At 36.4% G+C, this 69,126-nt stretch overlaps 5 protein-coding genes across 7 annotated transcripts; 2 read left to right on the forward strand and 3 right to left on the reverse strand.

The window, feature by feature from the left end:
• Nucleotides 1–10,317: 10,317 nt before the first annotated feature.
• Nucleotides 10,318–14,381, forward strand: LOC142641437 (glycosylinositol phosphorylceramide mannosyl transferase 1). Its single transcript, XM_075815876.1, has 5 exons — nt 10,318–10,946; nt 11,858–12,254; nt 12,935–13,098; nt 13,223–13,293; nt 13,950–14,381. Exons 1-5 carry the CDS (start codon nt 10,750–10,752, stop codon nt 14,108–14,110), a joined length of 990 nt encoding a protein of 329 aa, XP_075671991.1. The 5' UTR covers nt 10,318–10,749; the 3' UTR covers nt 14,111–14,381.
• A 2,586-nt stretch (nt 14,382–16,967) lies between these two features.
• On the reverse strand, nt 16,968–20,357 carry LOC142639020 (uncharacterized). The gene is made up of 3 exons (XM_075813109.1): nt 20,233–20,357; nt 18,392–20,028; nt 16,968–17,355 (listed from the first exon to the last, which is right to left on the reverse strand). The coding sequence occupies exons 2-3, from the start codon at nt 19,759–19,761 to the stop codon at nt 17,100–17,102; spliced, it is 1,626 nt and encodes a 541-aa protein (XP_075669224.1). The 5' UTR covers nt 19,762–20,028; nt 20,233–20,357; the 3' UTR covers nt 16,968–17,099.
• A 5,368-nt stretch (nt 20,358–25,725) lies between these two features.
• LOC142639994 (uncharacterized) lies at nt 25,726–26,373 on the reverse strand. The gene has a single exon (XM_075814111.1). The coding sequence runs from the start codon at nt 26,371–26,373 to the stop codon at nt 25,726–25,728; it is 648 nt and encodes a 215-aa protein (XP_075670226.1).
• Nucleotides 26,374–31,849: 5,476 nt separating this feature from the next.
• Nucleotides 31,850–33,679, reverse strand: LOC142640705 (nematode resistance protein-like HSPRO2). The gene has a single exon (XM_075814920.1). The coding sequence runs from the start codon at nt 33,559–33,561 to the stop codon at nt 32,125–32,127; it is 1,437 nt and encodes a 478-aa protein (XP_075671035.1). The 5' UTR covers nt 33,562–33,679; the 3' UTR covers nt 31,850–32,124.
• Nucleotides 33,680–63,149: 29,470 nt separating this feature from the next.
• LOC142641314 (anthranilate synthase alpha subunit 1, chloroplastic-like) lies at nt 63,150–68,367 on the forward strand. 3 transcript variants are annotated; one of them, XM_075815720.1, is made up of 11 exons: nt 63,150–63,306; nt 63,631–63,815; nt 64,105–64,294; nt 65,698–65,849; nt 66,042–66,157; nt 66,270–66,516; nt 66,702–66,758; nt 67,025–67,177; nt 67,318–67,398; nt 67,691–67,777; nt 68,041–68,367. In XM_075815720.1, exons 1-11 carry the CDS (start codon nt 63,150–63,152, stop codon nt 68,365–68,367), a joined length of 1,752 nt encoding a protein of 583 aa, XP_075671835.1. The 3 variants fall into 3 exon arrangements, with proteins under 3 accessions (XP_075671835.1, XP_075671836.1, XP_075671837.1); XM_075815721.1 differs by having other exon boundaries at nt 63,637–63,815; XM_075815722.1 differs by having other exon boundaries at nt 63,150–63,300.
• The last annotated feature ends 759 nt before the right edge of the window (nt 68,368–69,126 follow it).

A 69,126-nucleotide genomic window follows, 5' to 3' on the forward strand; every position in this document is an offset into this window, starting at 1 on the left:
TTACAAAAGCAAGAATCAACATATAATTTTAATTTTAATTAGAAACCTAGTCTCCTTCTTCCTGGATGGTTGAGCTGAATTTTGATCCAACTGTATGAAAGGATTGCAACCATCTGTAGAAATCACAAACCTTGACTTTAACAACAAAATCAAACCATTTTTGCCTACTTTAAAGGCTAATGAGGAAGCAGTGCATATAGTCTTTCTATTTCTGATTGGTAAACACTAAATACTAAATAGCACCCATCATTAAAGATTAAAAGATATCAATCTCGTTTCCTTTCTCATGTAAATATAGAAGACCAACATGGACTTATACAGATAGTTCATCTCCATAACATGTTTCTGTTTTGAGTGTTCCAACAAAATTTTATTCAAGAGAAAGAAAAAAATTGATTGGCTCTGGAACTGACCAACACAATTATAAAAGCAGAGTATTCAGATAGAAAATGATTAATTTGAGACAACAAGCTTAGAATTCAGAGAGTTCGATGATGCAAAGCTTGTGACTACTAGCTATGGCAGTATCAAAGTTGCTGCATTTTATGGGTTGTTTGATAATGGTGTTCTAATAACTTGTTTGTATTTTAATTAAAATATGTGTGAGTGAAAAAATATATAAAAATATATTTAATATTATTTAAAATCTAAAATATATTCTTAAACAACTTTAGCAAACGGGCGTTAATCTTTACAAATGCGGTCTTTGATGGTTTTCCAGTGCGTGGAATTGGGAATTCATGAACCACGTGTTCGTGGACAAAACAAATGGGCAGGTACTGCAAGTACTGAAAAGTCAAAAAGTCACAATGAAATACCGTGTAGATTGTGGAAGTTTCAAGTGATTGCAAAAGTCAGTTCCTAAAGCCGCATGCAATTTCGTGGTTGCAATTAATGATGACATACAGTTCGTAAGGAAGTGATCATGGAACAATTTTTTTTTTTGACTGCTTCATGGAACAAATTAAAAGCAATTGCTTTGGTCGCTAATGCTATAATAATTTTGTGTTAATATTGTCCCTGTTTATAATAATAGTCGCATTTAGTGTATGTTTATTACTATAATAGGATTGAGTTATCATCTAACTATTAAACATATCTAAGCCCAAGCTCAACTCTACTTGTGCAATATTCCCCCTCCCTTTCTCTCCATCAAACAGAACATTAGTATGCAAGCAAAGTATTCTACTTGTACCACCTCTGTTTTTCAAATCAAAACCAAAAAAAAAAAAACTTGTACCACATTTCTGTTAATTATAGTTTAATGCATGATTAATTTAAGTCAAGAGTCTTATAACTCAACTGATTGACATATTCTAATTTTTCCAACATAGACATCCAGATTTCAAATCCTTTCACCCTTAACTATCAAATTATAATAAAAAAGATGATTAATCTAGTGTTTATCCTTCTATAAACACCCTAGTTTGGGATTCATTGTAACATATAATTTAATATGGTTAAGATGTAGCAATCTATTAGAAAATCTGATTTTGTATCTCATACAAAATACATAACGAAAGCAACAAACATGAATCTTCATGATTGATAATATGCACTATGTAAATTTTAGAATTTAAAAATAAGATAGTGTACCTTGGTGTGGTGAAATTCAAAACAAAAGAATAGAAGTACTTGGAAACACTTTTAATTTTCACACATATACACCATTTCACAATAATGTATCATCATGTAAAATTCTGTATGTTTTTTCCTTTATATTTAACTAATTATTTAATTGGGTTGTCCTATTGGGTCTTTCCAATTGGGTTTTAGTGTGTGGCTTGGAGTGGGACCGAAGGGAACAAATAAGATTCTAGCTTCAATGGGCCTTGGACTTTTTTGTCAACTCTTGACAAGTCCAAAGTTATCATTAATTATATTTAATACCACTATATAAATATAGTTGCACTTTAAGCTTTATTAATAAATTATATCCCAAGACTTTATTATACATGCAACCCCTTCATAAAATATTCGTAGTAATACAAAGTCATGAATGTAGACTACCACTTTGAAGATTACTATATCTTAATCCTTGAGTACCCGGTTTAATCTTTTAAGTTATTCGTCATATATTTATGAAATCTAATTTTATAAATATATATTTTAGTATTTCCTTACTAAAGTGGTTAGGCCTAACACTCTGAATAACCAAACCCATTAAACTTATCTCAAGGGAATATTTTATATCTCTGTTAAGAGATTATGAATTCCATCTTGAGAATATATGTTCCATTAACACTAAATGTAGTTGTCCAACATGCTGAGGTTTTGATCGTGACTTTAGATCTCATTCCTAATATATCAAAATAACCTACACCTCATGATCAAGCCCATTATTCTCTCAGGATTAAGAGTTCATGCAAATAGAAGTCGGAGATTCATTATTCATTTGATAGTCGTTAGAAGAATAACAAATCTCACAACGGTCCAGTTCGATATGTTTTCAATATATCTTAACTCTTAAAACATATCAACATATCAACTAGAAATCTCCATTTCCATGATCAAGACAAATTATCTTAGTTGATATGTTATAGTTTTCGCAGATGAAATGCCCAATTTCATCACCGACTACGAACTATAATTCTGAGTTTACAAATAACTTGTGATTTATATCTGTTGAGATACAAATTTTTGGGCCCTAATTTCTTTAGCCCACTCACAAAATATCCACATGGGCCCAAGAATCATTTTGAAGCCCACATAAATATCTTTCACATATTACTTAAATATTCTCCATGTTATTGGGCTCCCACAAATATTTCCTACATATATAAGCCCCACAAATTACTTTGGGCCCTCTCACAAAATTACCCATTATATCTCACATATTACCCAACTTGGGTTTTCACAAAATTACCCATCACATTGCTACCAACATGGGGCCACGAAATTATACTTCCTCCACAAAAGACCTAAAATTATTTAACTTGTAGGCAAGACCCAAAAAGCCCAACAAGACCCTTTACTAAGCCCGTTGCTACACGGCACCTTTCTAAGCCCATTGTTACACGGCACCTCTAAGCCCGTTGCTACACGACACATCTAAGCTCATTGCTACACGGCACCTTAAAGCCCGTTGTTACATGACACTTTACTAAGCTCGTTGCTACACGGCACCTCTAAGTCCGTTGCTACACGGCAATCTTACAAAGTCCGTTGCTACACGGCAATATCTTTACAAAATCTCAAACTATTTCTAAAAACCCAAATATTAATTTGGCACTATTTCTAAAAGCCCAAATACTAATTTGACATTATTTTATGAAACCCAAATATTAATTTGGCAAACTATTTCTAAAAGCCCAATATTATTTTGGTAACTATTTCCATTATTTCTAAAAGTCCAAATACTAATTAGGCACTATTTTACAAAAGCCCAATATTTTATTTGGCAACTATTTCCTAAAGTCCAAATATTAATTTGGCACTATTTCTAAAAGTCTAAATACTAATTTGACACTATTTTACAAAGCCCAAATATTAATTTGACAAACTATTTCTAAAAGCTCAAATATTAATTTGGCACTATTTCTAAAAGCCCAAATACTAATTTGACACTATTTTACAAAGCCCAAATATTAATTTGGCAAACTATTTCTAAAAGCCCAATACTATATTTGGCAACTATTTCCACAAAGCCCAAATAATATTTGGCAACTATTTCCAAAAGCTCAAACAATATTTGACAACTATTCCATAAAGCCCAATATTATTTTGGCAACTATTTTCACTATTTTCAAAAGCTCAAACAATATTTGGCATCTATTTCCAAAAGCCCAAATAATATTTGGCCACTATTTCATAAAGCCCAATATTATTTGGCAACTATTTCCTAAAACCCAATATTATTTTGGTAATTATTTCAACTACTTCATAAAGCTCAACGTCATCTTGGCAACTATTTCTAAAAGCCCAAATGCTATTTTTTGGCACATATTTACAAAACTTAAATATTATCTTAACAATTATTTCACTTATACTAAACCCCTTACTCATGAGAAAAATAAATACTCATTCTTTAAAAAATACTCCTCTTACAAAACTTATAAAAGCCCATGTATATCATCCATGGAAAAACTCTTCATTTTGTAGGGATGATCAAGCCCAAACAAACCCAAATATAAAGCCTAGCAGGGACCAGCCCAGGCCACACTCAAGTCCTAGCAGCTGGAGCTCACGTGAGCCAACTAGCCAAAACTCAGCACAAATTCAGCAGCTGGAGCCCACTCCCATCAGGTTCCCACTTGTCCAATCAAGTCAGCACAGTACATGTGTCCATCAGAGGTTGAATCCTTCCTCTACAAGCTGAAATATCATCATTTATTGTGTGACATAAAGCTGAAATTGACTAGACATAAAGCTGAAGGATTTGACAAAAGGCTGAAGGACTTCAGCTAGCCATCTCCTTTTTCTCTTCCAATCCATTCGGTCAAGCATTAGAGGCAGCCATGACCAGGCCATTAAAACTCCTGAAGCAAGCTGAAATCAACTCATTTTTATGCTAAAAAAATATGTATTTTCTGGTTCATGGACCAAGCACATGAACCCCTCATGGGGAAACTTAGGGAAATGTGGTTTGGAGGACATTAAGGGGATCCCAGCAGAGCTCCCAGCAAAGGCTCCAAGATTGACACCTGGCTTGGGGTGATGCAACCTGCCTTTGGGAGCTTTGAATTTAGTAAGCAGCACAGCCAAGGTCATTAGTCTAATGTATGATCTAATCCCATCAGCCAAGACCAATCAGCATTAATGCTAAGTCAGAATCCCAGCTAATATTACCCAAAAACAACAAGAGTCTTCCAAATGGTCAAGCTTACCATTCTTGGCTAACACTCTAAGAACGAATCCCTAAGGATTTTCTGAAGATTGGGGAAGATTTAGCAAATGTTATTTGCCAATTGCCCCTTAAATTTCAACTATAAATAGAACCCTCCATTAATGCCTCAAGAAGAAAAAAGGAAGAACTGATGTGCATTGATAATAACTTAATTTTGCATATTTATATCATTGTTAGAAAGCATTATCATACTTATTTTGAGGTAATTCATGCATTTTATATTTGGTTTTGGAATAATGGTGAATAATCAATTTTGTGTTTAATTGAATCTTATTGCGTGAATTTGTCTTTTGTAGTAGAATGGAATTAAATAAGTGGATTTGTGCAAAGAAGAAAGCTAATAGACTTTACTTTTACAAGGGCCATGATGAAGTTAAAGAAGGCCGACCCAATTAAATTTAAGTCCAATTGGAGCAGGTAATCAAATGCAATTTGCACCAAATCCAAGTCCAATTCGAATTGGGATTTCAGCCTGCACATCAGTTAGTATTTTTGGCATAACTTTCGTCTCAGATGTCCAATCGAGATGATTCAAGTTGGGCTGGAAAGTTAACTTAAAGGGATACAACTTTGTAGTTTACCAAAAGTCCGAATTTTGACAATAAATAGGCCAAAATCGTCGGTTAAGTGAAACCTAAAAATCTGAGATTTTCCCCAAACAAGAATTCAACTTGTAATAGGATTCCTTGGTCTAGTTTAATGTTTAGTATTTTATTATTGTGTTTTATTTTAATTACTATGAGTAGCTAAATTTATAATTAGGGAGGATGAAACCTTGTTAAGGATTATTAGTAATATTTATGTGATTTGATTTTTTCCACAATAGTTGTTCTTTAATGATTTAAATTGTTCTTGCTTCATATCAATAGACTAAGATGAGATTCTAGATATGAGTTCAATCATGTTTTTCTCATGATTTAAGATTTATCTTAATTATTTGAATGCTTAGTTTATTAATTCTTGATTATAAAATTGGATATCGCTTATGATTTGTCTGGCTACAAATACAATTGATGATTTGATTTAATAATTAAGAAGCGAAGAAGAACATACTTTAGATTTTTAAACATAAGTTTTAATGATGATATTTTCCATGATAGCAAGATTGACTTCTAGATTATCATGTAGTGGTTGAGAAAAATTAATGATCATAAATATATGCTGATATGAATTAATAAGGTTGATTCCAAAACCTTAATTCATTTCCCTTGATTGTTTACCTCTTTTTATTTCTTTATATCTTTTGTTTAGTTTAACTATTCGCTTAATTTGATTATTTGTTTAGTTTATTTAATTTCAAAACAACTAATTTTTATTAAACTATATTAGGATTAATTTTGTTAATATTTAATTAATTTTCCTGCGTTCATTCAAATCCCTATTGGTTCGACCTCATTCTTGTCAAACTATACTTCAGTACGGTTCGTACACTTACAAGTATTTTAAAATTTCACAACAAGAACATACCAAGATACTCACTCACAGAGAAAAACTCTCACAAAAACCCTTCTGTTTCAGTTCCTCAAAATCCCAGCAAAGTTCTAAGTCACAAAACTTTCATTCTCAAACATGGAAATTGAGTTCCCCCACTCCTAGCTCAAAAACATCTCTCATACCTCTACTTAAAAACATACAGCACCTCCCCAGTAGAAAGTTTAGCAGCTCTATAATACATTCTCACTCATTGCCCATTCTACTCACAAATGACTCTCCCTACTCATTACATATACTACATCCAAGAGCATGCTTTGGCACCATAATGACCTTGCTGCACTAGCTGAGATCTTTCTCTCTCCCTTCATCTCATACTAAGCTTTCCTCATTATTTGCTATTATGGAACCCATAATGTTTTTCTATTTATTTACTATTCATGGTTATGAGGTAACCGTTACCATAGAATTTTCCCCTCATATTATTGTATTAGAAGACTCTTCCCTAGAGCTAATAGATGATGACTCTGATGTTTCCTCTTAACCTATGAAACTCTCAAAGTTTATTTTTACTGTACTGCTGAGTTATTTTTGCTGCAGAAATATTTTTACGACTGGGTCACTTTTTTCTGCAGAAGTACTTTACAGTTGGGTTATTTTCTGCAGAAGCACTCTACCGCTGGGTTATTTTTTTGTAGAAATATTTTTACAACTGGGTTACTCTTTTCTACAGAAGTGCTTTACCGCTGGGCTATTTTCTGCAGAAAACACTTCATTGCTGGGCTATTTCACATAGTATGCTTTTCAACTGCACTAACGCGTCTGCTGTAGGAATTGTTTATGGGTCATTCTTGTAAGTCCGAATCTAGGCTCGAGGCATAAAAATACGGTGAATTATTTGGATATTCGCCGATAGCCTTTGGGCCGTACATCGGGCCTATCGTCGAGTTTTGGTTTAGGCCCCCGACTCAACATAATCTCATTTGTTTGAAAGGAAAACTTTTCGCCTTCGACAATATCTTCTGTGACTTTTCACATAAATCACATACTATGCATCTCATGGACTATATAATAATGTCCAAATATTCATGTTACCATTATTTTAGATAATAATAAAACAACTTTATTAATCATAACATTAAGTCACATATAATTTCATACATAGCATCATATAATAGAATTTTAGGGCACATATCCTAACACAATCAACTACTTTTGTCCATAGTGAGCCATAAAGGAAACCCTGGGGTGAGCCATAGTGCCTAATTCAATATTAATAGCGTTTTTCATTTAAAAATAAATTAAGATATTTTTCTCATTTGATTTTCCAATATATGTGCAAATTCATGTATTCTTCTTCTTCTTCTTATTCTTCTTTTTTTTTTAAATTTTTTTTTTTAAATTTAGCATTTTTTTATTATGGCTATAATTAGCCTTGTTGAGGGACATAATTGCCTCCATCATGGGCCAATACTTGAATTCCCTTCATTATGGGCATAAATTTGAGGCATGTAAACATTATCTCTAATTATGACTTATGAGAAGCTGATTGGATTTTCTAATCACATCAAGTTTAAATAGTTTTTATTAGTCTTGATAAAATAGTCCAAACCTTATCATTTGTTGGGTTGGGGTGAAGATCTCACAATTCAAAGAAATCGGATTTAGTTGAAAAATAATTCAAATGATCTGACCCATGCACTCTATCTTTAAATCTTTTTTTTTTTTTTGGAATTTCTAAAAAAATTTTCTTTAAGTGGCAACATGAAAAATATTAAAGTGATATATATATATATATATATATTTTTTTTTTTGAGAAGGAATTAAAGTGATAATTTGATTGAGACATTAGAGTGAAAACATTATTTTGCTCGGCGAATAAATTTTCTTTTTCTTTTAATAATTTGATAGTACAATAGACAACGTAAAATTTGAATCTTAGTTTATCTATTAAAAGAGAGATTATGCCTCTAATATTCCTTGTTAATGTTTGTGAAACTGCAACCAAATTGCTAGCCTGATAGGAACATGCAATTTGACCTAAACCGAATTTCAACCATTCTAGTAATTTTTGGTATCAATATGGATCCAGGACAGATTGAAACCACAAATATGATTAAAGAAGAATATTCAAATAACACACTCCCAACTTATTACATCAACCAATACTTTGAAAAATACTGAAATATCCAATAATATATAAAAGTCGTCACATTATGCTAATATATCAAGCAGACTTATTTTCAAAATTTAACCTTGTCATGTCTTATCTGAGTCAAATGGCCGCTCCAAATCACTTGAAAAACAAAACCAAAAAAACAGAAACAAATTCTTGAAGGGCCAAGAAATGGGGCACAGGCAGAGACGTAAAGAATAAAAGTTACAACATATCCAGTTTACATGTCAAAAACAATTCAATTTCTATGGATAAAATTTTGTTTTACTTTGTTTTAATTTATATGATATGGATATTGGTTTTTTTTTTTTTTTTTCAATAGATAGGCTATGCGTAAAAAAAAAAAAAAAAAAAAAATCCTAAAGTACAATCACGAAACAGATAGGAATTAAAGGGATAAGAAACTGTGAGGTCTTATTATAGCAGTGGTTCGTCAAAATTGGCAGCTATCAAATTTAGCATAATAATTATCTAGCGGATAAACATAAGAAAGTCTACATGTCCAGTGGGGTACCATAATAAGGGAATTTACTGTCGGTTTATCCCTGATTTGATTTTTGAGTTAATAAGAATGTGGATAACGAGTTAATAATCTGTTAATGACACCTATTTTTGAGTTAATAAGAACGTGGATAATGAGTTAATAATCTGTTAATAACAGCTACAATAAAAAGGAGAATTTGAAAGGATATCTTAAGTCAAATAATACATTTTTGTTGGAAAAAAAATTTAAAGAGTTTATTTATTTATATTAATTTTTATTGTATTTTAATTTTATGGCACTCCATATAATTACTCTTTATTATTGAATTAAGATATCAATCAATTTTTGGTGTAGACCCATCAAACTTTATATGCCTTAAGTGTTTTTATTTTATTTTTATAAAGTTAAAGGGAAGATCTCTTAGATTATTTTATTTTATTTTAGAAGCAAGATCTCTTAGCATTCCTTAGCATAGACTTATTTTATATTAAATGTTAGTAGCAAAATTATTAGAGGCTAGAGGCCGTTATTTGACTTATAATTATCATGATAACTATTGGTTGGGTCAATAAGCCTACTCTATCGACAAGAAGTGCGAGACTAATATTTTTTTTATTAGAAATGAATAAGCGAATATATTATTGAGAACAAACACAATTGCAACTAATAGTATAATAATAATATAAAATTGCATGAGGAATAATTATAATTATTGCATTTGTGTTCATTGAAACTCATGAATTATTGAGCTAAGTATCTGTTCAAGATTCTTTTTTTTTTTTTTTTTTGAGAATCATTCAAGATTCATTTACTCAACATTTTTGCAAACTAGGCAAGGCTAGATTCCATTTCGCCAAAACCAACTAAGAAGGAGTTTTGACTTTTGAGTTGGGTATGTTACATTTGTTACCCTAAACTGTTTTTTATTTTATTTTATTTATTTATTTAAAAACCAATATTTATCCTAAACTAAGTCTAAGTATATAAACTTCTTTAAAAAAAAAAAAACCAAGCTATGTCTTTTCATTTACGGCACCCTACATTTTCAAAATAAAAAAACGAGTACCAAATGTGTAAAACCTATTTACAAATTATCATTATTTATTTTTTGATAACAAATTATCATTATTTTTTGTTTTGGGAAATTAGTAGGTTACATCCTCATTGTCTGTGATTGTAAGAAAGGACAATGTTTATTTATAGAAAATGATTGTCAAAAAAAAAAAATGATATATATAGAATATGATTTTTAAATTCTATTACTTACAAGATATTCTTTCTTCATTCATCAGCCACTTTCACTTCCTGTTTAAAAAGAAAAAAGAAAAAAAAAAGAGTAACTTTATCAAATCAAATTCGTGCACAAACACCATTCTTTTTACGTCCGCTGTTTCACACTTTATACAAATCTCTCTCTCCGTCCCTAATCAGTGGAGATTCCGAAAACCACAAAACTCAAAACAACCTTCGCCTGAGATATTTTAAAACACAAAACACCGTACAAGTTATTCCAACGTGAACGAAGAAATTAATATTATTATTATTCTTAGGGTGACGAAATCAGTGACATCATCGAATCATCTCCACCGTGCATTGCTACTCCTTTCACTTCGTCGCCACACCATATAATTACCCCCCCCCCCTTCGTACTGTTATCGCCGGAACCGTATATGGAAAAATTGTTGCTGATATAGAGTCCGAGCCTTGCCTTGCCGGGTCGGGTCGGGTCGAGTCGACTCGTGTATTGAATCGGATCGAGTCTCAGGCTGAGTTGGTTTTGGGTGTTTTTTTTTTTTAAGAAACTCGGTTGTGATGAGAGGTAGCTTGCTGAGTCGTCGTACGGAACAGAGGCTCCGGCAACTCGCGATCTCGACCGTCGGATCGGTTAAGATCAAGCTCCTGCTCTTCCTCTGCATCGCCTTCACACTCTTCGCGTTACTGAGTCGCGGGTCGGGTTTCACGGGATGGACCAGCCCGAGTGGTCCTCCGGATCTGTTACCTTTCCCAAGGTTCGTTAAATATTCTCTCTCTCTCTCTGATTACCAACTAAATCAGTTCACTAATAATATATTTATTCTCTCTAATCTATTTTTATATTTGAAAATCAATATATTTGTTTATTTTTTCGGAGCCATTGAATAACTTATAAAAACAAAAAAATAATAAGTGACTGAGTCTTGGGGTTTTGCGTTTGTGTTTCATTGTGATTATTCTAAGTTCATTCGGTTTTAGTTATAACTGATTTTATTCAGCTTTGGTAACAAATCTTTAAAATTACTTTTAAAACTTAACCAAATAAGCAAAGTTAAAAGTTCAAATGCAAAGGTAACATGTTGAGAAGTTTCAAAGTTGTGTCTTTTTGTTTTTGGTGTCAAGCAAGTTTTGTTTTGTTATGTTTTTTGTTTTTGTTTTTGTTTTGGTATATCCCTTTTTGTTCCAAGGTTTGATTATGTGGATGACATTATTGGTGGAATTGAAATTCATGCATACCTTATTTTGGAATGTCATAACTTGAAAAACAAAAAATGTAAGCTCTTTTAAACGCTTCCTTTTGTATTAGTCCTCAAAGAAGCATAGAGCTAAGAGATATGACTTCACATTCATTGCTTAAAGAATTCGCTAGTCATTACATTAAATGAAATCATTTTTTTTTAGATAAGATAGGATTTGAAACCTATGGCGTGCCTATGATAAGAGATTTTATCAGTTGAGATTTTATCATTACATTAAACTTATGTCTTGCATTCAATGATAAGAGATTTTATCAGTTAAATTAACTGGAACCCGCAAAAAATTCCTTATTAGTAGAGATATATATGGAAATTGTTTTCTTGATATTGTTGACCATTTGATTGTTACTTGTATTAGAGAATGCTTGTAGTTCTAATGTAATCATACGGGGGGTACATTTTATGCACAGGAAAGGATATGCCATTGTAATGAATACATGGAAAAGATATGATCTTTTGAAGCAGTCAGTTTCTCACTATTCATTGTGTCCTGGACTTGAATCTATTCATATTGTGTGGAGTGAGCCTGATCCTCCGTCGGATTCTCTTAGAAAATTTCTGCAGCACATTGTAGAGTCCAACTCAAGAGATGGTCGACAAGTTGAATTGGTGTTTGATATTAACAAGGAAGACAGTTTGAACAATAGATTCAAAGAGATTAAGGATTTGAAGACGGATGCAGTATTTTCAATTGATGATGATGTCATATTTCCTTGCTCGTCCGTAGAACTTGCATTTAATGTTTGGCAGAGTGCACCTGATACAATGGTGGGTTTTGTGCCACGTGTGCATTGGGTTGATCAATCGGTACGTCTATATCTTAAATGTATATACCATCTTGCTTGAACCTTTGTTCTAAGAATTCCTTAACCTCAACCTCAAGCTGGTTAATCTAAAGTCTTGCCTTGATGCCTATATGAAGTTTATGGCCTGAAAAAAGTAATGGTACCATAGTTAGAAATATGCATGATTCTGATCCTTTTCTCTGGCTATTAAGAATGAAAACCGCATTTACATCATAACTATACCCCTTAACAGAGATGACTTTGTATGGAATGGGTGGTAATTTCTGTCTGACATAACAGTTGGAACCTGTTGTAGACTATAGGTGGAAGAGTGGAATACTTGCCTCATTATCCGCCAAACAAGTTTCTGTCCTACCAAATATGATATAACACACCTGATCTTTCTTTGTGCCATGTGTGCACAAAGAAAGTTGACAACTTCTTATAGATCGAAACTTACAGATCAATCTGAAGAAGCAACCTTCTAAGGAACCTGTGTTTGTGGTAGTGTATGGCTTGTAGCACAAGTATCAAATCATGAACTAAATGTGGAATTGGGATTGCTGTACCAATTTATTTTAAATCTTCTGCCATTTATTTCTGTTGGCATTATCTAAGAGAATTAGAAAGCCTCCTGCATGTGAATATCTTAATCTGTCAAAACTTGCCATACTAATAAGCCTCATCTCTATCTATATGCAGAAAGGCAACAATGATTACTACATATATGGTGGGTGGTGGTCAGTTTGGTGGTCGGGTACATACAGTATGGTACTCTCAAAGGCAGCCTTCTTCCACAAAAAGTATTTCAGTGTATACACAAATGAAATGCCGGCATCAATTAGAGAATATGTAACCAAGAACAGGTTATTCTTCCATTTGATTAACCTTTTGCGCTTCATCCCCCCCCCCCCCCCCCTTTTTTTTACTTTTGTTGGTAATATGTTGATCCCCAAGTAATTTTACTAAATCTGGGAATGGATATACCAGGAACTGTGAGGACATTGCAATGTCTTTTCTTGTTGCGAATGCCACTGGTGCTCCCCCTATATGGGTGAAAGGTAAATGATGTACCTGATACAAACTATGTTATTGTCCATTAGTTTTATCTCTTGTTTTATCCTTTCAAAAAAAAAAAAAGAAAAGAAAAGCACTTAGTAGGTTTCAAGTTATGCCAGATTTGCTTAATGTGATAATTGGAATCTGGTTAGTTGTTGATAAAAAAATTTGTGCTATAGAACTCAAAAGCTGTATATCTTAACTTGGATAGGGGAGTGGAGTTCCAACTTAGTAATGATCATGTTATCTTGATCCATTAAAGTCACTGATGGAAAAATATTTTAGTAACAGTACCTTAAAAAGGCACAATTTTCTCAACTATGCGGTCCTTTTGAAGTCTTATAGGGCAGTGGTTTGTATTGTGTTGGTATATAGGAACTTCTAACTTAGATATGCATACAAAATGTTTGTTGTTGCTCCAAATCAAAGCACTACAAAAGTATGCAACTGACTCTGCCTCTGTACACATGGAAGGAAAGCTAATTGTATTAGGTTTGGGTAGTAGCATCTGTGTTAAACTTATGTCCTGATTTTGGTGATAGTGGCAAGTCAATTATTTCTACATACTAAACTGCATCTCTAATATAAGTGATTACTGCGTTTTCATGCATATTTTGTTTATATTAATTCAAATATGTTATTTGCGTTATCATTGTAGGTAAGATATTTGAGATTGGCTCAACCGGAATCAGTAGCATGGGAGGTCATAGTGAAAGAAGAACCCAATGTGTCAATCGATTTGTTGCGGAGTTTGGGCGAATGCCTTTAGTATCTACTTCTGCAAAGGCTGTCGATAGCCGCAACATCTGGTTTTGGTGATGCAGGAATTCATCCTTCCTTTTTAATTGCTGAATTCCTGCTCTTTTTTGTTTCCCACGTTTGGTTATTAATATTATTCTCATTCTTATTGGTTCATGACTTGTATAATATTGAAATTTCTTTACTTAGTGTTTTGGAGATAGGAGTTAGCACATCAATTAGATTGATTTCTTGTTTTCTGATCTTGTAACACGTGGCAGTTGCCTTTTAGATTTACTTGTATTAACCTTCTGAGTTAAAAGAAGACAATAGTTCTGATGTTTTGTCTGAATAAGTATTGTCTGAATGGTGAATACTCCCTTGGACTTTTAACAGCTACATGCAATTTTCCTTAATGATATTATAAATGAAGAATGTTGACTGCACTGCTCTACTTCAAGAATGATAGAAGGCATAAAGCTCTGAAAGACCAATTATTATCGAATTCATGGAGAGAAGATTACACGAGCAAGCCAAATTGAAAACAAACGTATTACTTCGTCAGCATCTGTTTTGTCTCAATTAAAGTTACTCGTAAGTAATTTTAAGTTTTTAACAACATATTTTAAAGAATCAAAGGGTCTAAATCAGTTTTGTCTCAAAGCTTTCCATGTCTCTATCTCTCTCGGTCGTTCTGTTTTTAATCTCCCACGGCTGCGTTCTTAACGTATAGAAGAGCATAATATGCTTTATCCAGAAGGGAAAGAATGTATACATTGTTGATCGTTCTCGACAGAAAAAGATCATTTGCATTTGAATACTTGAAAGACTAATGTTATAAACAAACTATTTTACAATATTTTTACAAATGGATGATGTTACAAATTCTTATTAGTTTTCATTTAGGCTATCATTAAAATTACTTTTTTACTTATTAATAATCATCCACCATATTCAGCCGTTTGTAAAAAAGTTTATAAAATAGTTTTTGGTTTTAGCATTTTACTACTTGAAAATCAAAGGGTGTGTCCAATTTTAAAATCTTAAAGGAAAGGATGGTCGATTTCTAAAGGGCATGTCTTTGTTGGCATTCATGATGGGTACAAGAAAGAGATTCATGCTCTCTTATTGTCTAGAGGTGGGGTATGAAGATCCTCCGAAAAAGCCTAACAATTGTAGAGTAGATAATTTTGAAGCCTCTTTGAGCCTGCACTTATATTTGGTACAAAATAAAGGGTGTCATAGATTACATTGTTTCATCTCTTTCACAGAAAACACATTTCACAGTGATTCGGAGGTAGATCTCCACCATAATATCATCACAAAACTTATTCAAAGTCTCTTCTCCACTCTCTCTTCTTACTGAGCAATACAAGTAGCTGCCAGAGATCTTATTAAAAATTTTAGTGTTTAATTTTTAGCAACTGTAGAAGTTAGTAGTGATAGCAATACGACTGTTCTTGAATAACTTCTTCCAGAAGGTTTTCCATTTCTTTTGGTGGATGGAATTGGTATGCACTAAATTCAATATAACATATATGGAATGATAAACTAACAGGACGGAACTACCTTGGGGCTGAGGGGCCATGGCCCCCCAACCTTTGAAAAAAAATTACCTAGTATATATATTAGCATAAAAAATATACTTTTGAGTCTAAAATTAATATACTTGGCCCCCCTCTCCCAAACAATTTACAAGCTGACCCATGAAACAAAAATGAAAAAAATTATCAAATCATCCATTGTCTAGTTGTTCCAAGAATATCAAGAAAAACATTTAGCTAAATATTTGGACAATTTACAAATTCAAACAACAAGGAATATCTACAAAACAATTCACATATTTATATAATATAAAAAAATTCTTTGGACATGGTCTAAGATAAAAAAAAAAAAAAAATCAATTATAAATCCTAGCAAAACAAATCACAAAAACCCCATAACCTCTACCCAATTTCTATCTCTCCACCATAATATCATCACAAAACTTATTCAAAGTCTCTTCTCCACTCTCTCTTCTTACTGAGCAATACAAGTAGTTGCCAGAGATCTTATTAAAAATTTTAGTGTTTAATTTTTAGCAACCGTAGAAGTTAATAGTGATAGCAATACGACTGTTCTTGAATAACTTCTTCTAGAAGGTTTTCCATTTCTTTTGGTGGATGGAATTGGTATGCATTGAATCCAATATAACATATATGGAATGATAAACTAACAGGATGAAACTACCTTGGGGCTGAGGGGGCCATGGCCCCCAACCTTTGAAAAAAAATTACCTAGTATATATATTAGCATAAAAAACATACTTTTCAGTCTAAAATTAATATACTTGGCCCCCTTCTTCCAAACAATTTACAAGCTGACCCATGAAACAAAAATGAAAAAAATTATCAAATCATCCATTGTCTAGTTGTTCCAAAAATATCAAGAAAAATATTTAGCTAAACATTTGGACAATTTACAAATTCGGACAACAAGAAATATCTATAAAACAATTCACATATTTATATGATATAAAAAAAATTCTTTGGACACGGTCTAAGATAAAAAAAAAAAATCAATTATAAATCCTAACAAAACAAATCACAAAAACCCCATAACCTCTACCCAATTTCTATCTCTCATTTGAGAGCTTTTTGTCCCTCTCAAGTAATTCCATCCCATAGTCACAGGGACAACTCCTATGCTGCTAATCACTCCATCCACACACCAATTAGTGTCACAAGCAACTTGGATCAGTTGGTGTCTTTAACTCAATCTTTAAAAAAAAAAAAATTTATTTTTTTAAAGATCTACTGCTCACTTGGATCAGTTGATGTCTTTCAAAAATTTACTTTAATGAAGCATTATTAGCATTAATTTATTCTTATTATAATATCTATTATTGATTTTTAAGAAAATACAAAATAATAATAATAATAATAATGCATCATTCTCCTTTAGTATTAATATTCTAAATTTTTAAAATTCTTGAACAAAGAACTTTAACCCCTTAAATTTGAATCTGGTTCCGTCCCTATAAACTAATACATGGATTTTAGTGGTATGCTACATTGCTACCACCTCTCATTTACAAAACTTTATTGTAGTCATCATTGGATGTGTTAAGTGATACGCAAGTCTCTTCGGCACCAGTGTTCCAAAGGAAATTGGCATACTTAGATACATGAGTAGAGTTGTCTGGCTCAGCTGCCATGGCTTGCTGGTACCTCTCCTCTGCTTCCCACATGTTCTTTCTTGCCATCCACAAGAAGTCTGCATATTGACTCAGTGCCTCACCATCTGCCGGCTCTACCAACACAGCACGCTTAAAGCACTCTTCTGCCCTGCAAACCCCACAGAAAGAATAAAGGAAACAAACTTAGCAACATGTCACCACAGTAAAAGTTGCATAACATAAATTTCATAATATTGGTCCAATAAACTAAAGTAAAGTATATGCTCAAGTCGAAAGGAGAACCATTGAACCAATTCTACTAGTGTCAAGTAGTTTAAGGTCATTCCAAATTAAAGATATTTCAGCTAAATTAGATATATTTCAAGCATTTGATTCTCAAACCAATTCTTCAAGCCAAGCATTGATATTTTATTCAGCAAAAGAATATCATACTTAATTGCTATGAACCGGTCTAACTTAGTTAGACCTAGTTTTTCGGTCATATGTAAGATTGAAGGGAAACAGTACCTAGTAGCTCTATAGCTTCTTCATGCTAAATGGTGAATTTTGTAGAGAGAAACTGAACTTCCTGGAATAGCACTATTGGGGGGTCAAAAATACCCCCACTATATAAAGCAAAATATGTCATCTAGCTAAAAGGGAATCAAGGATAACTCCTAATTCTCTAAGCTAAAGAGTACTTCCAAAAAAGATGACATACCACTAAAAACTATGCTATCAATGTCCATTGGAATATATTGTCTCACAGGTTTGGCTTGCATCCATACTCAAGTGCACTGGAAGTAACACAAACACGACACGTGTCCACATGTTGGTCTCATACTCCGTCCAGTGCACGAACGTAAGCCTTGCCCTTGTCTCACCACCTATACAACGAAATTTCAACTCAAGCAATGAAGCAAGGGTACCTCTTAATGCATATCATCTTCACTTGACTATCAGTGGAGTGAAGATGCCTCACTCTACTGAGTAGCAAATAGTTTCCAAGCTAAACCGTGCAAGCAAGGAGCAACCATTTAATAAGTCCCACTCAAAGCCTAACTTTGTAAGCTATAAGGACTCAATCTATTCAAATGTCAATTCAAGTGGCTAGTCTGAGTCTCTTTCACAAAATAGTTTAGTTTTCAATAAGGAAACAAAATAGAATGAATTCAAACACTAACAATAGTAAATTAAACACGTACCTATCATTGTCATGAGCAACCAGGAAGAGGAATTGCGCATAGTTAGACAACAGAAGAGGATTATTTGGGTCCTGGGATAAACTCATCTGGTAAAGAAGATCTGTCCTAAAGTAATCCACATAATCATCTGATTCAATCTCCACGGTCACCGGTGATACCAACTGTTGCATTGTTTGATGATCAAGACCTACCCCTCTCATTTCTACCCTCATTCTTGAAGCTTCCTCTACCATTGATTCCCACAAACTTACCTCCTCCGAGGTCAACAACTTATTCTTAGACAAAGAAACCTCAAATATCTCATTAGGAACAACATTAGGATATTGAATTGACACTGACGATATACCTGAGTTATTGTCTCCACCCTCAGTACCACTAGCAATAGGGCTTACTATGCCACCATCACCACCACTACTACTACCATTGTTATCTATGCTAGAAGATGAAGTTGAAAATGACCTAATTGTTATATCACCGAACTGTGGTTGAACTTGACTCTCTTTCTCATTCTCTGCGATAACCATGTTATCACTCATGGAATACACAGTGAAATTAGCCAGAAGAACCATCACATCAACCATGAGAGTCGGCGTTTGCGAAAAGACCTGTTGAAATAGCCAAACGAATGATGCATTTATATCTCTCTGCGCCTTATCAATAATCACTTGTAAATCCTCATAGTAAATGCTTTCCCTTATATGCAACGCATAGCTTTGAAGCTCTCTAATCATAAACACCATTGAAGAGAAGGAATTTTTCAAAGAACAGCAAGTGAAGTCCCCCGATCCTTTCAAACCCTCTTCCCATTGTTGCTTCCTCTTGATTATGCGAAGTGATAGAGGAATTTCCACTCTGTTCACTCTCTGTTCAATGTTAATGCGCACAATTTCATCTCGCTCTGGCCAGTGAGGTGGCTCGGGCTCAATACCAAACAACGAAGGCTCCAAAGAATCAAACTTCAAACTTGAAAACTCCCTCAAGTTTACTTCATCTTCTCCTTCCAAAAGTCTGCCTTTTCCGAACGTTTCTGATACTGTGCAAGTAGTTTCCTTTTCAATTTCGTTCTCATCATCGACAAGACTGAACCTCCTGGCCAATTCTTCAATCTGCTTCGATGATTCTGTGTCAAAAAATTCATCAGAACTTGCAGTACAAGCTCGTTTTAGACTATTTCCTCTAGAGGAACATGAACCAGAAAGAGAAGGTAGATAAGCTAAGTCATAAGCAAGACCTTTATTGCTTTCTCTACGTGTTGGCAATAAGGAGGAAGAAATTTTATAGCTCGGTTTCAAAACAGAACAGACTGAAGAAGGTAACGTTAACTGAAAAGTCTGCCAGCTGTTTGAATTTGGACCAATTCCCAATCCCATAACTCAACTATCAACCCTGAATTCGCTCAAGCTTCAAACTCAAAACAGAGGAAAAACAGAGAACCCAGAAGCAGAGCAAAGGAGGAGAGAGAGAGAGCTGGTTATCGATATATTATTAGTCAAACTTCCGAGAAGTCCGTGTAATAAAGGAGTTTAATACTATTGCTTTCAAAGAAGTGAAAGTTGAAACTTTGAAAAGCATTCTATACAGAAAAGATCACCGAAAAGCAATGTAGAAGCTGGTGTCCTTTGCTTCCAATATACAACCTGAAAAGGATAAAATGCAACACATTTGTCAAAAGGGTCATAATCCCACCACTTTTCAAGACACAAAATCCAAAAACCAAATTAAAATTCACAAATTAGAACCAAAAAAAAAAAAAAAAACGTTAATTGGTTCAACCTGTAAATTCTATAATCCTAGAGTATATATATTTAAAAATAAAATTTAAAAAAATAAAAAAAACTCACATTGATTTTTGATTGCTCAAATCTCAGAAAATATGAATCTGGGCTCTGGCTTTAGGAATTGATTCATTTCCAGGAGGAGTCTGGAATATGAACGAGTCAAAATACATTTTGGATTTTTAGACGAATGTAAATTTTCCGGGTTCATGAGTCATGACTGAAGCAAAGACACCATCACACGTGAACGTAAAAAGAAAGACACGTGGCGGGTAGATAAGAAGCAGAATTAATCTCGTGGGTGGGGCTTTACATCGATTGGGTGGGTGACAGATTTATCGCACAGGCATGTGAGGCGATCAACTTTTGATGTGCACGTGGCTGTTGCTACGTGTTTTTAACGTTTCAGTTCCGAGAAAATATCACGGTCGGCATGGACACGTGGTAATTTAGAAATTGATTGTTGACACTTTCGGATTAATGTAATGTTTTGGATCTAATTTAGTCTCAGTCTCTTATCTAATATTTTGGATCTTTAAAAAAAATAAATAATAATTAGGACAAAAAATATGTTTGCTCCTAAAGATTTGGGTCACGTTTCTATTTTTAGATTCTGATACTTGAAAGTTTCTGTTTAGCTCTCAAAAAATATAAAATTACCAAATTAATCTTTTGGTAGTAGTCTTACTTTTTTTTTTTTCCCTTAATATTATTAAGGATTAAGGGGTGTCTTAGGTTTTTTTTTTGGCCAAGAATTTTTTTTTACAAGGTAAAATTTTTACTTTACCTTAATTTAAGTGTATATGTGTGTGAAACTCCTTCTTGAAAACTTGAACTCCAACCCTTACTCCACCCAACAAATACCACATCACAAATATTTATATTTGTAAAATGATCATCGCACCTTGGTGGTAGAAATATTGTTAATAACCCATGTGAGATCAGATGACTCAATCCTCATACTCACATATTCCTATAGAAAATAATAACTACAAAGAAGTTAAACTAATGAACTTTTTGAGTCAGGACTTGAGAACAGCTCAACTAATCTTGCAAGGACAGTCTTATAAGGTTATAATTCTTGTCTATATTGATGTAGGGATAGCTCTGCTTCAATAGTTTACCAGGAAAAATTCAATATAAAGTTTTGTAGACTTGTAGCATTTATTTTCTGTTGGAAAATGAGATGAGTACTAGCTATGCTAACTGCTCTGATGTCGGCCTTCTGATAAATTGCAGCCTTTAGTAGCTTGCAAACTGCTCTGATGTCGTCGGCCTTCTGATAAATTGCAGCCTTTAGTAGCTACCATTCGCATTCGCTATTGTCAAATTATAACATTTTAAAACTACTTTATTAATTATATATATATATATATATATATATATATATATATATATATATATATTTTAATGGACACTGCTTTATAAATTGTATAATACTATTTTATAGTAGGTGTAACATTTTAATTTTTATTTTTTTATATAACACATTAAAATAATATATTTATATAAATATACACACCACTTTTATTTTCATAAAAAGTGAAAAAGGGAGAAGTAGGAGTAAAATATATTAAAAACTTATACTATTTAACTAAAGTATTATTATAAATTTATGATGGTACTGTAATACTATTGTAAAAAATTTTACAATTAAAAGACGGGGTGATGGGCTTGTTTTGTGCTTTAATACTAAAATTCACCAAATATAATACAAAGAAGTAATATATAAACGGCCATACTTGTATTCAGCTGCATAGAATAAAGAAGTGGATGACCACTTAACAATACCTCTTTATATATAAAGTCACTTATAGTTTTATCTATTCCGTCTACTTCCTTTTAACTGACAACATTTTCATTGTAACCAAAAATTATAAATGACTAACTTGATATGTATAGAATTTATTATTATTATTATTGTTTCTCAAAAAAAAAAAAATTATCATTATTTTTTTTTGAACAGTAAGAACATTTCACCAATATAAAAATAGAAATAAATAAGCTTCATCCAAACTTTTAGTAGGAACCATAATTTTTTAAAGTAATGTTATAGTCACAAACTATTTGATAACTTTTTTATAAGCGGTTGATGTAACTTTAATATTTTTAAATAATTATTAATAAGTAAAAATGTGATGTTAGTGGAGACTCAAATTAGAACTAGTAAGAATTTGTCCCATCAATAGTTTGTAAAAATGTTATAAAATAGTTTGTAATATAGCATTACTTTTTTTTTTTTTTTTTTAATTTTATTTATCCACTCTTTCTTGGGATTAGAGTATTGGACTATTGAAGTGCCCAATATGAAAAAAAATTCTTGACTCTTTATGGGTCGAAGAAAGTAAAAAAAGCACAGAACCTAATTATTGAGGCCCAAATAAGTGCATACTTGTTATATAGTGAAAACCGAATGAGGTCTTAATATTGAGGCCCAAACATAATTGCACCATGTTGTGCTTGTTTTATAGCCAGTCCAACAAGTATAGCCTGGGAGATTTACTCAAAAATGAAGGGGCAAAGAAATGCTTGATGCAAAAACTGCAGAAGAGGCAAAATCTAGAGTGTACCACAAAATATGTGCCCCTGTTTATAGTACACCAGTGTTTGTGTTGCCATTAGTTTCATAGGCGAATAGTGCATGATGCATGAACCACAGGCCTATATTCGCAGAAAAAAGTTCATGAACATGGCCTGCAAATTACACAAGGCTAATTTGAGAGCCCAAAGGCCCCAAAGATCTACACTAGACGTGAGGCCTATTTTGATATCCAATCCGATTTGTCTAAGCTTCTGGAAAGACCACTATAAAGAATTGGGCCCTAATAACAGCTCCATTTTTATTTCTTTTTTTGGTTAAAAAGGATGCTTCATTAAAAGACTAGCCTGCCTCTAAAACAGAGGGAACAAAACGATCATACAAGGTTCAAGCCGAATCAAGGCTAAGAAGAAAGGCAACATCAGGAGGAGGCTCCAAAAAGAAAGAAAAATCTTGGCTTTAGAGTGCACCTAGTCTAGCGAGAGCATCTGCACATTTGTTAACCTCCCCATAACAATGCTGAATCCTTACTAGAGGAATATCTCTCAAACTATCTCTACAATCAGTTATCAAAATGTCTATACTATTGGGATTATCCAGCTCCTTCTTCATAAGCTCAACTGCCAGTTTGGAATCCAGTTCTATTATTACCGTTGGGAGCTTGAGAGCAATACACAGACTTATCCCATCTTTGAGAGCCCAAAGCTCTGCTGCTACACTAGTTGTAGTACCAATTGCTCTTCCTCCACCAGCCAGGCCGGGGTTACCTAGGGAGGAGCCATCCGTATTTAACTTGAACTAGTTGGTAGGGGGGGGGGGGGGAGCCATTGAACCTGGATTTTGGTCTTAGCACGTGATTGCTTCCCATTCATTCCAAGGTACCTAAACTCGGTTGCTTTGGCCAGGGCTTCAAGCTTTAGATCCTTCTGGTGGGTCATTCTTCCAAAGACAGTACTGTTTCGGTATAACCATAGAGTCCAGAGCGCGAAGGGGAAGATAATACCCCAGGTGATATTTGAAGACTGATCGGTTTTGAAGTTCTTGCAATTTAGTTTTAGCCAATCCACCAACTGCATTCCATAAAAAAGGTTGCTTTGAAAGGGCGGGGATAAAGAGTTCCAAAATAATTTTGCCTTGGGGCAGTCCCTTAAGGCATGGATAACTGTTTTCGGTGCATTGTTGCACATAGGAAATAGGAAAGGAATGTCCATACTTCTCTTAGATAGAATGGCTTGAACTGGGATGCTCCGATGACAACATTTCCAGAGAAAACACTTAATCTTTGGAAGGGAAAGCACTTTCCACACGCATACACTTCTGAAATCCTGCCCTATCGTGTTGTTGTCTACCCAATTGGCTATGCAATACGCCTCCTTTAGCTTAAATTCGCCATTTGGGGAGGAGTACCAGGAGATCAGGTCCTTACCTTGATTAGAGAATCTGAGAGGGTGGCTTTCATTTCCAGGAACAAAGAATTAGGGGAATCGAAAGACAGACCTTCCCAGTTCCAACCATAAAAGGTAGTCATGTCCTTCAATTTGAGATTCTCCTCTGCTTTGTTTAGCAATCTTGAAATCATACTTCGTAAGGTACCTTTATTCAGCCACTTGTCAAACTAGAGAGATAAATAGCTAATTCTTCCTGCAATCCATTTGGAGCCATTCAGGAAAGTAGCCTCTCCTTCTTTGAGGCTAGCCCAAGCGGGTGAGCAGGTGGGGAGAGCTGTCGAGCTCCTAGGCCTTTCTCTTTGCTCTCGATATTTATTTGTCAAGACTCTCGCCTAAAGGGAAGACTTTTTTGTGTGAAATCTCCAATTTAGCTTGGCTAGAAGGGCAGTGTTCTTCGGCTTAGCTGCTTGGATTCCCAGACTACCCTCCTCTTTTGCCTTTTTAACTTTGTTCCAGCCAATAAGGTGGACTTTCTTCTTAATTTCTGACGAGTCCCAAAGGAAATTCCTATTCAATCTATCTACTCCTTGAAGAATTTTTGGAGGCAGGGCAGCAAATTGCATCACATAGTTGGGTATGGTAGACGTTACTGATTGGGTTAACACAATTCTACCCACAAGAGAGAGGGAGTTAGCTTTTCATCCTGCCAACTTACTCTGAATTCAATCCAGGATGAAGCCAAAGTCTTGTTGAGAACCTTTATGCTTAATGGCAAAGCCCAGGTATTCTCCAAGGGAAGAAGTGGATTTGAAACCCAAAACTTCACAAAGATCTACCTTTGTATTTTGGTCCACATTAGGAGAGAAAAAAACATGAGACTTCTCACTACTAATTTTTTTCCCTGAGAGCTCACAAAAAGACTCCAAAACTTTTTTAATGGCAACGCAGTTTTTTCGGTTAGCTTTGGTGAACAGCATGAAGTCATCGACAAAAAACAGGTGTGAGAAGGCGGGGCCACCTTGTGAAGCTTTAATGGGATTCCAAAGTTTCTCATGGAATTTATCCTCAATTAAAGCACCAAGAACTTCCATACATAAGATGAATAAAAAAGGCGATAAAGGATCACCTTGGCGGATACGCAGCCCCCCTATTGAAGAGAATAGAGATTGAGGTTGTGGATACGCAGCTTATAATCAAAGAAATCAAATGACTTGGAAATTTGAAAAGCTTCAAAGTATCTCTGATGAAACTCCACTCAAGTACGTCATAGGCTTTTTCCAAACCCAATTTAATCGCCATTACCCTGGCTTTTCCTTTTTTCTTTGACATCGTATGGATCAGTTCTTGAACTTTTATTTTATTATCCACGCTCTTCTTCCCTGGGGCAAAAGCAGATTGAAGAGGGTAGACTAAGTCAGCTAAGAAGGGACGGATCTGGACAACAATGATCTTAGTCACTACCTTATAGATAGTGTTACATAAGCTGATTGAGCGATAGTTGGTTAACGACTCTAAACTCTTGCATTTTGGGATGAAGGTGATGAGGGTCTGGTTCAGGTATTCTAGGATCACCCCTGAAAGAAAAATAGATTTCATCTCCTTTCACAAAGAGTCACTTACAACCAGCTAAAATCAATGGAAGAAACCCGCGTGTAGACCGTCGAAACCAGGGGACTTAAAAGGTTTGAGTGCCCAAAGACCTCCTGAAATCTCTTCGTCCGAGATCGGCATGTTCAAGGAGGTTAGAGCATCTTCCTTAAGATGGGTTTTCCAAGAAGGGGGGTTGCAATTAGTTAAGGAAGAGCTGACTTGTCCCGAGGTGAAAAGCTTTGAGAACCCCCTTTTGATAGAATCGGCAATCTCTCTTTCTCCATTCAACCAATTGCCCATCATATCCTTCATACAGAGGATGCGGTTGCATCTTCTACGCACAAGGGCTAAGGTATGGTAGAACGAAGTATTTCTGTCTCCCTCCACCAATAGCAGAATCCTCGCTTTCATAACCCAATATTCCTCTTCGAGTTTTGCAACTTCGGCATACTCCAGTCTCAATTTTCCTTCTAAATCCACCAAGAAAGAGTTGGGTCTAATTGACAAGTTCTTTTGGATGCCTTTAAGTCTAGCTAGGATTCTTTTCTTCCTATGGAAAAGGTTGCCGAACTGGTTCTTGTTCCAACTGTTCGCCTTAATGGTGAAACTAGACAAGGCTTGTTGTAGGGAAGAAGGGTTATTCCAGGCTTCCTTCATCACACCCGAAAAAGTAGGGTGAGAAAGCCACATCAGTTGGGAAAAAAAAAAACGGCCTGAGGGGGTGAAACTCCCTGTTATTCTAAAAACACAATTCAATAGGGTAGTGGTCCAAATGCACCTTGTCAAGGTGGAACACAGCAGCTTCAGGGAGAATAGAGTTCCATTCAACATTCACAAAAACTCTATCAATCCTTTCTTGGACCAACTGATGGAAGGGTCAGTGATTGGACCAAGTGTACCGAGGACCCAAGACCCAATGTCAATCATTTTGCAAGTGTCCAAACAATCCTTGAATCGAAGAGCTATACTGATATTAATCGGACTTCCCTCAGACTTATTATCCCCCATAAGCACCTCATTAAAGTCCCATGCTATTACCCATAGCATGGAATGGAGATTAACCACGGATTCCAAGTTTTCCCAAAGAAGGCGTCTTTTTGTGAATCGTGGGCTAGCATAAATGGCAGATAGGAGCCAAGGGGGCTTCGCTGTGGATGTAACAACCACATGTACTTCTTGTTCAGTGGAAGTTAACTCAGAAATTTTAACTTGGGCAGAATCCTAGAGAACCCACAATCGTCCAGTATGACCAATTGAATTTGCAAATATTGCCCCATCAAGGTCAAGATTCTCCGAGATCCTTCTTGCTCTTTTGCCATTGACTTTGTTCTCAACAACAATCATGATCACAGGGGAATGCATGCGAAGCAAATCGTTAACAACATTACAAAAGGTGGGGTTAAAGGCACCCCGACAATTCCAAATTAACATATTCATTATTAAAATAAAAATAAAAAGGACATAATCTGAAAGAGCTTAGCAAGGGGTAAGGGAAACATCACCTCCTTGCTCCATATGCATGTCCATCTCTACAGGAACATCCTTCTCCAGCAGGCTAGTTCCATAAAACTCCATCAAATTGTCCAGTTCCTCAGCGAGGATTACCCTTCATGCTCATCATCCTTACTTGCTTTCTTGGTTCGGAGAGAAGGATCAATTCTCTTCAGAAGAGCTTTTAGGACCTTCAGTCCTCTCGTTTCCATATCGCTGGTGGCCTTCTCTCCTTTAAGAGATCGGCAATTGGAAATCTCAAATAGAGGGAGTCTATCACGGTCCTGATCTTGTTGGGGTTGTTTCTTATGGGTCTTTTCACTTGAGGTAGCAATCTTCAGTTCTAAACCTCTAGTTGGATTAGTCGCTACATGATCACCATCCGTGAACCCGATAACAGGACCTGCCGATGAAGATGAAGATCTAACTAATTTTGACCCTCCTGCTGTGAATCCCTCAAAGGTCATCTCCGATTTCAGATCACTTGGATTTTTTTATCTCAAAGGGTGAGGAGGGATTAGCCTCAAGAAGTTTGGAGTTCACAATTTTCCACCCCGTTATAGGGATTTGGCGACTTGTTTTTTGGCCGGATTGCCCTGTCTAACTTAATTTAGCTTTCTGACTCCTTCCTATGCTTTTACCCTTGGGGATGCGGGCTTTCACTTTGGACTGGCCTGGTCTTTGGATTGAATTAGCGTTCTCATTACGCAAAGCACCATCAGCTGACATGGTAAAAGAGGTTTGTGGTTTTTTGTTTGTATCCAAGCATAGAAAAGGGGAGCACATTAATGGGCTCAACTCACTAGTGGGCCTAGTTAGGTTTTAGGCAGGATTCCCAGATTGGGCTAAGGGTTCAAACTCTTTAGTCATCTTCTTTCCAGGTTTCCTTTTTCGTGCAACGAGAACCCAGGGACTAAAGGAGCTTTCGTTGAGTCCAACTTGCTTTGTTGTCGTTTCCTAGACTGATGATTCCTTCGTCACAGTGGTATTTTCAACGTGCATTAGTTGTTGAATTTTGTATGGACAACCCTCGGACTTGTTCCCCACTCTGCCACAAGAGAAGCAGAGGGAACCAATACCTTCATATTGCACCGGTTGCCTGATCCCACCAACCTTGATGATATTTACTAATGGCTCGTCTTGGTTTACTTGGACACACAGCCTCGCAAACTACCCCCTGGCCTCCAATGCAGTGTGTGTGTCAACTCGGAGCACTGGTCCTATGGCCTTACCAATGTCCCTAAGCACTGACGCTTCATAATATTCAATAGGTAACTCCGGCAGTCTAATCCAAACAGTAACTGCTGATATGTTTGCTAACGTAGGCTTGAAGTTTGGCTCCTATCTCCCAATGGAAAGATAGTGCCCACCAACAAATCATGGCCCATTCTTAAGCACCCTCGAATGATCTTCTTTCAAGGAAAATCTAACAAGGAAAAAATCATGTCTGAGGGTGATACAATCCATTTTACCCATTAGCCTCCAAAGACTAGACAGTTTCGAGAAAAGGTAGTGATAACGTTCTGTTTTCCCGAATGCCTTAACAATGAGAGTGTTATTCTAGGTAGCACAGATTCTAGCTTTCCAATCTTCTAATAGTTTAACCACCACCTCGCCTAGGAGCAAGTCCTCCTCTTCGTTGTCAGACTCAACTTCGGTCTCCATTACATTCTTGAAGTTAAAAGCTTGCTCATATGTGCCAGGGATTTCTCCTATTAGCTTTTCTTTGTAGGATCTCCCTTCCCCCCCCCCCCCCCCCGAATTGGGAGAGAGTGGCTCTAACGAACCTCTGTCTCGGTTATTCTCTTTGACTTTCTTTGTGCTCCTTTGCAGTTCATCGTCTTCTTCTCTAGACCTAACAGCGGACTCGCTCATTCTCTAAACATTTCGATGGATCCTTTGTTTCAACTCATATGGTCCACAAAAAAATTCCATTTTTATTTCATTCTTTAAATATTTGATACTTTTATTTTATGAATTTTATATAATAAAAGAGAAATGCTACATCCACAACATTTTCACAACAAATCATAGGTGGTAAGTTATTACTAGTTCTAATTTAAATCCACAAATTAAATTACTTTTTTGCCTACCTATAACAACCAATAACAGCATATCACTTAAGATTTGTTGTCAAAAATCAAAATATTGTGAACATAACATTTCTCATTATGGAATAGAAGTTGAACGCTCAATTAGTTAGATGGTCACCTTCTAATCGCCCCCTTTTTTCCTCCTAGTGATTAGAATAAAAGTGAATTTTACCATGATGCTTGTTGCGTGCCTTTGGACATACATATTCATTTTAGTAATGATTTTCATCTACTCCACATTTAATTGTCAACTACCAAGTTAGCGATTTGAATGTGTGACTATGCCCACACAAATTTGAAAAAAAGGTCATCCATATTTGATTTCCTCTTAAATACGTTGCATCACTTAAATGTAAATAGATATGGAATAACAATACCACCGCGCACCTTTGATGTGGTGATCACTCTACAAGTATAAATGTTTGTGGGATGTGGGGGGTAAGTGTCGGGGTTTAAGTTTCCAGGAGGGAATTTCACATATATATATACACTTAGATTAGGCTATAGTTCTATCTTGTATCAAAAGATATGAAATAACAATATATAAATATATCTCTATCCTGAGACCAGTGATTGATGGGTAATAACCCCAAGGGGTGTGTTGTATTGGATTGGGGGAGTTTAATTGCCTTCTGAATTATCTGAGGTGCACTTGCGAGAGACTCCTTACCGAGGACCTGTGCACCCCTAAGATTAGTCAAGAAAAGTCTTGACACTGGTGCCAATCAAAAAAAGAAAAGAAAAGTGATTGATGGGTAATTATTGGTGAAACATAATTATTTAGCTTTGTTTGGTCTTCTTTGGTCCCTCCTCCCAAGATCAAAAGTTTCATATAGTTTACCCACTAGACTAAAATTCTTTGATAGGAAAATCTCAAAACTCTTTTTTCTCATGCATGTTGTATTCCGATGCAGCTGAATCATGCAGCCATTTTCCATGGGAATGTTATTTTGCCCCAAGCCGTTTGGCATCAGGCTCCTTTCTGGAATTCATTTAGTTTTTCTTTGCATATTCAGTTTGTTAAAATTATAGATGTTGCCATTCATAAATTACAATCTCATGAATTTGAAAATTTATGTGTGGCGTGTTGGATGATGTGGAATTGCCACAACAAATTGATCTTTGAAAGCAAATCTTCTAGTTCTGTTGGTCTATGGTCTAGTGCTTCTATTTACACTACGGAATTCATGGAGGTTAACCAGATTAACATTGTTTCGACTGGGCCTACTGTTGCTAAATGGTCACCACCCTCTTCAGATACATCCTTTAAAATGAATATTGCTATATCTCAATCCTAATCTTCTTCTTCTGTTGGGCTGGGTTTAATCATTCCGAATTCAAAGGGTGAAGTTATGACGGCCTTGTGTGAAGTGTGAACATATGAGGAAAGAACTACATGCTCTATGGACAACAACTTCGGTATTGGGTATTGCTCTTCTGTTTTGTCAAAATACCAGATTGTCATTGTTAAATATCATTGTGGAATGTATCTTCGCTGAATTGGTAGATCTCTTGTACTCGGATAGGATTTGTTCTTTGGAAGTGACTTGATTTTGGAGGATATTAAGCTAATTTATGAACAAATATTTACTATATTTTTTGTTACGGTTCCTTTGAGATATAATCATGTTGCTCTAGCTCTTCTTCTTAGTGTTGCAAAATAGAATAAGGAAACTATTATTCATTAAAAGAATGCCTCATTTTTTTATTTGTTTAGACTAATCTGTAGGGGAAGTTTGTTAAAGTAAGTCTTCCTCTCAAAATAGCAAATGGTGGGCAGTGATAGATGATGTGGTTTCCTAGGTTTGAAACCTACTTTAATGAGAACTTTTGTTCATGTAAAACGGATCTTAAATTTCATTTAAGCTAGAATCATGGCACTTACCCTTTATTTCTTATTGTTTCAAATGCATCTTTTTTAAAGCCAATGTCTCCCAAATGTCTCCTTTAATCCGAACATATACTTTAGAGTATGACAAGGATAATTGCAAATTTTTGCACTCTGCAATGTGTAACTTATCTCAAAGGAATTAGAAACCCTGTTTTGAGCATTCGCTCTCAATAAACTAGCCCAAAAAAGCATTGCGATTCAATGCATAACTATTCTCCAAGCTTTTCAATATTTTTCTAATGGAGCACAACTTTAAAAAAAAAGGAACAATGTAGCGTACACTCCTGCATAGATAGGCTGTCACCAAATTGAGGACTTTGTAATCCATCATGTCCTATTAATGTAGCTTTTGTAGCAAACAATTTCAAATATCTTCATTGGTATATGCCGTCCTTCCATTTCACGCAAACTAGGTTGTTACAGGAAAGGTCTCTTAAAAATGGTCTCAAAATGTTAATAGGAAGTTTCAAATTTAGAATCTCTTGAATAGAATGAGAAGCTACCTTTTCGGGGTTTAGACACTCTTAACTTGTTAGTTTTTAATTGTTTTGAGTTTCTCATGCGAATCCATCTTGCAAGGAGCTGGTAATAAACTAGTAATTGACACTTCTAATCTGCCTTGAAATTTCTCCTGTCCCAATTAAAGGAAAAAAAAAAAAAAAAAACCCCTTTGTGAGAGAGAGAGAGATAGTTGTATTCGAAAAAATCTCCATTCATCAAGCACCATTTAAAACAATATAGGACCAGAAAAATTTTACAAGAAGATCAAAGGAAAAACTAGTGGTACAAATACTGGCCAAAAAAGCTAATGGTACAATAATAGAAATTCAGAATGTATAATAATAATACAAAGAATAATTAATTTTTCAATTTCCATGTGTAAAACCTAAAACTAACTAGGTTTTCCTATAAGAGTAACATACGAGTCAAACGAGTCGTTGACTCTCACGTCAAACCCAGTACGATTCACCGAGTCCTCCGAGTTGATCTTTCCAAGCCAGACGTACCGTGTTCATGGTTCCAAAAATCCCCCAAAAACGTCTTCGCTGCATCCAAACTCGGAAAGTAAGTAGGCTCGAGGAAGATCCGACTCAGCGAGTCACACGAGTCGGAGCTCACTACAACTCGGTTCGCGTTAGCCTCCAAGCTCCCCATTACAACCACAAGCAATTGCTTGTAAGCGAAGTAGAACCTTTTCATTGCTGACTCGATCGATTGCAAAGCTTGAAGAAGATAAACCTTCTCGAACTCTCTCTTCTCGCTGTAGAGCTTCATAGCCGATTCTTGAACCCTAGGTCCACCTTTAGGGTCCACTTCTACGCCTAGTATGTACGGCACTTTGTGCTTCAGATCCTTGCATTGCTTCGTGATCTCCACCAGCGCTTTCGATCTGAAACAAAACGGTTGCGCTTCGTTGATCGAGTTAACGCTGAGTTGGTTCTTGAGTCGGAGAAAATCGTCCGGATCCATTAACACGTGAAGATCTTCGATCTCGGAGAGAAGCTTCCAGATCCGCTCGATCAAATAACAATCGCTCGCAGCCTTTTCGAATTTCTGAGCTTCGACTCGCTCAGTGACTCGCTTCAACATCTGTTGAGTCACGTAGATCCACGACTCGAGGATTTGAAGCGTGGTGTACACCGTCTGATTCTCGTAGTTCTGGATCTGATCGTACGGACTCCTTTTCAGGCAGTGAAGCTCGCTCGGCTTGCAAACGACGTCGTATTCTAGGTTCGGCTTTCCATCTAGGTTCGGCTCTCCCAAGCCTAAAGTGTACGGGCACCTCCTCATCTCGCACTCGATGGAATACAATATCTTCTCAGCGATGTCTTCGGATTTGTGCCACGTGGCGAGACGAGGGAGCAAGCTGGTCTCGCTCGTACGGCTCACCACGGTGGCTTCCGCTTCACCTGGAACCTTCCACACCTCAGCGTAGCTCCCATCGCGAGCCAACACGCCGTTAGATGATCTCAAATCGACGATCGGAGCCTTGCCGCGTGTCTCGCCGTCTTCCTCTTCGTCTTCGCAGAGATCCGCTATGAGCTGTATCTGACTCGTGGTGAGCGACTCGAGTCTCCGCTTCCACTCGCGACGGTTCGCGTACGGTCTCGGGTCGGACAAAACCGTCGAAACGAACCGGAACGAAATCTCTAAAGCTTGCAAGGCCGGTTTGAGCACAGACTCGTTTTTCCAACTCGGGAAATCCTTGGAGCTCCACAACTTTCGGAGCTCCGGTAAGCGAAGATAGTTCTCGTAAGCTGAACAAGAAGTATCGGAAGCAGCCGATATTTCGGCCGCACGATAGGTAAACGGAACCGAAACTTGGAGCTTGTTAGAGAATTTTGGAGATTTATTAGGCATGTCGGGTGAGACGATCTTTGCTTTCCAATCTAAATCAACCATTTTCTTTGTAAGTGAGAAATTGTAATGAGAGGAAAAGGAAATATATAAATCGGTAATTTTGGAGTTTTATTTTTCCGAGTTTCAGTTTGAGTTTGTTTCAATTTGAAAGAGCAAGAGACTCACAAAGGGTATTTATAGGAGGCTGAGAGATATTTGAATAAGAAAAGGCGTGTGGAATAAGAGATTGGTATGGAATTTGAAAGCCGCGGTAGTGCGGAAATTTTTAAAAAAATAAAAAATAAAAAATTCTTTTTTTATTTTTTATTTTTTTTAAAATTTCAAATTTTTATCCTAAAAATATATATTAATAATTAGGAGTCAATACACATCCAAATTCACACTCATTTTCACGCCAATGTCCGGATAAAACTTCATTGTTAGGTTTATTACCTACATATGTTGTGAAATTAGAGGATACATTAATCATAAGATAGCAGTTAAGTATGTTGTGGATTTAGCGGTAAAAATTGGTATCTGGAGTTTTTGATAAAAATATTTGGAGGGAAATTAAAAGAAAAAAGAAAAGAAGAGGAGGCGCATGAAGCTTATCCACTTCACCTAACGTGGACGGTGTCTTTGTACGTATAAGAGGAGGGAAGCTGCACTTATTGGAATCGTTGAAGTTGGACTTGGGTCATTGCACGTTCTTTTGGTTCAATTCAATCCGCCTAGGAAGCTGATCACCTGCTTCCCAATTTTTTTTTGTCTTCTGGCTTAATAACCAATCAGACGTTGACACATATAACGAACTAGGATTAAGTTAAGTAAAACCGTACTGCTTCAACTTGTTTTGTTAGACCATGGGATTATCTGGATTTTTTTTTTCTTCTTCTTAAGCTTTTCCTAGGATGCTTCCTAGTATTCGGTACCAAGTCCACTGTTGAATTGTTTACCGGTTGACACAAAGTTTGTGCGCCCGCAATTACAAACTTTGCAATTGTCGGTTTACATTGGAATAGTGAACTCAGGAATTTGTCTTTGCTTTTAGGGCTTATCCTCTAAATAAACACTATTTTAGGATACTTCGGCTTTTTGTTTAAATTGGAAAGGTAAAATAATTTTCTAACATTTCATCCGTCCTCAAAACGAGGAAAACCGAAAACCCATAATGTATTGGGTCTATTGGATTGAATTTGAAGATAAATTATTCATGAAAATAGTACCATGATTCAATAGGTTAGGTCCACTTACTTCTTTTTTTTGTTGTTGTTTTCTATTGGATAATGCCGACTATTCTTTAATATATAATAGAGCAGTTTATCTTTAAAAAAAAATAGAGCAGTTTGATGAGTCTTTACCTTCTCGGATTGTATTGAAGCCAATTCAACTTTAAAAAAACTTTACTTAAATTGCAATGGATAAGAAATATAATAGAGCAGCATGGTTTAGTTTGGGACGTGATAGAACAATTTGATTAGTTTCTACCTTATTCAGTGGACTTCTAGAGATTGAACCCAAAATATTGATTGTTTGCGTTTTGACCTCCAAAGGGCAAAAAATTGTTTATCCAAATTAATATCAGGAATTAGCATTTGACCTTTTGAATTTTTATTGATTTAATTTTTTTTTTTAATGAAACCAGGGATTAAGGTCCATTTTCAAATTTGTCCAACCTTTGCAAACAAAGAATAAATGACAATTTACATGTTAGAGAACCTTTTTAGAACATATTCCAACATCTAATGACAAAGACAAATCTGCTGAAACAAACCGTCTAAGCAAAACTCTTTTATGTCTAAGAAACTAATTCACTTTTTTTCCTTTGTATCCTTTACTTATCTCCAAACTCCAAAGGGTCGAATTCAAGTAGTTGTGTATGTGACAATTACTATTTCTTCTTTGTTCTTTATGGTATTCCCCTAGTGTTTGTCAACATCAGAAGTGCATCTTCACCAAACCATGATAAAGAGAAATTGAGTTGTTGTATCCCAGCCCCTATGAATTATGTTTGCTAAATTGGATGGCCCCCTATCCTAACCAGAAAAGGGTAAAAGAGTAATAAGTGGACCAAATATATAGAACCTAACCTCATAGTTAGCTATAAAAACACCCTCCATTTTTTTTTTCTTCTAGAGATTTATACCTAATATGATGAATTTGATTTTTCTTAATACATAGGTCAAAAAGGAAAAATAAATGTCAATGGAAGACCATTCATTTCATCCATATCAGTCTTCATAGTCTATCCAAAATTCCAAATCCAAAACATGGGTATAGCTAATTTTCCTCCATTCAAATAATGGGAATTGGTTCTCTTTGCTTTTGGAATATGGATAAGCCTCCATTCCTTTTGTCCCATTCCCACACTGCCCAAATTCAATGGCAGCAGGCTCTAAAAAAACATTGCTGTTTGCATTGCCGATTCAGATTGGACTCAATCACCGCGTTTACCGCTTCAAATTTTAGCCAATCCCACCGCCTTTGATTGGTCCACGTATCACCTATAATTGCGCCCTCTAACTAAAAAAAGCAAGACTCATGGCGTTTATTATTGAGTGAGTGGCATCCAACTCGGCACAGAACAGGCCACTCTTCTTTTGATTTCGATTTTTCTCGAGCCAACTATAAAAAATCACGCGGGGAAAACCACGTGACATGTCCCACTAAATTCCAGACACGTGGCGTGCAAATCACGTGCCCCCCACCCACTATATCATCTACATGTACCTGTCTGGATTTAGGTGGACAGATCAAGTTCCACTGGCGGTGCCAAATCGACACTCGAGATCGTGCCACGTGGAGGCTACAGTTGGGATTGTAACGGTTATTTGGCTTCCACGTCTGGCGATGGGACATGTGTCGTTGAGCAAAGTGGCCGTTGATTCTTCATTCTTCGGTATGGGCCGCCAAACCTCGAAAAAAAATAAATTTAAAAAGAAAAAAAAGGAGCTTAGGAAAGCAAAATATAAAAATGTTATTTTGTGTATTTTTGACTTTGAAGAGAGTCAATTATTTAATGCTTTGGCATAGGTCTCCTAGCAAGGAAGCATGTTTTGTGGATTATCATGATTCATGGGGCATTACCTATAATGCACTAACTATGAGGAATTGGACCATTTATCCAATAATAATAATAATAATAATAATAATAATAAGTCTGTGTAGAAGAGGATAGGGACGAATCAGGATTTTCTGGCATATCTTGAGATGGTGTCGGTATAAAAGCACAAAAAGTTTATAAAAAAAAAAAAAAAAAAAAACCTAGCGTCGCTAATGGGCTATTGCTGGGCTTGCTTGCCCCTAGATTAGAGATTTATATGATTATATTTTTATCCTTTTCAACATGCCGTGCTTCCACAGTGATTCAATTTCAAAGTCTCTTTTATGAATTTGCCCCCCAAAAGAGAGAGAGAGAGAGAGAGAGAGAGAGAGAGTTAAAAGCTGATGATTATGATTTTTGATACGATTTTTGTGCTCGCTTTTGTAGCAAAAAAGGGATGGAAAAATAATGGGAATACTAAATTTATTGAGAGTAAGATGCCTTCCGGATAAAACATGGCTCCAAATTCTTTATTGTGATTCGACAATTTGGGCGGTTCATAATATTTTTATAATATTTGTACAACAAATTTTGAGTGACAGTTGGTTGTTATTATTGGGGCAAAAAAATAATTTTGGTGTTAGGTTTAAATTTAAATCAATAACAACTAACCACCTATGATTTATTGTAAAAATATTGTGGACGTATCATTTCTTTTTTATCAAATCTTAGAAGTGTTACTAATTAAATATTATAGTTTAAAAGTAATAAATTAAACTTGAAGATTTTTAAAAAATATATATCAAATGAAAACTGCAAGCTACAACCCATATTAAATTCTAAACACTATCCTTATTCAATTTAAATGATTTGAGCTGTTTTCATTTGTACATTTTAAAACCTCGTGATTTTAATTTATAATTTAATTTCTTATACCTCTTTTAAGTAGGGAATTGTTTTTTAGAATCCTTTGCCTATAGGATTTAACATGTACATTTTATTAAAATTAGCATTTAATGCTTCCAAGTTGGAACATGCTCTCACTACTTTATCAGTTGGTTTAGCTATCTTTTATTTGGTTATAGTGTTTGTATCATTAAAGTGTGATCTCTTATTAAATTTTGTTCTGAACCGGAATAATTACAATGGCGTTTAGTGCAGGGAAATATTTTAGAATTTTTGAAAATGTTAAATGGGGTAATGTTTTAAGATTTTCGGGAATATTAAAAAATTTCACATTTGGCTGTAAATCACCCAAGGAAATTCTATGTAAGAGGTATCTGGATTCCAACTTAACCTTCTTTTTATAGGAATGTAAATCCCTTTCGAAACAAGTAAGTATCCAGATTTTCAAGCTTAAAAGAAATTACGTTTGTTATAAATGAACATTTTTACTATTTTTTCCTTTTCGTTTAACCAATGGAAATCATATCATATCATATACCATATAATAAAAGTTGGGCTAAACAACTATGATTGTGCCAAGTGGCAACACCAAATTGTAGAAAATTTAATAAATTTATTTTTTTAAAAAATAGTTATTTGGTGTCATACAACCACTATACTTAGGGGAGAACTATTGTAGTTCTTTAGATAATTTTCTCAAAAGAAAAAAAAAAAAAAAAACATCTTTGAATAAAAATATTATAAGTATTTAAAAAAAAATGTGCATCTAACATTATCTTTAAAAGCTATTGTTTTGCTACACGATATTAAGGATAAGCACATTTTCTATCTCGAAAAAAAGAAAAAGAGAAGGATAATCACATTTTAAGTTCTTGAAAAAACACCATTTAGTTTGTTTTCATGGTTAAAGAGGTTTGACTCAAAACAAACCCTACACTCTAGTTAGAGACGTTTGGATCCAAAAAAACCTCTATAGTCTGTATTGCATCTAAATTCAAATCTATAAATATGGTACATCAATGCTTCGGATAAAAAAGCTAATCTATAAATTGTTCTTATCAACTTTATTCTGCTTATAAACCTTTTTCTTTTCACCATTATCAACAATTTCCTCTTTAATAATTGAGTGTTGATTAGGAATTCTCAAATGTTAACTGTAGGGATGAAGGGCCCATATAAGGATATTGGGCCGTGGGCTGCGACCGAGGATGTCAGATAGCCCGAGGATAAATAAGTATTGACGAAGACGGGTAGGTTATTGAGCCAAAGAAGAGGTTGAGTCACAGTGAACAAGTGATGTTGTCCGAGGAGCTACCCCTCCTCAGACGGTAGATTAGAGGCCTGAAGTCTGACCACCCATCAAGCCCTAGGCAATGGGCAACCATGCTTGGGAGGATAACTTTCAGTGAGAGGTGAGTCACAGTGAACAAGTGATGTTGTCCGAGGAGCTACCCCTCCTCAGACGGTAGATTAGAGGCCTGAAGTTTGACCACCCATCAAGCCCTAGGCAATGGGCAACCATGCTTGGGAGGATAACTTTCAGTGAGAGGTGAGTCACTAGAGAGATGAGACAGGTCTGGACATAAAGCTGCTACCACCGCATTGAATGCCCTGCATCTAACCTTTTGGCTGCATTAATGTGGAAATGATACCTGAACAGTAGTTCCTAGCCTTACAACTACCCAAAGAGACTTCAGGAATGTGCTGATGGGACAAGTATCAAGAAGATAAGTAATCTAATCTACACATGGAGGCTGGGATGAAATAAGAGAAGGACATATAAAAGGGAAGAACCCTATGACAGAGGGGGGATTTGAGATTGAAAAAGGGAAAAGTATTGTGTAATTAAGGACTGGAACATTTGCATAAGTCCAATAGAAATATATATAAGAACAAACCTTCCTCGGACGTGACCGATGAGCCTTTCTCTTTGTCCAAACTGTTTATCTTGTTTATTCTGACATTAACTAGCTCATCACCTAACTCATTGAACGTTCATTTTCAAGCCCACTCTCTAAAAAATTCATTGTTTTGGGCTTTTTGGGCCATTGTCCTTTCTATTTGGGCTATGGAGCGAAACGTGCCCTTACATTAACCTTCAGGAAATTTAATATTGCATTATTTGAAGTTGAAAATAGAAGGGAGAATTTAAGAAGAGCATTGAACTTTGATTGTGGGAGTATGTGATGGCAAATCTTCAATTATTATGTATCTGGTAATTTGCTTTATATATCTTTTGTTTTGGTGATTTGGATGGATTTACAAATTTGTATGTTTCTGTACAGGGAAAGGCCCTGGGCCCATTGGGCCTTGGACCCCAGCCTCGTGGTAGCATATAGGACAGGGCCCCTAGGCCCATTCGGCCATGGACCTTAGCCCTGAAATACAATGCCTGACCCAACCCCCATTGGATCAATGGTCTAGGTTTGAACACACCTCGAAGCACGGTTCGAGACTTGAAACCGTATGGGGGCCACTATGTTTTGGATGACGAAAGTAAGCCCCTCTTGGGAGTGACATTTCCAGGGGATACAAGGTCCCAGTGGTCCGATATTGCCTTAGGGAGCATCGCTATTAAACAACCTTTTGGTGGTAGGAACCAGTTTTAATGCCATTTACCACTGTTCCCAACGGAACATCCACTAAGACCACTTGGAAATGATGGAATTGGACCCCCATTCCCACTAATAATCAAGAATAATCATGACACCTCCACTTGTCTCAGGCTATAAATAGGAGAATTGTATGAGAAATTAGGGGTTGGAAAAAGAGGGAAGAGAACAGATTGGAGAGAAAAAGGTCTATTTCAAGAGAAGAATGAGCGATCTTGTGGGAGAGAGAGGGGTTTGCAAAATCAAGGACGAGTGTCTGGGTCTCCTAATAAAGGACCACCCATAGTAGGAAATCCAAAACCCATGATACAAATAGATTGTGAGCCCAATTATAGGTAGAGCTCGTTAAATCTTATACTGGGTACGCACATTTGGCGCCCACCGTGGGCTCTCCTACGAAGCCGTGGTTCTGCTAAGAAGTGCACGAGAAAATGTTCGGAGGTTAATTAGGGAGTTACGTTGAAAGTGGCTCTGGGAGGTCTTCTTGGGGATCTACCTAGCGAGAAAGAAGGCAAAAAAAGTGTGAAGATAGGGAGCATGAGCAAGAAGAAGAGCAGTCTGGCCTTAGAGAAAGGTCGTATTAAACTCACCGGACAATATTAGGCGCTTCAGAGCGTCGGTGTTTTGATGAGAGAGGCGAGGAACTTGAACGATTGCGTAGGTTGGTAAGAGATTTGGAGTTGAAAGCAAGAGGTAGGCGTCGGAGAAGAAATCGTGGGGAACGTGAAGAAGGGTCAGCTAGTGTAAAAGGTTAATATGGAACCAGGTCTTATCAGTCCGGTTCCTATCGTCACTGGGATTGTTCATGTTTACGGGAGTATGCAGATAGAGGTTCGACTTCCCTAGAAGAGCAACGACCCCGAAATGTTTCCATGGACGATATGAGCCGAGCGTTACGCTGAGCTGCTCGATCGCCATTCTCGGGGGACATTGAAGAGGCCCCTATGCCGAGTATATTTACTCGGCCACCATTCAACTCTTACAATGGGAAGACGGACCCGATAGAGCACGTAAGCCATTATATCCAGATGATGTCTTTACACGCCCATAACAATGTGCTAATGTGTAAGGTATTTCCTTCGAGTCTTGGGCCCACTGCATTAAGGTGGTTCAATGGATTAAGGAAAGGCTCTATTCACAATTTTGTTGAGCTGATTCAAGAATTCGGTGTCCGGTTCATGACCTACAGCCTGGTACCGCAACTAGTAGACGCGTTGCTATCAATGAAAATGGGAGCTAGGGAAACCCTTTGCAGCTACACTAGCCAGTACTAGGAGCTTTACAATGAAATCTGCGGGGCAACGAAAAAATCATGGCAAGCACCTTTTGACTGGAATTGCCTGAGGATTTTGAACTATGAGAGTCATTAACAAGGAGGCCTCTCGAGGATATGAGGCAGCTGATGAGGCGTATCGAAGAATATAAGCAGTTAGAAGATGACCGGCTCGAAAATAAAGGTAAGGCCCCGGTTGTAAGTCATCCTCGACAAGGCGGTTTTCAATCAAGGCCCTAGAAGGATTTGAGGATTCGAAAGCTGGGAGCACGGGTAGGGGAAGTGAATGTGATGTTCAAGGAGTTGGTGCACAAGATCGTGGATCGAATCAAGAATAAGCCATACTTCCGGTGGTCAAACAAGATGGGGGGTGACCCGTCGAGGAGAAATCATAACCTGTATTGTATTTACCACAAAGATAAAGGGCACACCACCGAGTAATGCAGGGTGTTAAAAGATCATTTAGGGCGATTGGTGAAGGTGGGATATTTGAAAGAGTTCGTGAAGGACCCTAAGAATCAGAAGGATGGGCAGGGTGCTTAGCCACGAGGGAATCCTCTTCCCTCTTCGCTATGAGTGATAGAAGTCAATCACGCGGCTTCAAGGGGCACGCTAGTGTCCAAAAGGAGGGGGGTACTGGTCGTGGTGCCGGTGGGAAGTTGCACGGGCAAGCAACCCTCCGAAAAGAAGTTGAAGTACACTCAGGAGACCATTGCCTTTAATGATGATGATCTGGAGGGCATGATACAACCACACGACGATGCTGTGGTGGTTACGGCCCGAATAAATGGTTTCATAGTAAATAGGGTAATGATAGATCAGGGGAGTGGTGCCAAGGTAATGTATCCCTACCTGTTCAGGGGGCTTGGCCTAAAGAATGAAGATCTCTCCAAGTATGATACGCCCCTAGTGGGGTTTGACGGCTGAATAGTGATCCTAGAAGGGCATATTTTGCTTCTTGTGAATATGGAGGGTAAGGAGGTGATGGTAACATTTATAGTGGTCACTTCATTTTCTCCTTACACAGTAATCCTTGGGAGGCCGTGGATTCATGCAATGGGAGCAGTACCGTCCACCCTGCATGTGAAGGTCAAATTTCGCACCGAGCAAGGTATTGCTATAATGAGGGGTAATCAGTAAGTGGCCAGGTTGTGCTTGGTAGCTGCAGTTAACCGGGAAATCAAACAGAAGGGGTCAACCGAGGGGGTTCCCTTATAGCAATCACTAGAACCCCAAGCGGAATTGGGGGTTAGTTGCACCGAGGACTTAGTAAAAGTAAGGATACTACCGGATGATGACAGGAGTTTTCTGGTAGGAGCTAGTATGAAGGACGAAGTGAGGGTGGAGATGCTACGATTTCTTGTGCAGAATGTAGACATGTTCGCTTGGAGCCCGGACGAGGTGCTTGAGGTAGACCACGAGTTTATAGTTCACAAGCTCAACGTGGACCCACTGTACCCTCTAAAGAAGCAGAGGTCGAGGAGATCGACTAAGGAATACATTGAAGCTGTCAAGCAAGAGGTCAAGAGATTAAAGGAAGTGAAGGCTATAAAGGAGACTTTCTTTCCAAAGTGGCTTGTGAATATTATGGTGCTGAAGAAGAAGAATGGCAAGTAAAAGGCTTGTGTTGACTTTACTGACCTAAACCGAGCATGCCTGAAGGATCCATTTCCCATGCTGAAGATTGATCAGGTGGTGGATGCCACTTATGGACACCCAAGGATGAGCTTTCTAAACACTTTTCAGAGTTATCATCAGATTGCCCTAGTTGCCGAGGATTAGGAGAAGACTGCATTCATTTCCCCTGATGCTAACTACCATTATACTGTGATGCCATTTGGACTAAAGAATGCTGGGGCCACATATCAACGAATGATAACGAGAATATTTAGAGATAAGATTGGGTGTACAGTTGAGGTGTACATTGATGATATGGTGGTAAAAAGCAAACATGAGACGCAGCATATTGACGATCTCAAAGAGGTGTTCGAAATACTTCAACGGCACAAACTGCGCCTCAATGCTGATAAGTGTGCTTTCGAAGTAGGGGCTGGCAAGTTCTTAGGGTATTTGATCACTAACCGGGGAATATAAGTCAACCCCGATCAGATTGAAGCCATAAAATGCCTCAAACCGCCGAGCAGTCCAAAGGAAGTTCAAAAATTGGTCGGCATGATAGCTGTCCTGAACCAGTTTATTTTCAAATTTGCTGATCGGTGCCGTCCATTTTACCAGCTTTTGAAGAAGTGGAAGGGATTTCAATGGAATGAGGAGTGCGGAAAAGCTTTTCAGGATCTGAAGGAATATTTGGTGCAGGCACCTATGTTGACAGCCCTAAAGCCTGGGGAGGATTTATGCACGTATCTCTCGGTGTCCGAACACCCCGTGAGTGCCGTGTTTCTAAGGGATCTAGGAGAGAAACGATTAGTGTATTATGTTAGCAAAACCTTGGTTGATGCTAAGACGAGGTACTTGCCCTTAGAGAAGTTGGTGTTAGCACTAGTACACGCCACAAGGAAGTTGCCCCACTATTTCCAATCTCACACCGTCTATGTGCTAACTGAATATCCTTTGTAGTCGTTATTAAAGAGATCTGACTTCATGGGCCGAATAGCTAAATGGAGAACCCGGCTTGGCTCCTTTGACATTAGGTACAGGCCGAGAAGTTCAATGAAGGGCCAGGTTCTTGCCGACTTCGTTGCAGAATTTTCCCCGAGTAAGGAGATGGAAGTGATTTGTCATGTTGATGTCCGCCCTTGGAAGGTATTTGTGGACAACGCTTTTAGTGCAACAGGAGTTGGGGCCGGAATTGTCATCATCATGTTGAAGGGGATAAGACTGGAACATTCTTTCAAGTTAGGCCTTAGGGCTTCCAATAACGAAGCCGAATACGAAGCCTTGATTGCCGGATTGAGAGCTGTTCGGGATATGGGCGCTCGAGAAGTTGAGATTTATTCAGACTCTCGGTTGGTTGCCAGTTAGGTACAGGGCAGTTTCGAAGCTCGAGATCCCCGAATGAAGGAGTACTTGCGAGTGGTATGGCAATTCATGAGCTATTTTCTTAAAGCAAAGGTGGCCCAAGTGACTAGGGGGAAGAATCGACATGCGGACTCTCTGGCCACTTTAGCGTCATCAGTGACTGAAGAGGTACCTCAGTTAATCAAAGTGTAACTCGTGGTAGAACCAAGTATTAACGTGGCGGTAGGCGTTTCGATGGTAGTAATGTCTGGGCCATGCTGGATGGACCCAATCATTAATTTTTTGGCCGAGGATCGAGTGCCAGATGATGAAAAGGAAGCTAGTAGGGTACGCCGGATAGCCGCTCAGTACTAGTTGTCGATAGACCGTAAGCTGTACCGAAGGTCTTTTGGGGGGCCGTATCTCTGAACTCCATGATGGGGTGTGCGACAGTCATGTTGGAGGACACACGTCGGCACACCGAGTGATGACCCAAGGGTTTTGGTGGCCACATATGCAGAAGGATGCTGCCGAATACGTGTAAAAGTGCGAACAGTGCCAAAAGCACGCCCCGTTGATCCATCAACCAGCCAGATGTCTAAATCCCGTCAGCACCCCTTGGCCTTTTGCACAGTGGGGGCTCGACATTGTCGATCAGTTTCCTAGGGCCACAGGCAATCGTAGGTTTGTTTTAGTGGGACTATTTTACTAAATGGGCGGAGGTTGAGGCATTGGCTAATATCTGGCATATAGATGTTAAAAAGTTTGTGTGGAGAAATATAGTTACAAGATTTGAAGTGCTAAAGGCCCTTGTGTTTGACAATGGGTTGCAGTTCGACAGTAAAGTCTTTTGCAAGTTCTACAGTGATCTCGGCATTAGAAATAGATATTCCACCCCAGTTTATCCGCAAAGCAATGGCCAAGCTGAAGCCGTTAACAAAGTGATCGTAAACGGATTAAAGAAAAGATTGGAGGGTACAAAGGGTAGGTGGGCCGAGGAGCTTCCAAGCGTTTTGTGGGCATATTGTAGATACCCCAAAAGGTCTACAGGAGAAACCCAATTTTCCCTAATGTACGTTGCAAAAGCCATCATTCTGGCCAAAGTAAACCTATGCAGTGCACGGGTTATGGGATTTGCCCCTACCCATAATGATGAATTAATGGTAAAGCAGCTGGATTTGTTAGAAGAATGCCGAGTATCAACAGAAGCTTACCCGGCAGTATAACCAGGATGTAAAGGCAAGGGAATTCGACGCCAGAGACTTAATACTGCGGAAAGTGGTAGGAAATATGCAAGACACTAATGCGGGAAAGTTAGCCCCAACCTAGTAAAGACCTTATAGACTGATCGCCATTGCTGACGTGGGAGCATACTATTTGGAAGACTTAGACAAAAGGCAACTTCCCCGGCCATGGAATGGCCACAATTTGAAGAAATTTTACCATTGATCATCAGCACGTTGGGGTACAGATTGGGTGTAATGTTGTATATGCATATTATTAATTAATATGAAAGTGATGTTTATTCATACAGGTGTATCTGTACTTATAATTCCATCGTTGTTAATTCATTAGCCTCGATCAACGAACGCGAGGAGAACTAAGGCTAATCATTCTAAGGATAGAAACCTGTTCTCAGTTCGATCTTCATCACCGGACAGGTGGAAACCTAATCTCAAAACTTACACAAGGACAGAAACCTGTTCCCGGTTTGACCTTCATCATTAGACAGGTGGAAACCTAATCTCAAATTTTACATAAGGACAGAAACCTGTTCTCGGTTTAATCTTCATCACCAGATAGGTGGAAACCTAAGCTCAAAATTTACATAAGGATAGAAACCTATTCCCGGTTCGACCTTCGTCACTGGACAGGTGGAAATCTAATCTCAAATTTTACATAAGGACAGAAACCTGTTCTCGGTTCGATCTTTGTCACCGGATAGGTGGAAACCTAAGCTCAAAATTTACATAAGGACAGAAACTAGTTCCCGGTTCGATCTTTATCACTGAACAAGCGGAAACCTAATCTTAAGATTTGCATAAGGACAAAAATTTGTTCCCGGTTCGATCTTCATCACCGAACAGGTGAAAACCTAATCTCAAAATTTACATAAGGGCAGAAACCTACTCCCGGTTCGATGTTCATGATTGGACAGGTGGAAACCTAATCTCAAATTTTATTTGACAGAAACCTATTCCCGGTTCAATCTTAAGCACCGGACGAGTGGAAACCTTACACTGAGTTATTCCGAAAATAGAAACCCGCGTCCTGGCTCTATCTGATCATCGGGCACATGAAGCTTACGTCAAATTAGTCAGAGGACTGACAGTGATCTCTCAAATTCAATCTAAATCATGGGTAAGGTAATCACCTTATACTAAATTTCCTAGATAAGTCAACACATGTCAAATTCAGTTTTTATTACCGAGGAGCCAATTCTTTCTAGAGATAGGTGACCCCTTCCAAATCGGTCCCAATCACTATACATGCACAAATATAATCTATTCTTTTGAAGGCAAACGAGAAAATAGTCTCAATCACCGTTCAGAGGCGAACCGTGATTAGACTACCTGGTCATTAGGAATATACATATAAAGAAGCGAAAACAAGTAGGTAGAGCGTGACAGAAAGAATAACTTAGTAGCAGTTAGATAAACATTCATAAATATGATTAAACCAGATGTTCGTTCACCATGTCTAGATGACTGATAAATACAAAGAAAAGCAAACAGAAATGAAAACCAAATCATTGTTCTGTCACCACAACCCAGTGACTGTGGGCAACCCAAACGAATAAAAGTAAAAATTAAACGCGAGCGGAAAATAAAAGCAAGTTAAAACAATGGTATCAGACTGAAGGATCGGTGGGTGGGAGACGAACTGCATCATTGGCCTGCCGGTCTGGGATATCCTTGGTTGGTGGTTGTTGGACTTGTGCATCTTCGGCAACATTGAGGTTGCTGGTGACCTCAAGATCAACGGTTTCCACATGAGTGTTGATCGCTCGCACTGGCTCCCTCATGCTAGGGGTATCTTCCTTGTCAGCAGCACCAGCTTGACTCTAAACGTGGGGAGGAGGAGCCGGGTATGGGATTTGCTCCAGGTTCCTCAGTGGGAAATCTTTGGCCACTCCCATTGCTTGAAGGGCTGCTAGCTACCCCTCCCTAAACCCGTGAAACCAGGCTTTGTGGACAATAGGCTCCACGGAGTTCTTGGCATTCGCAAAGCCCTCGTTGTACCACTTCTCCTCACAGGCTTCAAGGGCCGCCTTCAGGCTAGCTACCTCGTTAGCATGGGCCAAATTTAAGCTTTCTGCCTCTGCCAATTTAAGATCTACGCCCCCCAGCTTGGCTTCCATCTTAGTCAATTTCTTCTCCGCCACTAACTGGGCTTTCTCAGAGGACTGAGCCTTCTTTTCGGCAGCCTCAGCAGCTTGGCCTTTATCCTTTGTCGTGGTAGCCACAACGTCCTTGAGGGCCTTCTCCTGTTTAGCATCCTCAGCGAGCTCCTTCAGCCTTTCGTCAAGAATGTGGGTTAGTTGTGTGGCTTGATATTGCAGTAGTGATTAGCATGATGGTGAAAGAATACGCACACATCAAAATAAATGTAAAAGTGTGAAAGTTACCGCTATTGTGTGCCATTGTAACCGCCTAGCCAGCGATTCCTCGATCCCGTCCGAGAAGAATTGAATGTCCTCGGGCAGTAGGAGGCTGTGCACCAAGCTTTGGGCCACCCATCCCCCTTGGCCCTAGGCCCAGGTCCTTAGGCTAGCGGACGCTGGCAGAGGCCGGTCACTAAATTTGAAGGTGGGCTGCCAACTCACCTCGGGCCGAGACGAAGATGCCACGTCGGTACCAACCTGGGGAGTTGGCCGGAAATCACCCGCCGGCTCCCGGATTGTGATCGCACTCAATATCTAGGGTGGGGTTTTCGAAAGAGCACCACTTTGAACCCCGGGTGGTTGATCGGTATCGCGTTGCTTCTTTTTGGCACGACCGGTAGGGGGAGGAGGAGGAGTCTGGTCCTTGCTTTGAGGCTGAATGCCGAGCAAGAACCGGTCAACGGTTATTTTTTACCTGGTCACCATATCTGCGTCTTAATCAACCTCAATTACTTCTGGCTCGGCTGCTCGAACTTGAGCTTCGGGCTCTTCAACGGGTACGTGAACTTTTCGGCTATGAGACACACGTTCACCCGATTCGTCCTTCATTGGTGCAAGATCCTCTGCTGTAGTATATCTGGGTCTGAGGTCCCGAGCTTCACCAACTGTCAAAGAGGGTGGAAGAAAATTGGCGTGCCGAATGTCGATGTATGATAGAAGTGGGCTGTACACCAACAAAGCTTGGTTGAATGACTGCCAGGTAGAGTACACGGGGTTGCAACCAAGTATTAGATGGGATGCTCGGAGCTGTCAGTCCGTATGCACAAAGATCTCTGACCTAAGTACAAAATTGAGATCCCTCACGTGCACAACCCTAAGGTCTGGTTTAAATCTTTTCCCCTCTGCAATGAATTAATAAAAGGGCTGGTTAGTACCTACGTGAGTAAACTAAGCAAAAGTATTAAATTTAAAACAAGTAAAAGTACTCGGTATCGACCAATATCACGTGGCATAAACGGGCAGGGGAGCTCATCGGCAAGCCAATTGCCGCTCACCTGGATGAATTCTCCCACCGAGTTTCTGTTGGAGTTGAGAAGACATGATATAAGTCGTACCTGTATATCCCTAGTTTTTAAATAGTAATCGGTCTTAATGTTGCCGCACAAACTATACATAAAATAAATGTCGTGATGGTTTAGTTGTAGACCAAATATTTGGTTCAATCTATTGACATAACTCACCACTCGGTAAAAATTGGGGGGGAGTTGGTTAAGACACAAGCCATAAAACTTAAGAGTACCTATAATAATAGGGTCCACAGGAAACCTAACCCCACCTTCTAGAATAGCCATCAAAGTGAAAAAGGCTACGTTTGAACCAGTGAGCCTCTAGAGGGCAATGTCGCCCTAGTGACAGTAGGCAATATCAACATCCTCAAGAACGCCATAGGCAGCTCTAAAATAGCCAAAGATGCTCCGGAAGTGAGGAGGTAAGAGTAACCCATTCTTAAACTCTAAGAGTGAAGGAAAATTGAAAAGAGAGGGAAGAGTAAAGAAGACTTACTGTAGGCTCTAGGAAATGATGGTTTGGGCTGGAAATTTTACGCACAGGAAAACTATACTCAAGAAATGTGCTCGGCAGAGAGGAAACTGAAGAAGAGAGGATGTAAAAAGTGGTGTGGGAAGTCAAGAGAAGCTATTTATAGGGGTAAAAACATTTAATGAAGCAGGAGGCGGGAAAAACTCCTCTGATCCATTTTGGTATCCCCTACAAGCGTAGACGCGTTCATGAACCATCAGGTTCTAATGACTGACGAATGAGACAGCCTGGCACAGTGCTCCTTTTAAGAAGGCTTTGATGGTCATCCTGTCCGCTTGACAGTTGACGATTGGGCTTCTTGGGGGATCATCAACGCCGCTTATATTATCCTTGATTCATTCCCGATGGCCTGGCACGAATCAAGGGGGGCTATTGTACGAGGAAAGGCCCTAGGCCCATTGGGCCCTGGACCCCAGCCTCGTGGTAGCATACAGGACAGGGCCCTCAGGCCCGTTCGGCAATAGACCTTAGCCTTGAAATACAATGCCTGACCCAACCCCCATTGGATCAATGCTCTCAGTCCGAACACACCTCGAAGTATGGTTCGAGACCTAAAACCATATAGGGGCCACTATGTTTTGGATGGCAAAAGTGAGCCCCTATCGGGAGTGATATTTCCTGGGATACAAGGTCCTAGTGGTCTGGAATTGCCTTAGGGAGTATTGCTGCCGAACAGCCTTTTGGTGGCAGGAACTAGTTCCAATGCCATTTACCACTGTTCCCAATGGAACATCCATTAAGACCACTTGGAAACGATGGAATTGGACCCCCATTTCCACTAATAATCAGGAATAATCATAACACCTCCACTTATCTCATGCTATAAATAGGAGAATAGTATGAGAAATTAGGGGTTGAAAAAAGAGGGGAGAGAACAGACTGGAGAGAAGAGGGTCTATTTCAAGAGAAGAGGGAGCGATCTTGTCGGAGAGAGAGGGGTTTGCAAAATCAAGGGCGAGTGTTTGGGTCTCCTAGTAAAGGACCATCCATAGTAGGAAATCCAAAACCCACAATACAAATAAATTATGAGCCCAATTATAGGTAGAGCCTGTTAAATCTTATACTGGGTACGCACAATTTCTATTGCTTCTTTGTTTTTTATTCTTGAGGTTTAGATATTAATTATCAAGTACTAAAAAATTAAAATTCAACAATAAAACTCATCGATATTGTGACTCTTATTCTAGAATTGGATTTTGACGCATATTTTTATGCTTTTTGTCTCAATTTTTTTATCTTCTTTTTTATATGAACTTTTGGTCTCAATTTTAGCCCTTTCTTTGTTTTGGATTACAAGTTTGGCCTTATAGTGGATCTCACTAGCATTACATCGGTTCTTTATCATAAAGATAAGGCTTTCATTGCTACAACAAGAATGGTAGATAGGTATGTATCCCTTGCAAGCATACATGAACTTAAATCACCTTTTAATATATGCATGCTTTATTATTTTGTTAGATGTGATTAGCCACAAAAGTACATGTTTTATTATATATATTTTTTAGATTCTTTACCAGATTCAAACATTTAGATGCACCACAATTCGACTTGGCCAAGTTAACAACTATAAGCCTTTTAAATATATGTATATAAACTTCTATCCTTTCGGTCAAAAAAAAAAAAAAGTATATAAAGAGATTTACTGTACAATTTGCTTAAGTTGAATTATAGTATCAATTGAATATAAATAAAGCAAAGAATTTTTCAACAATTAAATATTAAACATTATTAATTCCAATACATTATTTAGAGTCCTAATTATTATTATTATTATTATTATTATTATTCAGAAAAATTGAAAAAATATGACAAGAATCAATATGATGTTTTAAAGATTTTTTATCTAAAAAAAAAATATCAATGAAAGTGGAGGAGATTAACCCTCGAGTGCAAAAACAGAAGTGAGCTTGATTGCAAGACCCACCAACTATTATGCATGTATATAAATGATATATGAATAAATAAATTATAAATATTTGCAAAATAAAATTATATAATAATAATTATTTATCAATAAAATTATTTACTCTATAAGTTCGTGACAAACACTGTGCAACACAAGAAATTTTAACTAGTAAAATATAAAACAAATCATCTGTAAGGATTAGATTTAGCTCTTGACCCAAATGACTGGAGGTTTCAGGCCCAAATAGTCCAACACAATGAATTTGTAGAGAGTGGGCTCTAAGACTAGGCTTTTATGGGTTAGATAACGTTTACTATTAGCCAAAAATAACAAGGAGACAAGGAAAAACAGTAGGCAACCATAGCATTGTAAAAGAAAATTCTCCTTGGCCAAGTCCGAGGAGATTGGTTCTTTAATATATCACTGTGAGACTTGTTTACAATTTTAGTTATTTGTGCTACAATATTTTTTTCTGTTATTTTTCCGATCCCCTTTCTCTGGAGGACCTTCTATCTTATATATAGATCCTGCTAGATGATCCCGACCTTCCATTTGTTGCTCAAGCAGGTCACCACTCAAGTGCTAGTCCCATTAGGCACTTCCTTGAACCCCTGTGAGGTGCGGCAACTAAGATAGCACTGTTCAAAGGGCTCCTCCACATAAATGCAGCTAGGAGGTTTGATGGGATGCATTAAATGTGGTGACAGCCACCAACTCTTCAATCACGTCAGCGCTAGCTCCTTTCCCAAAACTCTTTCTGTACAGTAATGCCTCCCTTGATGACGTATTGATGATGCGATCATAAAATTTGAGGGCGTGGCCTCCTTGGCACAGTAATTGTCCTTCTTGGCCATGCTATGACATGTGACGTAATTACCTTACTTAGAATTCTAACACCCCACATCATCAATATCTCTTCCCTTGTCTTTATCTTTTCCCAACAACATATATGCTAAAATGAAATATTTATATCTCTTATTTGGGATTGGTTAGATGCTAAGTCAAAATAATATTTTTATTTTTATTTACAAGTCATGATGTTGTGATTTCCATAAAGAACCCATAAAGAATGAGAATTTAGATAGTTATTTTTGTATTATATATGTCATTTAAGTTTTAATGAATTTGTCATAATTTGTAGTTTATATTTTGTTTGTCATTATTTATTTGGAGGAAGATTAAAAATAAAAAATAAAAAATTGATATTGGGTTAATAAATCTGTAGATTGTTTGTGAAAAATAAATAATTCCTTTAAATTGTTAAGAATAAACAAAACATAAGAAACTCAAATTTGTAGGAATTTATTAGATTCCTAGTTAAACCATAGGATAATTCTATTCTTAGGTATCCAAATTATAAGACATCACATTTCAGGGTATTTGGATGCTAGAGGAATGTAAATTCTCCAGTATGAAAAGCCGCTAAAGGTGTTTAAGGTACGAATATCCTCACATTTGCTAGATGAGTACTAGACTTTTTTGAATTTTTTTCGAGTTCTAACATTAATTTACATATGTAATGCAGAATATCATATTATGTTATCATTTAAAGGATAGCATACTCAGTCAAAACAAAACATTAGAAGGATATATATATATATATATATATATATATATATATATATATATATATATATATATATATATATATATATATGAAAGTCGATAACATAATGTAACTCCTGTTAGCTTATTTCCTTCTTTCTTTTTTATAAGTCTCTGTTATCTTATTTCACTAGAATTCGAATTCAGGCATTTTGTGATGCAAAGCAAACATATAAATAATATGTACTGTGGGGGGTAAAAAGATCTTAATAGGGATATGGGCCGTTGGGCCTTACTAAGGAAGGCCGACCTGCTCTTGGGTTTAGGGCTTGTTGGTACTTTAGGTCGGCCCATGCGCCGAGGATCCGAGGATCCAGCCGAGGATGTTTTTCTCCTCGGACTAACACCAGAGAACCCGGGACTTCATGGTACAGGTTAGTGAATGACACGGTCAAGACCAGTGGTTAAAGGGGGTGAACCCTTGAATGTCCTAGAAGCACCGATGTTGGGAAAGTGTCAAAAGTAAAGGCTGCTACCTCCACATTAAAGACCCTGCACCTACCACCCTGGCCGCATTAATGGGGAGGTGACACTTGAACAGTGGAAGGGAAACTTCTAGTTACTGTTCAAAGGCACTAAGAAAAGAAATATCTAGGCTAAGGGAGGAGTTGGGGCAACACGTGTATAAAGTATTAAAAAGAAGAGTATTTAAGGAGAGATCTAGAACAGAAATGGGGACGGGACTTTTTGTAACCTAAAAAGAAAAAGGACAAAGAGAGAGATATAATATAAGAACAGCTCTCGGCTTAAGTCCGAGGAGGCCTATTTACATTACTCCTTTTTGTTTCCAAGTACTTGCAATCTTTAGTTTTTCATTTAATCTTCACTCACTTCTAATCTGGGTTTCAAGCCCACACTCTACAAATTCATATTGTTTAAGGCTCATTGGGCCTGAGCCCATAACTGTTCTTGGGTCCAGGTGCAATTGTGCACTTACATGTACAATATCTTCACAGATCTCGGACGTCAATAATCCAAAAAATTTTCCACATTAAGCGACAAATCAATCATGTTCTGCTACCAATTTTTTCTCTTTTCTTTACCTTGCATTGCACACTTCCTATACTCAATAATATTTTTTTATGATACATTATTAGAACTCGTTACTATAAGCATAACAATCGTACTCCCCAAAATATATTCTATAAAAAGTGTTTACAAACTAGTACTATTTTTTTCTTCTTCCTTCTTTTTTTTTTTTTTGGGAGAAAAAAAAACATACTAGCATTCTAGTAGCATAACTTCCTGAATTGGAACACGTATAGATGTACTTTTGCTTACTTGTGAGTTGTGACTTGTGATTGGCCAATGTCCCTTTCAATTATATATAAGGTAAATGCTTAATTGTAAATTCTAATTAACTAAATTGATAAAATTTTATCTTAGAATAAGAGACTCTTTTGTAGAGGAATAAACAAAAGACTTAATTTTGAAGATTAAAAAAAAAAAAAAAAATCCTCGTTTAAGGCTTAAAATGATGAAAATATTAAAGAACAACCATCACGAATTAATGATCATAAATTTTTAATCCTATGATATCTTAAAATAAAAAAGTGAATAAAATGCCTTATTTGCCTTACAAGGCATCACGTCGAACCTAAGGAACAAAATTCTGTATATGTCGTGTCCCACTTAAACTCATCTTGCTGGATTGTATGATTGTCTAGTGCAATCAAGGTCTCAAAAATAGACATGAAATTTTTTAATAACCAATAAGTTAATTCCAGTCAACTATTAATTAATTAATCTTGGTTTATAGAATTTTTAGCCTCAGCATTGCGTTAAGTATTCTTGCGTCATCAATTGGGAAATCTTAATTATTAATGTTATTCCTTTTAAGATAACTTCTAAACATCCCTACCGCCAACAAACTCAAAAGCGATATATATTTTATAAATTTATATACGAGCAGCGTCATTTGTCGGTGTTAATAATAGCGATTGTAATAATTATTAATAAAACTGCTGCTTTTCTCCTACGTGATGATTTGGGATAGACACTAGTACTAGCAATAAATAAGAACAGGTGCAAGTCAAACTTTGACAAAACTCGGTCTTCATTAATATTTGATTGGACAATGGACCGGCCCTACATTCAGAAACAACCTACTTGTAGCGGATATTATTAGATTTTCTCGAATATAATAAGGTCATATTTCTTCCTCTTACGATAATAATTTATAATTTTAAATTACCACAAATTTAATTAGTAAGAACGCATTATTATATGAGATGAAAAGTAAAGTTTTTAACTCTCCAATTTTAGCTGAATATGTGACTCATAATGATCATTTGATTTTTATTTTTAAATACCACGCCTTATACTTACATTACATAAATTAAAAAGAATTGTAAAATTTAATAGGAGGAGATAAGATCCTCCTCTTCGACTTGGAGTGTTGCATATGTACTCCTTTATCAAACTGCAGGTTATTACCTTTGTCTTTATTATTATTATTATTATTAATCTACATCTATCTTATGGTATTGTTACATGTCATTTGAGACTTATTATTTTGTTTAAAGGCTTGCATGTAACATCCCTCTCATGTAATAATGGTTTCCATAAGTATGAAATTTATCTTTTTATTTTATTTTGAGAATCTGATGTGAAATTTATCTCTATATGAGAGGAATGCCGCAACAGCTATACATAATATCACCTTGTTAGTTGGATTGAATTTTGGTTCTAATTACATGTATTTATGCTACAACCTCTCAGACTAGCTGTGGCCTTTGTTTTTTTGGGGCCTATTACCCAACTTCACCCTTTACTTCGTTGCTCAGCCGGTGAAAATTGGGCTCAACTCCCAGTCAAAATAGTTGTTTGGGCTAGTAGGCTGGCCCAAAATGTTTAATGATTGAGGTTTTCCACTATTAAACTAGTAAATTATTTCTATTTGTTTTTAGAAAAAGAAGTCACATAACTACCAAAATAAAAAGGAACTTGTCGTGTTTGTTCAAAGTTCAAACTCTATATATAAAAAAAAAAGTTCAAACTCTATATTGGAGTCACGCTTGTACTTGGGGCTATGGTCCATGGGTATTGCCGAGGATTCAGGTACTTGTAGAGATCAAAGAATTTTTCTTTCCAGCCTGAATTTTCACTCACTAGATTATGGGTTCAAGTCTTGTAGGGGAGTTGGATGGGCGTAGATCAAGCACCACATGACCACATAAGACCTGCCCAAGCCACCAAAAGCAGGCTTTTTAATGGCAATATCGAAGTTGATAAGATTTAAAAAAAAAAAAAAACTTGTAAGATAGTAAGATAGAATTACAAATTATCTGTGTCATTTTTTATGTTACACTTTATATTCCATCAATTACAACTTACAATGTATTTATTTAACTTTCCTTATAATATAGCCAAAGTTTCAAATGGAAAAAAAAAAAAAAAACACATGACAAGTTGTGATTGATGGAACAAAGTGAAATACAAAATATAGTATAGAGAATTTGTATTCGTAAGATACCCAATGAAGGAAAATTCTTAGTTAGTTCTAGAGTATAGTGAAATAGTACTCCATCCTCTCACATTCATAATGGACTCCACCATGAATTTAATGAGCGGACTCCTTCATGAATGTGAGAGAAAAGATCACAATTCTTCGTGCTCTGAGAGTACCTAAGAATTACTCCCCAATAAATGGGTGAAATTCGTTAGGTTGGCAATTTTGGGGGAAAATGGATCCAAGATTTGAGGATTCAATTTAATTTTGCCAATTTGGCAATCAATGCCAATTGATATAATGATATTCCTACTAAATGCGCCATACTCACCAAAAAAAGTCCTGGTTCAAACTTCCACATAGTTGGTGCTTTCAGATTCATTCACTCTTGTTTTTTGGTTCCATGCGCGTTGGTTTGTTTCGATAGAAAAATATGTGTGAAGATAGTTTTTCTTATTTTTCTATGTTTAGTAGTATAATAAAAAATGAATCAAAGAAAATTTATTTATGGTCAACATAAAATGTATGACTTATTTTTAGAAATTGTTTTCCACTAATATATTTTTTAAAACAACTCTATTTAATGGTACACAAAATAATGGAAAATTTAAGATAATTTTTTAACTCATTTAAGGTTAGTACCAAATATAAGAAAATAAGATAATTTTATAGATTTTTTTTTTGTTGAACAATGACTCATTTTTTAGAAAAAGCAAGACTTAGGTACAGTATTTAGGTGATGTTCCTTAGGTTTCTCTCTTAAGATTTTACCATATGGCTTTTTTCTCATAGATTTTTTTTTTTTTTTTTTTTTTTTTTTTTTTTTTTGTTTGTTTGTCGATAAACTGCAATGCATTAGTACTCAAAACGAAGGAATACAAGAAATGGTATCTTCCAAACAAATAGCTGCTAGACTAGTGGGAAGATTACCTGAATTGAAAAAACAAGACACCTTACCATCTAAAGCGAACTTTGCTGCTGAATGAGCAGCATTGTTTCTGCTTCTATTGATCCAATTAAAACAACAGGACAAAAACGACAAAGCAAAACATCTAATATCAGAGATAAATTGTGAAATGTTCCATATGGGGTTATCGGAGCACTCGTGGATGGCATCAATGCATACTTTCGAATCACCTTAGGTGCTGTTCTTTAGGTTTTCATTTTAAAATTCAGCTATATGGTTACTTAACTAAAAAATACACTTCTATCCCATAAGAAAAAATCCACATTGTAGAATTTTAAGAGAGGAACTTAAAGAACAGCACCTAAATATTATACCTAAATCTTGCTCTTCACTCAATAGTCAATATATTCATAACTTTTTTTTAAAATTTTTTATTTATAGAAAAAGTCTGGTGATATGATATGAACTCAAAAAGTTAGAAAGCTGCCATATGGTCATATGTAGTCAGTAACGAAGCCAATATTTCACTTTAGGGAGGGGTAAGATCTAAATACAATTTTGATAATCATGTAAAGTTATATAAACATTACTTTAATTGCTTTCAAAACATATGTAGAATTTAGCCTTTTTCTTCCCTATTCTATAAATGGTTTAAATTTGGGTTCATAGAAGAAATTCAAAGTTTAAACCATTTGTAATCTCGGTGTACCATAATGAATTTGTTGTGAAAATATTGAGACTGCTACTTTATTGTTGTGTATAAAATATAAGAGCCACAAATAATTGAAATTCCATGAACAAAAAAAAAAGGGGGGGATAAACTTTCAAAATGCCGTGAATAAACAGGCTGAAATTCAGGTACAAGATAAAAGGTTTTTTAAACAAAAGTGACATTAGTTTTTGTTTAAAAAGTGTTGAATCTCTCAATTGTTTTCTTTGGTGTCAAAGTATATTAAGTAGGGGCTGCCTTTTGTTTTATTATGGGACAAAGCATTAAGAGGTCTATACATAATACTACTACTAGACTTACAAGATCTGATTAGCTTTTTTAGGTGGAGTCGGGGGCGCAAGTGCCCCCTTCGACCCCCCTGGCTCTGCCCCTGTATGAAGTTATGAACCCTACAGTCTACTATTCTAATGGTTGTGTGGTTGTGTCTCACATTTTTCGAATCCAATTTCTTTGCTATAATAAATTTTAGAGTTATTCTACTACTTCAAAGAAATGCAATTTATTACTTTTATATGTAACTGTGTGGGCAATTTTTGTACTCTAGGAAAACTTATTGCGTACTCTCTGAAAACTTGTTGTTGTCCCACATCGCAAAGATTCTCCCCCACTTGCTGCCTTATAAGCCTGAAGCTGAAGGAGTAGTGTAATAACTAATGGTACACTACTGCTATTTTGTAATTTACCAGTTAAGCTAAATGGAATCCACGATATATTTTGTAATTTTAAATTATGATAATGTTAGAAAAAACCAAATGTCTTGTAGTAGATACCACCCCTGTGGCTGAACAGTAGATCAGATATTGATCAAATCATATGCTTCGTAAATTAGTTACAAGAATATCTCTCAAAAAAAAAAAAAAAAAGTTACAAGAATACAACTATACAAGCCCGCTTCACAGAGTTTGGCGGCAAATCTCTTATTATGTAAGCTAAACTCTGAACTTCCTAGATCTGAACTTTTGTTTATAACCTAGGCTTCGGTCTTATATTACTTGACTTTTCCTTCGTAGTTTTATTAGTATTTTTCTAACTTTTAAATTCAACTTTTTATTGAAAATTTTCAAAACTTCAAACTTTTCATTGAAATATTTCCAAACTTACAGGATAATGTGGTAATTTTACACAGCCACTCTCCAAATGTCTAGTTTGGTTAATAGTGAATCTAAATGAGTGCATTTCACCCCAAGTAATTTGATGTATGACTTACCAAATGGCAAATATATATTTCTAAAAATATTTTTCATATGAAAAAATACGAGTCAATCCGGAACCCGATTGACTCGACCCGTTTCTAACCCGCTTAAGATGACTCATTTTCAACCTAAACGCGACATGTTTGCCATGTCTATTTATGATTCACACCCAACAAGTTCAAAAATTGTGAATTTGTTGTTAAAAAAGTTGTGTCTGTAGCATTACTAATTAAAGAAACAAATAGTAAGTAGTTCAACTAAAATAATTATACAAATAACAAACAAATTTATTATATTATTTTATCTAATGACTATCTTATTTCAAACTTGTATTTAATTTGAATCACATAGTTCTTTTTATGTATTTATTATAAATAAGAAATATGGTTGGAAAGTAAGATCTCTTTGGGAGTATGTTGGATTATTGTATTTATGTTCATAAAAGTATATGGCAAATAGTTCATATTTTTGTTGAAAAATTCTAAAAGATAAATGTTTTATACACGTACCTTTATTTAATCGTTTTCGTATTGTTCTGCCAAATATTTAATTTGTACTTTTCTTAAAGATTTGGAGTTATATATATTGTAGGGACATTGGGCCCAATAATTTATGAAGGGTGGCTCAAGAATATCTTTTGGGCTAAAAGCCCAATCCGAGGACACCTAGTGATCTAAGGGTGTGTGAAAATTAACTCATAAAGATAATACTAGGTAAAAAGCGATAGTGTCAAAATAAATATGACCGAGGAAGAGTGTGTCCTCGGCTAGTGAAGCCGAGGTAATAGAAGGGAAGGTTTGATATTCCCAGGCTATATATGTTATAGAAATTCCTATGGTTTAAGGAAGACACGATACACGTGGAAGATAAGAGAAAGGGCGCTGAAATATCTAAGATAAAGTTGCTGCCACCGCCTCCGCATTAAAAACTCTGCAACTGTTACGTTGGCCGCATTAATGGAGAAAGGGGACTTGAACATCAGGTTTGAAACTTGGCCCCTATCTCCAGGGACTTTAGGGGAATGGATGAGACAAGTATCTAAACTAGCGTTATAATCATGATGTGGAAGATGAGAAGGGGAGAAGGGGGGAGTATAAAAGAAAGAAGGGACCTTCGGTAAAAGGAGCATTGAAAAAAGAAGAAAGAAAAGAGGAAATTGTAGACTTGACTATTCACAATTGTAATTTATCTTGAGAACCAATATTATAAACTATCCTCGGATTGTGTCCGAGAAGGAGTTTTCATTCATATTCATATAAAACAACTCCTTGTTCGTGCCTTTGGGCCGAGAGCCCATCTTTCTTTGTTGTTTATCCGTTTTTAGAACTTAGGTTTTAAGTCCACTCTCTACAAATTTTATTGTAAAAAGGTCTTTCAGACTCTTTTCCTTCTGATTGTGGGTTAGAGGCTCGAATTGTGTCCTTACATACATATATATATATATATATATATATATATATTTTGGAGGTAATAGATAGAATTTTATTTGATGTAAGAAAACTATAATCAGGTACATGTATGGCCGTGTCACCAGGCGAAAGATAAGACTTTACAAGCAGTTGCTGAAAAAAAAAAAAAACATTGACTCCGTGTTTGTATACCAGAGGACCATAGCAGCAAAACTGACTAGACATTTATCACATAGTTTCTTGTGTAGCCGAGAGTGTCTAGTATGTAGCAAGCAACTCCAGGGCCCCATCATATATCACTTTGGGTTGTGACTGAACATTTTGAAAGTAAGCTTTGTTCCTTGCGTTCCAAATGTCCCAAGTTGTAGTGCACCACTGTTCCATCTCCTCCCGTGTCAGTTTCTCTTGCATCAACTTGAAGAGCTGGAAAAAATCTCTCGCATTGTTGCTGCATTTCTGCACTCTTCCTCCAGCCAACGACCACACATTGCGGGCAAAGGGGCACTCCCACAGCAAGTGAGCTTCCGTTTTAGGGTGTTGGCGGTAGAACTCGCAGGTACTCTCCACAGCCACTCTTCTTCTATACAAGTTATCTCGTGTTGGCAGAATATTGGACACAGCCGCCACATAAAATTTCTGATCTTTGGTGGCACATTGAGTTCCCAAATCATCTTCCACAGCTTGCCTTCCTCCCCAGCTCGTGAGTGTTCCGCCTCCACCCCTTGTTTCAGTCGAATAGCAATTTGATAGGCCGTCTTAACGGAGAACTCGTGCTTCTTGTTTTCCTTCCATATCAATGTGTCTCTCCTTCGGTCTCTACTAAGTGGGATGGCCATTATTTCGTCACATGTTTTTGTGGAAAACATCCCAGCCACTTTATTTCTATCCCATTTCCAAGAATGTTTGTCAATCAGCTCCACAACTCTTAGACTTGGTTGCACATCCCCTTTAAAGACAGGTTTATGGGAGAGCCACTTGTCTGAATCAACCATAATATTGACTCCATTCCCCACTCTCCACCTAGAGCCTTCTTGTATCACCTCTCTTGCAGCCAATAAGCTTCGCCACACATAGGATGGGTTGTGGCCCAACTCAGCCTCCATGAAAGAACACTCAGGAAAGTATCTTGCTTTATATATCCGGTAGAACAAAGAATGTGTATGGTGTAACAATCTCCAAACCAGTTTAGCCAACATAGCTAAATTAAACGCTTGTATGTCTTGAAAGCCCATTCCCCCCTCCTTCTTTGTTGTACATAGTTTCTTCCAATTTATCCAATGTATCTTCCTCTCATTTTTTGTTTGCCCCCACCAATATCTAGCTATTGTAGAGTTGATAGAGTCACATAGAGACTTTGGAATCTTGAAAAGGCTCATAGTATATGTGGAAATGGCTTGTGCAATAGTTTTAATCAATATTTCCCTACCTGCTTTGGAGATAAATTTTTCCTTCCATCCCATGATCTGCTTTGTAATCCGCTTTTGCATTTCTTTAAAAGTAGTCACCTTAGATTTTCCACATGCCATTGGAAGACCAAGGTAATTTTCACAATCCATCATAATTCTTGCCCCCAACATTCGCTGAATCGTGTGTTTGACCTCCTCTCTTGTATTCCTGCTAAAGAACAATGATGTTTTTTGCCTATTTATTGCTTGCCCGGATGCTGCTTCATAATGGCCCAAAATGTCCATTGGAATTATATATTTTTGTATACTTATTGTATTGTACACGCATTGTATTTTACTATCTATGCTATGGAGAAACATGAATTTAAACCATTTGCACTAATTCACGTGTTCCACAAATTTTTTTATTTATATGATCTAATACAATAGTCATGTGAATTACTTATAAATCACAATGTTGATGGTCTTCTAAATCACAACGTAATAAGTTAAAAAAAAAAAAAAAAAAAATTCTCCTACCTTATTTGAATGAAAACTCTGTCCTCAACTACCCCTATTTTTTTGAGGTAAGAAGGTTTGAATAACTAGTATTGTTAAGTTATTACTAAAATTAAAAAAAATGGATTTATTTCATGATTTAGATTAAATATTAGAATTATAGTCCTTTCATAGTTATAAAATAGATTTATGGTTTTAATTCTGAATCTATCTGCGTACAAAATATCATATCATTTAAAAATAAAAAATTTATAGTATCCATTTCAACAGGGGTAAGAGTTTTAAATTGTAAAAACAAGGTTCTTTGCACAATCTGACATGGTAGTAGGTGAACAGAACAAATTCTAATACATCCTATATAAGGCCAAAGGTAATGAAAGGAAATAAAAATCGGTTACGTGCACAGCTTTATATATGTGTCCCTTCCCAAGCAAATCACTCTTCACTGCTAGACACTGAGTTTTTTTCAGTTACATTTGAGTTATCATTTTTCAGTTGCAAATAAAGTTAGATCTCAGTTTCCGGAGAGCCACACCAATTACCGAGACAACATGCAGACCCTCTCTCACCACTTGGTCGTGTCCAGCCACAGGCAGTCTCCATTTCCGGTCACCGGCATCACCAGAAGAAGCACAAGCTCACTTGCATTTGCTCGTAGAATCCCCACGGTGATATGCTCCTCTATTAGTAGCTCGTCATTAGGTACGAGTCAAAAGCTTTACAACTTAACTGAACCCTCTTATTATTTTCAATAAAAATGTATAAAAATTGAGTTTATATGCATTTGGAAGCTATTATTTTAAAAGGCTTATTGGTTTATGTAACCCTTTTAAAGTTTTACTTTTTTTAAATATAATTATACTTCTGTCAACTTTCAATAAAATAGTTAATTAAACCATCCCATTTAAATGAGGAATCAAAGTTGAAAGTCAGGATTTTTGTAGATTTTCTTTTACATAATTTTCTCAGCAACCAAATTTAATGTTTTCCTTTTTAATTAGTTCGAACCTCTAAGGGATTTTGTTGATTTAGGTGAAGATGGGACAAAGTTTGTGGAAGCGTCTAAAAATGCAAATGTTGTTCCACTTTATCGATGCATATTCTCCGATCATCTTACTCCGGTTCTAGCATATCGGTGCTTGGTTGAAGAAGACAATCGAGAGGCTCCAAGTTTTCTTTTTGAATCAGTTGAGCCACATCCTGTTGTTTCTAGAATTGTAAGTGTGCTTCAAGATTTATACTCTTAAAAAAAAAAAAAATTTATTAGAAAAGATGAAATATAATTCTAATACCATGATAAAATGTATGAAAAATAAAGAGAAAGAAAGAGGAAAAATAAAATAAAAAAGAGAATGCATTGAATTAACATGATTTAGTCTTAAGTTAAATGGCCAAGTCCATAGACAAAATGACTTGATTGAAGGCTACGTATTATTGAAAGTAAAGTAGAATGTATGAGTCTCCATAATCATATTTTAAAAGTCAATACTGCATTGATTGTATTAGGGACGTTATAGTGTAGTTGGAGCTCAACCAACAATGGAAATCGTTGCAAAAGAAAATAAGGTAACGATAATGGACCATGAGGAAGGGAGTTTGACTGAAGAGTTGGTTGAAGATCCAATGGTGATTCCTAGAAGAATCTCAGAGGGCTGGAAACCTCAACTTATTGATGAACTCCCAGGCACATTTTGTGGTAAGAAAACTTTGTTGTTGACCTGTACATGTTTTTCTTTTCTATAAAATCTTGTTAGGTATGTTTGGATATAGATCATAATTTCGTGAGTTATTAAAATTTGGCTCGAGTCTTGACTATACAATTTGCATATAATTTGAGAGTTGGTTGGCATGGATTTACTAGCTAGGATCAAGCTAAAATGGAAGTGAAAATTAGTTCATGTTTATTGCTGATTCAACACTGCCATGCATTTCTATTATTACAACCCACTTTGGATAAGAGCAAGATCCTTGCTATTTATAAAATTTCCATTTTATTGTGTCATACAACTCTTTGACAAACTCGGGTTTAGAAGTATCTAAGGATGGTGAAAATTCCCTTACCTACTTTAGTTGTTCTACTCCACTCTATCTCACGTGAGTTTCCCTACTTTAATTAAGAGATAGGATAATGACAGGTTTTGCTAACCCCACTTTACCTTCGGATGTGTGTGTATATATTTACATACATTTTTATTTAATACATATTTATATATTATTTAATCTATTTTATATTGATCCAAGATATAATTTATTTATTGCAACTATTTTATTATCATCCTCTAATTAAGCATGATTTTTTCCTTTCTTTTAGTATTCTCTCAACTAACAATCCCTTTTGTATTCAAATAACAAAATACCTTCACTTACCATGTCCCATCCTACATGAATTTCCTTGTCTAGAAAAGGAGACGGGAAGGGGACAAGGCACACCTATCCAATCCCATTTCACCTCATTGCCATCCCTACATAGGAGTTATTAGTGCTAGCAATCAGTTGAGATTGGTCAAGAAGGATTATGATGCTCTAGACCTATTGGGAAATGTGTGAATTGAATTTTGTCATGTAATTATGATTTAAACAAATATTAGCTAGCTAATACTTTTTTGTTAAAAATTTAAATTATTGATGTGCAAAATTGAATTCATTTAATTAATAATGATTGATTAGTATTTCAAGAACATTATGAAAAAATTATCTTAAGAACTCAAAAGTATCTTAAACCATATTTAAAAATACAAATCTATCTCAATTTTAGATATTTCATCTAACAATTTCTTATGGCTTGCTCATTATATTACAAACAGCAAACCTATGGTAGGTTTCATTCATAGGAAGAATCCAGCATTGGGTGATGTTAAGTATATTACAAATTTTACTAAATAAACTTTATAAGTTGATGATGTGTCAAATCTTAAATATGATATGAAAAATTGAAAAATATAGTTATTTATTTTTGTGTTGATGATGTGCTACCAATCACATTTATTACCGATGATTGCATGTAAACGCTTTGTAACAAAGCGTTAGCATTTTTCATAATGAATTCCTCGTATTTTTGTCATGAATTCCTCTTTAGTGGTACATTTTTGTCATGAATAGGTGGCTGGGTAGGATACTTCTCATACGACACAGTTCGCTATGCCGAGAAGAAAAAACTGCCATTCTCTAAGGCTCCGAAGGATGACAGAAATCTTGCTGACATACATCTTGGCCTCTATGATGATGTGATCGTTTTTGATCATGTAGAGAAGGTAATCTGATTTTGTTGCGTTAACAATTTTTGACCTCTTACAGGGGATGATCATAAAAGGTTTTAACGTTATTAGTGTTTTTACTCTTTTGTGCAAGGCCACTAGATTTCTTAATTACTAATTAGCTTGAAGATTTATTTTTTCTTAATTAATAACGTTATTAAGGTAATCTGTATATTTTTATTTCTTCAGAAAACTTATGTGATTCACTGGGTGAGGATAGATCGGTACTCCTCTGTTGAGAAGGCTTATAAAGATGGGATGAAACGCTTGGAAGTGTTAGTGTCCAAAGTACACGATGTAGATCCGTGAGTAACTCTTGTGCTTTGTATGAAAATTATAATAATAATTAATATATAATAAATTACTCGAGGTTGTAAAATTCTTAAGAAATTTTTTGACCTGGTTGTCATTTTTTAGCCCAAGGCTTTCTCCAGGTTATGTGAGTTTGGACACGCACACATTCGGGGCTTCTTTAGAGAAGTCCACCATGAAAAGCGAAGAATTCAAAGATGCAGTTGTAACAGCAAAAGAACATATTAAAGCAGGAGATATATTTCAGGTTGTTTTAAGTCAACGTTTTGAGCGGCGAACATTTGCTGATCCATTTGAAGTGTATAGGGCACTGAGAATAGTCAATCCAAGTCCCTATATGACATACTTGCAGGTTTGTATCTTATAAAGCTTTTCTAATTGCAGTTTTTGGTTTTATAGCTAGTTGTGTGATGTTACAGATTTGCTACAGGTTTGCAAGAGATTTGGAGCTTTTCTAATTGCAGTTTTTTAGCATTTTTCGTATCAGTTTGCTAAATTGTTCTAAACTTTCTTTTTATAAAAATTGTTCTTGATCAGGCTAGAGGGTGTATCCTGGTTGCATCAAGTCCGGAAATTCTAACACGCTCAAAGGAGGTAAATTGTATAAACTAATTCCAAGTCCTTAAACAAAAAAGATTTATTGATGACTAGATGTTGCTGACACTAAAATATATTTGGAACTAAGGCTTAGTTGTTGTAAACCAAAAATATGTTCCTTGGTTAGCCTAGTATGATTTTTCTAGCTATAAGTTTAAGCTAGTTTATGGATACATGTGAATTTTTGAGCATGAAGAATTTATGCCTCTTATTCTCTGAATATCTATAAACAAATATCTCCATCCTTGCAATGTTATGAACAGAATAAGATTATCAATCGGCCATTGGCTGGAACTGTGAGAAGAGGGAAGACAAAGGAAGAAGATGAGAGTTTGGAAGTTCAGCTACTAAGTGATGCAAAGCAATGCGCAGAACACGTCATGCTTGTTGATCTGGGTCGAAATGATGTTGGAAAGGTTTCTCTTAACTTATCCCAATCACAGTGTCTCTTAAGATTCTCCTCTATGTTTTTGCTCGAAAGGGTGCATGTGACTTTTCGTTTTAATGTTAGCTGCATTTATAAAACTGGTATTGGTGACAAAGATTCTTGGTGTAGGTCTCAAAAAATGGTTCGGTGAAGGTGGAAAAGCTTATGAATGTTGAACGGTATTCCCATGTGATGCACATAAGCTCCACGGTGAGAATTTACTTTTATTGTGTCTGTTGTTGGTTCAATAGGAGCATGAAAATGTTTGTTTCTTATTGAGAATGATTATCTGCATAAATCATGCATAACAATTACATGTTACTATGTCATTTCCTTCCATAACTTGATAGCGATTTAGGACAGAAAGTGAAGACGATCCTTTCCTGGGTTTGATATAGCTTCTAAATGCTCCATTATCAAAGAAAATTCTTAAAAAGCATTACAAAGCAATGTGCATAATAGATTTATAATGAAAAAAATCGGGCTAATTTATCTAATGCAGGTTACGGGAGAGTTAAATGATGATCTCACTTGCTGGGATGCTCTGCGTGCTGCATTGCCTGTTGGAACCGTTAGTGGAGCACCCAAGGTTTTTATTTTCATCACTTGTTTCCCTTCTTTTCATTTACCACTTTGCTTCATTTTTAGTTCTAATAATTCAAAGGCAAAGTATTGCCAAAACATTAGGCTGTTATAGGAGATTTTATATCATAATTTCCATGAGTATTCCATGTTATGCTCCATCAATCGTAGTCTGTCACAAGTCCTTAATTTTTTTCCCCCTAAAGTAACCAAATTTTAGATTGGAAAAATCATACACGATAAAATTAACAATTTTGCTTATCTGCCCAGGTGAGAGCCATGGAAATAATTGACAGCTTGGAAGTAACAAGACGTGGCCCATATAGTGGTGGGTTCGGTAGTGTATCTTTCACCGGGGACATGGATATTGCTCTAGCTTTGAGGACAATGGTATTCCCTACAGGAAATCGATATAACACAATGTACTCTTATAACAAGGATGGAACCAAGCGCCAGGAATGGATTGCTAACCTTCAAACTGGTGCTGGTATAGTGGCTGACAGTAATCCTGATGATGAACAACAAGAATGTCAGAACAAAGCTGCCGGTCTTGCTCGTGCTATTGACTTGGCCGAATCTGCTTTTCTTGATAAATGAGGTTCAGTTTTAGCTGTGCCAATGTAGGCGTTCATTTGGGCTGAGCTGTAACTACAATATCAATAATTTTGGACTTTATACTATTTAATTAGAATTTTGATAAAGGTATTTGAGTGAATTGTGATGTTTTCATTTCAGGTTCAGCCAGTCTTTGGATTTTTAATTGGTTGAAAAGTTTATTAAAATATAATTTTATTAAATAAATAAAACTTTAAAAAGTTGTACATAAATAAATAAATAAACTAAAAATCTAAAGAATTTTTTTTTTTTTGAGAATATAATCTAAAGAAAATTTAGGCATGAATCAAGGAAATAATGAAGGGACAAACAGAGCGGAAAATTTAAAAATCTTGCAGTGTGTCAAACACGGTGGAATTGTGGAAATGATCATGATCCAAAATTTATCCAATGTGTAGAGAGAGATTCTACGTCTACAATATTTTTACAACAAATTACAGGTAGTTAGTTGTTATTGGTTCAAATTTGAACCTAACACTAAGATTATTTTTTTGCCCCAACAATAATAACCAGTAACAATCTGTCACTTCGGATTTGTGTAAAAATATTGTGAACATATCATTTCTCATGTGTAAAAGGCAACGTAGCAAATAGGGCAAGAAGATTTAATATCTTGTGAAGGTCAAACCGTCAAACACGGTGGAAAACTATTTGCTCCTAACATCTGGTGTGAAACTAATATAACCGTACAAGGCTGCAAGCATCCAAATTCAAACGTGAAATTATTAAGATCATTAATTG

The sequence above is a fragment of the Castanea sativa genome, chromosome 6 (assembly GCF_040712315.1).
Source record: "Castanea sativa cultivar Marrone di Chiusa Pesio chromosome 6, ASM4071231v1".
Lineage (NCBI taxonomy): Eukaryota > Viridiplantae > Streptophyta > Magnoliopsida > Fagales > Fagaceae > Castanea > Castanea sativa.

Excerpts from the sequence above, each read along its gene's own strand:
- LOC142641437 (XM_075815876.1), top strand. The coding sequence starts at position 10,750 with ATGAGAGGTAGCTTGCTGAGTCGTCGTACGGAACAGAGGCTCCGGCAA. Across the intron at positions 10,947-11,857 it reads GATCTGTTACCTTTCCCAAG|GAAAGGATATGCCATTGTAA; the intron begins GTTCGTTAAATA and ends TTTTATGCACAG. Across the intron at positions 13,099-13,222 it reads GAATATGTAACCAAGAACAG|GAACTGTGAGGACATTGCAA; the intron begins GTTATTCTTCCA and ends TGGATATACCAG.
- LOC142639020 (XM_075813109.1), bottom strand. The coding sequence starts at position 19,761 with ATGGGATTGGGAATTGGTCCAAATTCAAACAGCTGGCAGACTTTTCAG. Across the intron at positions 17,356-18,391 it reads GTTGCTCATGACAATGATAG|GGCAGAAGAGTGCTTTAAGC; the intron begins GTACGTGTTTAA and ends TGGGGTTTGCAG.
- LOC142639994 (XM_075814111.1), bottom strand. The coding sequence starts at position 26,373 with ATGTGGCTTTCTCACCCTACTTTTTCGGGTGTGATGAAGGAAGCCTGG.
- LOC142640705 (XM_075814920.1), bottom strand. The coding sequence starts at position 33,561 with ATGGTTGATTTAGATTGGAAAGCAAAGATCGTCTCACCCGACATGCCT.
- LOC142641314 (XM_075815720.1), top strand. The coding sequence starts at position 63,150 with ATGCAGACCCTCTCTCACCACTTGGTCGTGTCCAGCCACAGGCAGTCT. Across the intron at positions 65,850-66,041 it reads TTTTTGATCATGTAGAGAAG|AAAACTTATGTGATTCACTG; the intron begins GTAATCTGATTT and ends TTATTTCTTCAG. Across the intron at positions 66,759-67,024 it reads TTCTAACACGCTCAAAGGAG|AATAAGATTATCAATCGGCC; the intron begins GTAAATTGTATA and ends TGTTATGAACAG.